The sequence below is a fragment of the Sorex fumeus genome, unplaced genomic scaffold (assembly GCF_029834395.1).
Source record: "Sorex fumeus unplaced genomic scaffold, SorFum_2.1 ptg000265l, whole genome shotgun sequence".
Classification (NCBI taxonomy): domain Eukaryota; kingdom Metazoa; phylum Chordata; class Mammalia; order Eulipotyphla; family Soricidae; genus Sorex; species Sorex fumeus.
This window is the reverse complement of record NW_026606322.1, coordinates 13,592,454-13,664,542: the sequence shown is the minus strand read 5'-3', so window position 1 is coordinate 13,664,542 and position 72,089 is coordinate 13,592,454.

The following is a 72,089-nucleotide window of genomic DNA, read 5'->3' as shown; positions in this document are numbered from 1 at the left end:
GCCTCTCTCTCCAACTCTCCTCTTTCTCCAGTCTGAAACTGCCCCCAGTCAGGTAGCCAAGTAAATCAACATAAGAAAGCACTCCCTGAGGACCCATCAAGTTCAAAGGGAACACCACAAAAAGGGGAAAAGGGATACCAAAGCTCTTCCCAGACTGCCCAAGGGCAAAATACTTCCTAAGGTGTTTTCCTCTTTTCCTCAGTCCAATAACTATCAACATATCAATATCAGCTATTTTTGTATGGAGACAGTAAGAGATTACATTGAGACTTATAGGGCAGCTCTCCTGGGAACATCTTGCCATAGACTCAGACTACAGAGCTCAGGCCAGATTAATCATTCCTAACCCTAGGAGGGTCCAAATCTAGTTATTACGTTTGGATCATGACAGCATTTGTCCATGACCAAGCTCTTAATTTATAGTTAAGCATTATGGCGCTTTGGCCAAGCCCATCTCGATGCCAGGGTAGCACATAGCTTACAGCTTGCCCTGGTTCCATCCAATCCCTCCTTGGGACCCTGCTTTGGGGGCACTAAGAAGTAGAGGCAGCTGAGGCTTAGGTGAGAGAACAGATGCCCAGGAGGGAAATATCACTGAGAGTCATATTACAAAAGCATGTCTTCTTGTGTCCATACAAAAAGGACATTGCTCTGAATAAACTATGCAAAGGACTTAGGGAGAAGAAAAAAACAATATTTACAAGTCAATAGAGCACAAAGAAAGAAGTTACATATAAACACAGAGGAATGGGAACACTGTGATGGGAGCAACCCAATAAACCTAAACTACCTGAGGCTATGCAGGAAGGACAAAACAGTGTTATCCTACAGTAACATATCATTTAAAATACATAAGAAAACTTTTCAGCTCCCGGACTAGACCAGTGCAGTCAGTCTCCTGCCCCTGCGCCTGGCTGTTCCTCGCTGGGGTCCCTTGGAGGGGAGCGGGTTGAGCTTTCCTCCCCGCCCCGACCAGGGCTCCGGCAGTCGAAGACCTCCAGGACCAGCCACCACCATGCTGAGACCACTCTCCGCACACATGAAGGTACTGGCAGAGGGACAAATCCACGCGGGTTCCGGGGTCGGGATCTCCAAGCCTACTCGGATTGGAGTTGAGCATCCTCCACCTAGATCCTCCAAATTCCAGTAGGCGGGGGTCACACCCACCACCTGGCCCCCTGGCGCCGTGTAATCCCATCAACGGCCAAGACTCAGAGACTATAAAATCCAGCTCCCAGAACCGCGCGGCTGCATTCGCGGCCGCGTGACATCTTATCAGGACATCTTTTTATGATATCTTATTATCTCATTCCTACTTTGGACAAACTTGCAGGCTATCGAATATAGCCTGCCCACAGGGTAGAGTCTGGCAAACTCCCCATGGCACACCAAATATGCCAAATACCAGTAACAATGATGGGTCTCATTCTCCTAAAGAGCCTTGAATATAATCTCAGGGCTAGGATGAATGAGACGTTACTGGGGCCTGCTCAAGGCAATCGACGAATAACAGGATGATGAATGAATGAATGAAAGAAAACTTAAATAAGATACTACAACTTAAAGATAAATTTATCTTCTTTCTGCCTATTTTTAACAAAGTTAAAGCACATAACCATTTTATAAACTTTTTCACTTAATATGTCATACTTGTACTATTTCACTAAGTTATTAATGATTTCTACTTCTTCATTGATTTGTCATTATATATATTATTTCATTTTAGATAATTCAGTATCAAATTATAAGATTATGTCCCCTCAAAAGTCATGTAACAACAAGTCTCACAAAGGAGACGTTACTGGGCCTGCTCGCACAAACCGATGAACAAAGGGAGGAAAGTGACTGTGCTACAGTGCAAAAATCCTATATTTGTTTTATATCCCACAAATTAGTGAAATCATTCTATGTCTGTGTTGGGATCGGGAGTTCCCTAGCCCTGGGAGGCGCGGAGAGACCAGATAGACACAATTCCTGCAGGAGTAAAAACGGGGTTTATTTAGACCAGCATGCTGGGGCTCCGCAGCGTACCCCAAAAATGGGCAGTGGCTGAGAGAGCCCCGAACTTCTTCAAAGGGGATCTTATATAGGCCTTCACTGGCCGTTACAGCAAAGCCCGCGCATTTCATAGCCAATAGATTTGTAACAACATATGCTTTCTTAACCAATCCATTTGAAAGTACATCCATTTCTCCTTAGCCTATAGATTCAAAGATCAGCATTTACGTACATCGATTGTCAGCACAAGCAAGGTTATAGCCGGAATCATTAAGCCTTAGGTAATCTCCCTTGACCATCCTCGTTTTGAGTTACCCAAGTCTGCAGGGTGCTTTAGTGAGACAATACACTCCAGGAAAGGGCAATTTCCCCCAACCACCCGCATCCTGAGTTATCCTTTACCCAAGTCTGCAGGGTGCTTTACTGAGACAATACATTTCAGGAACAGTAAATACACCTGAATCCTGCCACACTTGGTTTAGAAAGAAGTTATGTCCTGTTCACTTTCCAAGTCCCCTCTCCCCCAGGTGCAAAGCAGCCAAGCAGTTTTACAGAAAGCAATGTTGGGAGTTAGCTGAAGTACACAAAAATTTGATGCCCTAATATGGATTCTTTCAGTCTGTCCCTCTCCTCCTGACTTATTTTACTCAGAATGATACCTTTCATATCCATCCATTTATAAACAAATTTATTGACTTCATTTTTCCTGGTGGCTGCATAGTATTCTATTGTGTAGGTAAAAGGTAAAGGCCCTCCCGTTGATCGTCGATTTGCTCAAGCGGGCCCAGTAACGTCTCCATTGGAGACTTTGTTGTTACTGTGTCTGGCATATCAAATACTCTCGGTAGCTTGCCGGACTCTCCGAGAGAGGCGGAGGAATCGAACTCGGGTCGGCCATGTTGGCCGCTTGTAAGGCGAACGCCCTACCTGCTGTACTATCGCTCCAGCCCATTGTGTAGATGCATCATAATTTTTTTTATCCAGTTGTCTGTTCTCTAGTACTCAGGTAGTTTCAAAATTCTGGCTACTGTGCTATAACAGTGCTACAACAAACATAGAAATCATAGTAGCACTGTAGCACTGTCCTTCCGTTGTTCATCAATTTGCTCCAGCAGGCACCAGTAACATCTCCATTGTGAGATTTGTTGTTACTGTTTTTGGCATATCAAATACATCATGGGTAGCTTGCCAGGCTTTGCCATGATACTCTTGGTAGCTTGCCGGGCTCTCCAGGAGGAGCGGAGGAATCAAAACTGGGTCAGCCCAGGTCAGCCACAGGCAAGGCAAATGCCCTACCTGCTGTGTTATCACTCCGGTCCAGAAAACATAGTATGAGACTAATATCAAGGATAGTAGAAACAAGGGCCAGGCGGACTGTTTCATGGGTGAAAACTTGCTACAAGTGTTGGGGGAAGGCTGGTCGTTAGAATAGAGAAGAGACCACCATTATGACAACGATAGTGGAAATAATCACTGGAACATGAACTAAGGACTGAAAGTAGGCAAAGGGACAAAATGATAACCTTGCAAACTATATTGCAAACCATAATCTCCACAGAGAGAGAGAGAGAGAGAGAGAGAGGAGAGAGAGAGAAAGAGTGTAAGCTATATATATATATATATATATATATATATATATATATATATATATTCACTGGAGCGATAGCACAGTGGTAGGGCATTTGCCTTATGCACAGCCAGCTCATCTGAGCCTGGTTCGATTCCTCTGCCTCTCTCAGAGAGCCCGGCAAGCTACCGAAAGTATCTCACCCGCATGGCAAAATCTGGCAAGCTACCCATGGTATATTCAATATGCCAAACACAGTAACAAGAAGTCTCAAAATGGAGACGTTACTGGGCTTGCTCTAACAAATCAATGAACAATGGGAGGACAGTATATATATATATATATATATATATATATATATATATATATATATATTTCTCTCTATGATTTGTTGCCTACTGTCTGAACTCCATCAAACATGGTGTGGTAATAATGGAAAATGGGTAGGAAGTATCTATTGATATGTCTGGAAAATGGCCTGGAGCTTGGCAGTGGTTAGGTAGTAGAGGTCAGCTGCTGGGGCTGGGTCCCTTTGGGTGGGGGAGGGCTCTTGCCTGCCCCTCTCTGGGGCTCCCCGAGTGAATACAGCCTGGCATGGAGTCCGGTAGCACGGTTATGTGGGTCTCCTTTTATACTCCCGTCTGGAAGGCATAGCCATGAGTTCTAGAGGGTGACCAATGAGGAGATTATCTGGTGCATGCAGGGTGTGGCTTATGAATGTGACCCCTGGGTCACCGGAGACTGGGGAAGTGGGCAGAGGATCTCTGCTCCCAGGTTTCTCGATCATGGACAACTTTGTCACTGTGTATTTCACAAGAGTTCGATGAAAAAGCTAAATTTAAAAAAAATCTATATTGTATCCCAAATTTGCCTGAGGACATAAACATATCTAAAGATAACAAAATTAAGTGATATCTTTAAAGTAGATTCTGACTCAATGCAGTTTTTATTCTCATAAAAAGAAGAGATTAGATGGATTATGCAACCTAAATATCTAATGACAGATAATTAGATCAAGATGATGGGATATATATATGTTATTATATATATAATGGAATACTATACAGCTGTAAGGAATAATAAAATCATGTACTTTACTGCAATAAGGATTGAACCGAAAAATGTTATATTAAATGAAGTAAACAAAAAGAGACAGATAAACAATGGATGGCATCACTTATACGTCATGGAGTAGCTGGATGAAACTAACTGGGTTAGAGAATATAATGAATTAAAGGTGAGATGACCAACCTTGTCCCGGAGTATAGGGAGTAGAAGAAGTAAGAGTTGAGGAGAGAAGACACTGATGAGTAGCAACAGGGGTCAGGGGTCAAAAGGGTTAAGGTACACTGACGGGGTTAGGAATGTTATACATAAATACAGAAACCACAAAGTCAACAACACTGAAATCATGAGACACAAACTTTAACAAGAAAATTTAAGAAGATGATGGTCAAGATGCCAGGAAGGAGTAGTGGAGAGGGGAGGGAAAAATAATGATTTTAACATTTTGGTCAAGTTACCCAAACTCTCTGTTTTCTAATACACAATATGATGAAAATTACAGTCATTACCTCATAGTTATAACAGCAAAATGAGTTGGCATTTATATTTTTTAAAAAAATAACATACACTTGTAAAGTGGTTTTTAAAAATATTTCCACAAGTATATGGTAATTACAAGTTATTTTCCTGGAGAATTTATAAATCTATTTACTTCTACTAGTAGCATGTATGGGTTTATGCACTCATTTGGTATTGATAGACTTTTTATCCAAAATAAAGTTGAATTGATAGAATTATCACTATGACAACTGTATTGTATTTCCATGCACTCATTCATCTTAATTTCTTTCAACAGACTCACAAATTGATTTAGTTATTGCTAGCAAAGCATCACTACAATGTGACTGTGTGTTTACATTGACAAAAATGTCCTTAGGTTATACCTAGCACCGACATTTCTTGTCCACATGTGGGTGGATCTGTGCACCCTTATTCTGTCCTAACCTGTACTCGCAATCGCCTGTCACCTGGACAGTTCCCTGAGGGCACTCACTCTGCCACAGGTGCCCACCCAGGCCCCCACATTTCCTCTGCACAGGCCCTTGACCCCAGGTCTGTGGACTAGAATCCGGACAGGCTGGGGTGTGGCCTCCACTGTAGGGGTCGTGTCCTTCTCAAAAATGGGTGTGGCCTTCTTTGAGGCCACTCACTCAGCCGCAGTTATATTTCCCTCTCCCAGCAAGCTTGACTCACATCGCAACCTTGACTCACATCGCAACCTTTATCACCTAATTCTGTGGAAAAACTCCTGGTCGCCTCAAACACAATATGACAATAATACACCAGCCTACATCGCTTCCAAAGATCATTGTTCGCAAGAAGCTATACAAGCTCAATATAAAAGAGCACCTCCTCAAACAAAGCCACAGAATAATGTTTGAGAGGAAGAACATATTCTAGAAGTGGAGAAGGGTGATCACCATTGACTGACATTATTCAGAATCCTTTCCCACAATATGAGGGAACAGTGCTAGTGAACTTGAAGGTTTTACTTCTATACAACCACAACAGCATGAGAAAACAGTGCAAATCTCCACTGTGAGGAGAGGATGAAGAAAAGAGTTCCAAATCATCAACAGGGGTTATCCACAAATATGATATCTCCAATAAAGAATTCCGAGATGAAATGCTGAAGATGTTCAAGGAACTACTCAAAGAATCATTGGAGCAGACATCCAGAAAATTAAAGGAAGAAATGAAAGAAACAGTGGAATGAATAGCCGAGAAAATAAACGAAGATGTGAGAGGAGAAATAAGAAAGCTACACAAAGAAGTGTTACAAATAAAGGATTCGGTAGATAAAATTAAAAACTCAGTGGGTGCCCTCAGCAATAGAATGACTACAGCTGAAGACAGAATTCGTGAGCTTAAAGATGAACAAGAGAAATCATGCAGCAGAAATCATAAGGCAACAACAACAAAAAATGTGAAAAGACCTCAAAATAGCTCTAAGGTGAATCAGAGAACTAGGGCATGACTCCAAGAGGAACAACAGTAGAATCATCTGAGTACCAGAAGGTCAGGTAGGCAATTCCAATGAAAAAGCCACAGTTAAAGAAATCATTGCTGAAAAGGTCCCAGAGTTAGAGAATGCAGGCACTCAGATCCAAGGAGCCAGAAAGGTGCCAGCTAAAAGAGACTAATAAAAATACTCCAAGGTATATCATAGTCAGAATGATGGATGCCATAGATAGAGACACAATACTGCAAGCAGCTAGGTCAAAGAAGGAAAACACATACAAAGGAGCACCCCTTAGATTTACAGCAGATCTATCAGAGGAAACCCTGCAAGTGCAAAGTCAATGGTGGGATATAGTGAAAAAACCTCAACGAAATGAACGCCTCAACAAGATTACTTTATCCAACTAAACTCTCACTCAAACTCAATGGAACGATACGCCATTTTATAGATAAACAACAACTCAGGAACTTCATAGACTCAAAACCAAACCTAAAAGAAGGACTAAAAAGACCTCCTTTTAAGGAGAACATTACCAGCAATAAAATAGTAGTCGGAGACTTCCTGTAATTCAAGAAGGAAAACACTCATAAGCACAACAAACCCTTACAGAAAGATGGTACAAAACCCCATGACAATAATTTCTCTCAAGGTCAATGGTCTAAATGCACCAATCAAAGACACAGAGTGTCAAAATGGATCCAGAAACTCAAACCAACATTCTGCTGCCTAGAAGAAACTCATCTGAACAGTCAGAGCAAACACAGACCCAAAATTAAAGGATGGAAAATAATCCTGCAAGCAAACAACTCCCTCAAAAAATCTGTGGTGACCATACTAGTATCCGACAACATAGATTTCCAGTTAAAAAAGATTATAAGACCATTTTCTATTTATCAAGGGATATGTACAACAGGTAGAAATCACACCCCTGAATATGTACCTAATGAGGGACCAGCTAAATATATAAAATAACGGCTAACAGATTTTAAGAGGACCTTACCAGCAATATAATAGTAGTCGGAGACTTCCACATCACTTTATCATCTCTGGATAGATCAACAAGAACAAAACTCAGCAAGGAAACACTAACTTTGAAGGAAGAAATAGAAGAGAGAGGGCTAACAGACCTATACAGTACTTTACAACACACACAAAAAAGAATACACATTCTTTTCCAGTGAACCTGGAACATTTTATAAAATATACCACATGCTGGGTAACAAAACATACCCCAATAGAATCAGGAAGATAGAAATTGTACCAACTATCTTTTCAGACCACCATGTACTGAAGATAGAAACGAATCACACACAGATGCAGAGAACCAAATCAAAAACCTGGAAATTAAACAACTCAATGTTGAACAATGAGTGGGTCAGGAAAAAATTCAAAGAAGAAATCAAAAGATACCTGGAAACAAATGAGAATGAAAACAAATGAGAATGAAACACGAGCCACGAGAAACTATGGGACGCAGCTAAAGCCGTGTTAAGAGGAAAATTTATTGCTTTGTAAGCATTCCTCAGGAAGGCAGAAAGGGCCTACATAGATAACTTGACTTTACATCTCAAGACTTTAGAAAAAGATCAACAAGAGGAACCCAAAACACGCAAAAAGAAAGAAATAAGAAAACTTAGAGCAGAAATTAAAAACATGGAAACCCAAAAACCAATTCAAAAGGTGAACAAAACCAAGAACTGCTTCATTGAGAAAACCACTGTCACTGTCACTGTCCTCCCGTTGTTCATCAATTTGCTTGAGCGGGCCCAGTAACGTCTCCATTGGAGACTTTGTTGTTACTGTGTTTGGCATATCGAATACATCACAGGAAGCTTGCCAGTCTCTGCCATGCGGGCGAGATACTCTCGGTAGCTTGCCGGGCTCTCCGAGAGGGGCAGAGGAATCGAACTTGGGTCAGCCATGTTGGCTGTGTGCAAGGCAAATGCCCTACTGCTGTGCTATCGCTCCAGAGGACGCCCTTCCCCGAATAGAGACAGACCGGTCTTCGGTCGAGGGTATATGAGTAGCTGCGCTCCCCTGCTAGAACCTCCAAACAAGCTCTCAAGTTCCATTTGAGAAAATAAACAAAATTAATAAACCACTAGCAAGACTCACAGAGAAAGAAAGAGAAAATCCTCATAAACCAAATCAGAAATGAAAAAGGAGACATCACAACAGAAATCAATGAAATTTAAAAGATCATCAGAGACTACTTTGAGATTCTATCACTTAATCACTTAACTTCCTGTTAGTCGTCGATTTGCTCGAGCGGGCGCCAGTAACGTCTCCATTTGTCCCTGTCGCGTGCTAGTGTAGCCCAATGGCATCTCTTCGCTCCGGGAACATGGAGGGCCTCAAACCGATCGTTCATGACCTTGACAAAGAAGTCTGACCATCTGGTAGGTGGGCGGCCACGCGGTCTCTTGACATCCCGTGGAATCCAATCAGTAACAGCTCTAGTCCAACGGTCGTCTTTAAGTCTCATTACGTGACCAGCCCATCTGATTTTCGACACCTTGGCATATGAGACAGCGTCCCTGATCCTTGATCGTCGACGGATGTCAGAACTCCGGATTCGTTCTCCCATTTGAGTGAAACGTGTTATTCCAAGCATAGCTCTTTCTATTCTTCTTTGGGAGACCTGAATGGCGTTCTCATCTTGTTTGCGTAGGGCCCAAGTCTCTGAGGCATATGTTAATGCAGGAAGAACAGTGGAATCAAAGAGATGTGCCCGGAGCCGGAGGTTCTTCGTCCTCTTAGCTATTTCTTCGACGTTCTTGAAGGCGTTCCAAGCCGCTCTCTTCCTCCTGCGCAGCTCCGGTGCCAGGTCATTTCTCATGTTGACCTCTCGACCTAGGTACACATAGCTGTTGCATTCGGAGATGGTCGTTCCATTGAGAGCGAATGGGGCGTCAGGAACAAGGCTGTTTCTCATAAACATTGTCTTCGTAAGATTCAGCTGTAGTCCTACCTTTCCACACTCACGGTCAAAGTCGGCCAGCATTTGTGCCGCTTGGCTGATGTTTGGTGTTATTAAAACAATGTCATCAGCAAAGCGGAGGTGGTGTAGTTGCCGACCATCTATCTTCACTCCCATTCCTTCCCATTCCAGTCGTCGCATGATGTTCTCGAGGGTGGCACTGAAGAGTTTCGGTGAAATGGTATCACCCTGCCGCACCCCTCTCTTGACATCAACGATCACTTCTTTGTAGAATGGTGAGATCCTGGTAGTGAATCCGCAATACAGCTCACGGAGGATCCTGATGTATTGGGCTTGAATGCCCTGATTGGCTAGGGCTTCAATGACCGCTTCCGTCTCAACAGAATCAAAGGCCTTCTTTAAATCAATGAACGTTAAGCAGAGTGGCATCTTGAACTCCCGAGAAACCTCAATGAGCTTGGTTACCGTGTGGATATGGTCGATGGTGCTGAATCCTTTGCGGAACCCTGCTTGCTCGCATGGTTGTCCTTCATCTAGTGTTCTGCCAATCCTATTCAGGATGACTCGAGTGAACAGCTTGTAGATGACAGACAATAGGCAGATCGGGCGATAGTTGCCAATGTCATGGATGTCTCCCTTCTTGAACAGTAGTACGGTCCTGCTGGTTTTCCATTGGGACGGAACCTTGCATTCAGACAGGTAGCGAGTGAAGAGCCGAGCCAGTGTATTGATGAGTACTGACGGCAGGTTCTTCAGGTGTTCAGGTCTGACCTTGTCTGGGCCGGGTGCTGTTTGTTTCTTTACCAACGAAATGGCGTGTCGGATTTCGGAAGGGAGAACGTTAGGAACGACATACCCATCCTGTGGAATTTGGTATGTCGGCAAGTGGACATGGCTATCGAAGAGATTTGAGTAGAAGTCATGGATAATCTTCTCCATTGCCATTCTGGAGGATGTGGTGGATCCATCAGGACGTCGGAGGGCAGTCATCTTGGTCTTATAGTTGGCGAAGGACAGGCGGGCGTTACGAATACTTTTCCCGGCTTCTGCCGCATCTACCAGTACTTCTGCTCTTCTCTCTTTGAGGTCTTCCTTGATCGCATCTCTGCACTGCTTTGCAAGCTCGGACGTTAGCTTGCGGTTGCCTGAGGCATGCGCCAAACCACGCTGGCGAATTAGCTCAAGAGTTTTTGAAGATAGGCGACTTTTTGTGGCTATCTCTCTCTTGGCGTTCCTCGCACATTCATGGAGGTGCTGAACCAGTCGATCGTATTCCTCGTCAATGTTGTCAACAATGGCATCTTCCCATGTTGCCGCAATAGTACCAAAGAGTTCCCAGTTGGTGGTCATTCTGGGAGTTCTCTTTTTGAACTTTGCAGCCCTTTCTCCCCGCTCTGTGAAGTAGAATTTTGCACGAAGGAGACGGTGGTCCGATCCCGTTCGAAATTTGGGGACAACAGCGACATCAGTCAGGCAAAACCATCGATTGAATATGATGTGGTCTATTTCGTTGTGGAATCGTCCACCGGGAGACTCCCATGTCCATCGTTTAGATTCTGCCTTCTGGAACTGTGAGTTACCATGAATGGTCTTGGTCGACATGATGAACTCAGACAGTCTCTCACCCTGTTCGTTCCATTCTAGGCCATGGGTCCCGATGTGAAGTTCTTCAGCTGATCTTCTCGGTCCTATCTTGGCATTAAAATCACCCACAATGATCTTGTAGAAGGTGTGGTCTTCTTTATAGAACTTCTCTAGCTCCATGTAGAACTTCTCGATTTCTCTTTCATCATAATGAGATGTTGGTGCGTAGACAACGAAGATAGAAACTGCAGGCAGTGAGCCACATCTATTCAAATGTAAACGTTCTATTCGGGTTGTTAGGCATTCGAATGAATCAATGCTCTTGGCCAAGTTTGTGTTGATAAGGACACCGACGCCTCCAACACCTCTTTTATCGCATGTTCCGAGGATCAATTCTTCTCCGGTGTCGAAAACAGCATGGTGAGATTCGTGCCTTCTTGTCTCGGTCAGACCAATGATGTCGTACTTGATCATTCGCGCTTGTACCATCAGGTCCTCGATGGATGCATCTGATGCTAGCGTACGTGCATTGAAAGTACAGACGATCATTTTTGTCTTCCTTCGTTGTGGCAGCCTAGGTCGGCCTTGAGATTTTGTCGGCCTCTCCTTTCTCATCCTTCTCAGTGCTGCCATGTTGGTGAAGCCTTCAGGGTCAGGTGAATGAGACCAGTTGTAGTTACTGGTTTTGGCATATCGAATACACAGCGGATAGCTTGCCAGGCTCTTCCGTGCGGGCGGAATACTCTCGGTAGCTTGCCAGTCTTTCCGAGAGGTATAGAGGCTTTTGGGGTGGCCTCTAATCACCCTTGTAGGTGTTACCATATTTGAACCCTATCAAATATGGTACGGCAATTCCAGAAGATGGGTATTTAGTGTCTTATGATGTGTCGCGCGGCCGCTTGCGGCCGCGCGGGTCCAGAAAACATCCTGGAGTGTGGCGACGGCTGGGTAGTGGAAGTAGTGTCGAGAGTGGAAATCTGCCAGTGGGGTATTTATCTGGGTAGGGTGGGTCTCCTGTGCACAATTCGATCCCTGGGTGGTTGATGGAAGCAGACAGGGCAGGGTAGGGTGGGGCTCCTGATTAGAATCCCTTTGTCACCTGTGGTGGTGGGAGCAAGCAGAGAAGCTCTGTCCCTGGGTCCGCCGAGCCTGGAGTCCAAGGTCTCAGAGAGTTCCACTTACCTTGTTCTGTGGGTCTTCAGTTGTGCGTGGGTCTCGGCCGGAGCTGCCGCGTGGGTCCGGAAAGCGTCCTGGAGTGTGGCGACGGCTGGGTAGTGGAAGTAGTGTCGAGAGTGGAAATCTGCCTTAATCACTTAATCACTTAACTTCCCGTTAGTCGTCGATTTGCTCGAGCGGGCGCCAGTAACGTCTCCATTTGTCCCTGTCGCGTGCTAGTGTAGCCCAATGGCATCTCTTCGCTCCGGGAACATGGAGGGCCTCAAACCGATCGTTCATGACCTTGACAAAGAAGTCTGACCATCTGGTAGGTGGGCGGCCACGCGGTCTCTTGACATCCCGTGGAATCCAATCAGTAACAACTCTAGTCCAACGGTCGTCTTTAAATCTCATTACGTGACCAGCCCATCTGATTTTCGACACCTTGGCAAATGAGACAGCGTCCCTGATCCTTGATCGTCGACGGATGTCAGAACTCCGGATTCGTTCTCTCATTTGAGTGAAACGTGATATTCCAAGCATAGCTCTTTCTATTCTTCTTTGGGAGACCTGAATGGCGTTCTCATCTTGTTTGCGTAGGGCCCAGGTCTCTGAGGCATATGTTAATGCAGGAAGAACAGTGGAATCAAAGAGATGTGCCCGGAGCCGGAGGTTCTTCGTCCTCTTAGCTATTTCTTCGACGTTCTTGAAGGCGTTCCAAGCCGCTCTCTTCCTCCTGCGCAGCTCGGGTGCCAGGTCATTTGTCATGTTGACCTCTCGACCCAGGTACACATAGCTGTTGCATTCGGAGATGGTCGTTCCATTGAGAGCGAACGGGGCGTCAGGAACAAGGCTATTTCTCATAAACATTGTCTTCGTAAGATTCAGCTGTAGTCCTACCTTTCCACACTCACGGTCAAAGTCGGCCAGCATTTGTGCCGCTTGGCTGATGTTTGGTGTTATTAAAACAATGTCATCAGCAAAGCGGAGGTGGTGTAGTTGCCGACCATCTATCTTCACTCCCATTCCTTCCCATTCCAGTCGTCGCATGATGTTCTCGAGGGTGGCACTGAAGAGTTTCGGTGAAATGGTATCACCCTGCCGCACCCCTCTCTTGACATCAACGATCACTTCTTTGTAGAATGGTGAGATCCTGGTAGTGAATCCGCAATACAGCTCACGGAGGATCCTGATGTATTGGGCTTGTATGCCCTGATTGGCTAGGGCTTCAATGACCGCTTCCGTCTCAACAGAATCAAAGGCCTTCTTTAAATCAATGAACGTTAAGCAGAGCGGCATCTTGAACTCCCGAGAAACCTCAATGAGTTTGGTTATCGTGTGGATATGGTCGATGGTGCTGAATCCTTTGCGGAACCCTGCTTGCTCACATGGTTGTCCTTCATCTAGTGTTCTGCCAATCCTATTCAGGATGACTCGAGTGAACAACTTGTAGATGACAGACAATAGGCAGATCGGGCGATAGTTGCCAATGTCATGGATGTCTCCCTTCTTGAACAGTAGTACGGTCCTGCTGGTTTTCCATTGAGATGGAACCTTGCATTCAGACAGGTAGCGAGTGAAGAGCCGAGCCAGTGTATTGATGAGTACAGACGGCAGGTTCTTCAGGTGTTCAGGTCTGACCTTGTCTGGGCCGGGTGCTGTTTGCTTCTTTACTGACGAAATGGCGTGTCGGATTTCGGAAGGGAGAACGTTGGGAACGACATACCCATCCTGTGGAATTTGGTATGTCGGCAAGTGGACATGGCTATCGAAGAGATTTGAGTAGAAGTCATGGATAATCTTCTCCATTGCCGTTCTGGAGGATGTGATGGATCCATCAGGACGTCGGAGGGCAGTCATCTTGGTCTTATAGTTGGCGAAGGACAGGCGGGCGTTACGAATACTTTTCCCGGCTTCTGCCGCATCTACCAGTACTTCTGCTCTTCTCTCTTTGAGGTCTTCCTTGATCGCATCTCTGCACTGCTTTGCAAGCTCGGACGTTAGCTTGCGGTTGCCTGAGGCATGCGCCAAACCACGCTGGCGAATTAGCTCAAGAGTTTTCGAAGATAGGCGACTTTTTGTGGCTATCTCTCTCTTGGCGTTCCTCGCACATTCATGGAGGTGCTGAACCAGTCGATCGTATTCCTCGTCAATGTTGTCAACAATGGCATCTTCCCATGTTGCCGCAATAGTACCAAAGAGTTCCCAGTTGGTGGTCGTTCTGGGAGTTCTCTTTTTGAACTTTGCAGCCCTTTCTCCCCGCTCTGTGAAGTAGAATTTTGCACGAAGGAGACGATGGTCCGATCCCGTTCGAAATTTTGGGACAACAGCGACATCAGTCAGGCAAAACCGTCGATTGAATATGATGTGGTCTATTTCGTCGTGGAATCGTCCACCGGGAGACTCCCATGTCCATCGTTTAGATTCTGCCTTCTGGAACTGTGAGTTACCATGAATGGTCTTGGTCGACATGATGAACTCAGACAGTCTCTCACCCTGTTCGTTCCATTCTAGGCCATGGGTTCCGATGTGAAGTTCTTCAGCTGATCTTCTCGGTCCTATCTTGGCATTAAAATCACCCACAATGATCTTGTAGAAGGTGTGGTCTTCTTTATAGAATTTCTCTAGCTCCATGTAGAACTTCTCGATTTCTCTTTCATCATAATAAGGGGGATTAGAGGTCACCCCAAGAGCCTCTATACCTCTCGGAAAGACTGGCAAGCTACCGAGAGTATTCCGCCCGCACGGAAGAGCCTGGCAAGCTATCCGCTGTGTATTCGATATGCCAAAACCAGTAACTACAACTGAAAATCTGCCAGTGGGGTATTTATCTGGGTAGGGTGGGTCTCCTGTGCACAATTCGATCCCTGGGTGGTTGATGGAAGCAGACAGGGCAGGGTAGGGTGGGGCTCCTGATTAGAATCCCTTTGTCACCTGTGGTGGTGGGAGCAAGCAGAGAAGCTCTGTCCCTGGGTCCGCCGAGCCTGGAGTCCAAGGTCTCAGAGAGTTCCACTTACCTTGTTCTGTGGGTCTTCAGTTGTGCGTGGGTCTCGGCCGGAGCTGCCGCGTGGGACCGGAAAGCGTCCTGGAGTGTGGCGACGGCTGGGTAGTGGAAGTAGTGTCGAGAGTGGAAATCTGCCAGTGGGGTATTTATCTGGGTAGGGTGGGTCTCCTGTGCACAATTCGATCCCTGGGTGGTTGATGGAAGCAGACAGGGCAGGGTAGGGTGGGGCTCCTGATTAGAATCCCTTTGTCACCTGTGGTGGTGGGAGCAAGCAGAGAAGCTCTGTCCCTGGGTCCGCCGAGCCTGGAGTCCAAGGTCTCAGAGAGTTCCACTTACCTTGTTCTGTGGGTCTTCAGTTGTGCGTGGGTCTCGGCCGGAGCTGCCGCGTGGGTCCGGAAAGCGTCCTGGAGTGTGGTGACGGCTGGGTAGTGGAAGTAGTGTCTATATGCCACTAAATAAGAGAACCTAGAAGAAATGGATAAATTTCTGGATTGCTACAATCTCCCAAGACTGAGCCAAGAATACTTGAGATACCTGAATAGACCCATTCATATCAAGGAAATCGAAACTATAATCAAAAGTCATCCAAAAAACAAAAGCCCAGGCCCAGATGGATTCACTTGCGTGCTCTTCCAAACATTTAAAGACCTCTTGCCAGTTCTCCTCAATCTTTTTCAGTAAATTGAAAAAACATGAACTCTCCCAAACAGTTTCTATGAGACACATATCTCCATAATGCCAAAAGGAAACAGAGACACCACTAATAATGAAAATTAAAGGCCAATATCTCTGATGAACACGGATGCGAAGATTCTCAACAAAATATTAGCAAATAGAGTCCAACAACTCATCAAAAAAATCATACACCACGACCAAGTGGGATTCATACCGAGGATGCAATGATGGTTTAACATTCGGAAATAAATCAACATAATCCATCATATAAAAAAAGTAAAGATAAAAATCATATTGTATCAATAGACTCAGAGAAAACTTTTGACAAGATCCAGCACCCGCTTATGATGAAAACTCTCACCAAAATGGGCTTGGAAGGAACTTTCCTCAAGATAGTCAAAGCCATCTATGACAAACCTATGGCAAGCATTATCCTCAGTGGGTAAAAATTAAGGGCCTTTGCTCTAAGATCACGGACAAGACAAGGATGCCCACTCTCACCACTTCAGTTCAGTATAGTACTGGAAGTACTTGCAATAGCGGTTAGGCAAGAAAATGTAAGGGCATCCAGATAGGAAAGGAAGAAATCAAGCTCTCACTTGTCACAGATGACATGATACTATATCTAGAGAATCCTAAAACCTCTACCAAGAAACTCCTAGAAACAATAGACTTGTAAGTGTAAAGTCGCAGGCTATAAAATAAATACCCAAAAATCCATGACCTTCTATATACAAATAATGAGACAGAGGAAAGAGACGTGAAAAAAGCAATCCAGTTCACCAGCATGCCCCAGAAAATCAAGTACCTTGGAATCAGCCTAACTAAGGAGATAAAGGACCTCTACAATGAAAACTACAAAAGGCTACTTCATGAAATAAAAGAGGACATGAGGAAATGGAACGATATACCGTGCTCATGGATTGGGAGAAATAACATTGTCAAAATGGCAATACTCCCCAAAGCATTGTACAAATTCAATGCAATCCCTATAAGGATATTCATGAAATTATTCAAAGAAAAGGATCAAGCTCTCCTTAGATTCATTTGTAACAACAAACGTTCACAAATAGCTAAAGCAATTCTTGGGAAAAATACGGTGGGAAGCATCACCCTCCTCAACCTCAAAAAAAGTGGAAAAATTAAAACAGCATAGTACTGGAACAAAGGTAGAGCCGTAGACCAATAGAACAGGGTGGAATATCCCTACACACAAACCAAAATATATGGACATTTCGTCTTTGATGAGGGAGCAAAGGAATGTGGAGCAAGGAAAGCCTCTTTAACAAATGGTGCTGGCATAACCGGACAACCACATGCAAAAAAAATGGGCTCAGACCTTGACTTAGCACCATTCAAAAAAGTCAGATCAAAATGGATTAAAGAACTCTACATCAGACCAGAATCCATAAGTTACACCGAAGACAAGGTCAATGAAACCCTTCACGATATTGAGGCTAACGGTATCTTCAAAGATGACATGCCACTGACCAATCAAGTGGAAACAGAGATAAATAAATGGGACTATACTAAACTAAGAAACTTCTGCACCTCAACAGAAATAGTGACCAAAATACATAGACAGTCTACAGAATGGGAAAGGATATTCGCCTAATACCCATCCGACAAGCGGTTGATATGAAGGATATACAAAGCACTGGTTAAACTCCACAACAAGAAAACGTCCAACCCCATCAAAAAATGGTGCGACAAAATGAACAGAAACTTTTTCAAAGAAGAAATCCGAATGGCAAAAAGGCACATGAGAAAATACTCTACATCACTAATAATCAGGGACATGTAGATCAAAACAACGAGATATCCCCTCACACCACAGAGACTGGCCCACATCCAAAAGAACAAAAGCAACTGGTGTTGGTGTGGATGTGGTGAGGAAGGGACTCTCTTTCACTGCTGGTTGGAATGCCAACTGGTTCAGCCCTTTTGGAAAACAGTATGGACGATTCTCCAAAAATTAGAAATTGAGCTCCCATTTGACCCAGCAATACACTCCTGGGACTATATCCCGGAGAGGCAAAAATATACAATCGAAATGACATCTGCACTTCTATGTTCATTGCTACACTGTTCATAATAGCCAAAATTTGGAAAAAACCCGAGTGCCTGAGAACAGATGACTGGTTAAAGAAACTTTGGTACATCTACACAATGGAATACTATGCAGCTGTTTGAAAAGATGAAGTCATGAAATTTACATACAAGCGGTTCTACATGAAAAGTATCATGCTAAGTGAAAGGAGTCAGAAAGAGATGGACGGACATAGAAAGACTGCACTCATCTGGGGAATATAAAGTAACAGAATGGGAGTCATACACCCAAAAATAGTGGAGATATGTACTAGTAGGTCTGCTCCAACACTTGGAAGCTGGCAGCACCTGCTAGGGGGGCGGATTGGGGGGGGGATGGGGTTGGGGGTGGGAAGGTTACTGGGCTCATTGGTGGTGGAGAACGGGCACTGGTGGATGAATGGGTACTTGATCATTGTATAACTGAAATCCTCTACTGAAAACAGTCTACAACTGTACCTCATGGTGTTGCACGAATTTTAAAAAAAAAATTAGGTTACTTATAAATGACAGCTATCCCAAAAGTAAGAATTTCCAAATAAAAACTTAAGAGTAAACCAACTAGAGCATAAATGATATATCCATGTGTAAGGTTTAGACTGTATTTTAAATATCTCAGAAATATGTAGACTAAGTGTTCTCCACATATTTTTACAAAGACCTATCCTGTATAGAATCCCCCAAAATAAAACTGATTAACTGTAACTTGCTGGCAGGAATCAGTTTTGTCTCACTGGTTTAAAGGAATGAAGAGTTTGGATAAAGAAATACATAAATTGAGTAGTAAGTGGGCAATAGTACTGAAGGTCCGGTAGTTGACTTACATCCAGTCAACCTGGATTAGATCCCTGGAACCTCATATGGTCCATGAGTCCTGCCAAGGAGTGATTCCCTGAGCACAGAGTCATGAGTAAGCTCTGAGAACCCTCAGGTATGGCCCCAAACCAAGAAAACCAAAAGAGAAAAAATGGAGTAATAAGAGATAGCACAGCGGTAGGGCATTTGCCTTGCACGCAGCCAACATGGCCGACCCAAGTTCGATTCCTCAGGCCCTCTCAGAGAGCCTGGCAAGCTACCGAGAGTATCTCGCCCGCACGGCAAAGCCTGGCAAGCTTCCTGTGATGTATTCGATATGCCAAACACAGTAACAATAAAGTCTCCAATGGAGACGTTACTGGGCCCGCTCGAGCAAATCAATGAACAACGGGAGGACAGTGACAGTGACAGAAGAGACATGGAAGTCCAAAGACTATATCCCATGTATAAAAGAGTATTTTCAGTAGTCACAAAATTGCGGTAATTGTTTCTGAAAGGCACTATAAAATAATACAAATCTTTTAAGACTTCTTCAGATTATGTGGCTAAAATACATGCAGTATCTGTGACAGAACAATAAATATGATATTGTCTTTTCTCCCTGTGGCATGACAGAAATTGTCCTCAATATTTTTCCCTTTTACTAACTCTCTTCTTTAGAATTAATCTCTAATAATGTGTAACAACGACAAACTGTCATTGCAAACAAAGGAGGAAATAAAACAAAACTATAAATGTAATTTAAAAAATTGTTTGCTTGCTCATCAGGGAACCACAAGCAGTTGCCTTTAACTCATTTTAGTCTATCATCACATTTACCTTCCCGCCTTCCTTGATTCTCATTTACAGACTTAGGACTCCATTGTATTCTATATTGAGTGTCTTCTCCACATAAAACAAGTCTAAAGTTCTAAATCTAGAACTTTAGATCTAGATATTTAGATCTAGAACGTTCAAGTTCTAGATACATGAAAATGTCAAATATTATATTTTAAAATTAAGATTTTTTTTAATTAATTTGTCTTACTTTCAGGCCATTTTTACAATTTTGTTACAAACTTTTTGGGCCAGAGTGATGCATAGCGGGTAGGGCATTTGTCTTGCATTTGGCTGACCTGAGTTTGATTCCTCCACCCCTCTCGTAGAGCCCAGCAAGCTACCGAGCGTATTCCACCCGCACAGCAAAGCCTGGCAAGCTACCCATGAAGTATTTGATATGCCAAAAACATAACAACTAGTCTCACAATGGAGATGTTACTGGTGCCCGCTTGAGCAAAACGATGAGCAATGGGAGGACAGTGACAGTTACAAACTTTTTACAAATCAGAATTTTTAAAACTTTCTCAGAAGAAAAAAACAATTTTTAGAAATATTTAGGGCATGTTGTTGAATGTAAATCTACTCACATAGTACAAGCATTTTAACAACATTAAGTCTTTCTGCCCATTAACAAAAATGTCCTGTTTGTTTGTGTCTTCCTGTATGTCTTTCAAAAAGTCTAGCAATTGTCAAGGTAAATATATTTAATTTTTCCAGTTAATTATATTCCTGGGTATTTTTATTTACTTTTTTGTACTGGTGTGTGGGGCTGGAAGGGTGACAAACCCAAATTGCTCAGAGTTTAGGTTCAAGTATCTTTCAAGCCATGCTAAGGATCAACTAGTGTCAATCATATTCAAGGCAAGCTGATTAATCCTTCTACTTTTCTTCTATCTCTCTAGATCCCAATCCTAGGACTGTCTTATGGTCTTGTAAGTGAGGATAGTTTTTCTTATTCTTAATTTCTTTTTGGGGGTATTTAATAATATAAATGTAACTGATTTTTCTGGTACTTTTATCCTGAAACATCACCAAATTCATCAATTAGTTCTAAGAGCTTTATGGTAGGGTCTTTGGGATCTCCTACATTAAATTACGTTCATATTCATACAACAAATAAGCCCTACTTATTTCTTAACCATCAGAAATATAGACTATACTGCACTGGAATTATCAAACAATAATAGATAAGATCTTAATTATTCTAACCTCTACAACAGCAGTCTTACTATAACATATACAACCATAAATCAACATGCTATACACATTTACACAATCTTATGTAAAAATTTCAATAAGTAATTGTAAAAACCGGCTATTTTATCATGTCAAATATATTATTAAAATGGTATGCAAATTTATTTTTATTTAATAACTCCTTGAACTCAATACTTTTAAATTTTTTATAATGATAACAATTTTTCCTAGGGATGCACATCACTTTGCTTCAAGTGATCATGGTTTAAGTAATAAAGGAAAATAAGACAAAAAACTGGATTGAAATTAGATAGTATGATGTTGCTTTTATGGAATGTGTTTCTATGGTGATCACTAAATTTTCTGATCACCATACAATTAATTTTGTACTAATGAAAAAGAATTCCCCTTATTATTTAAATCACTTAAACCTGAAGACTGGTTTTCTTAACCCATGCAGCAGAGAAAATAGGCAGAAATATGGAATGCTCTTTTCGAAGTAAACAGAACCTATTATCATTGATATTATTTAACAGATCAAATTATTCAATAATCCAATTTATTTTATGGGGATGAGCATGGTTGGTTACCACCTGGCTATGACCAGGATTTGCTTCTGGTTCTGTGCTCAGAGATTTTAAAGATGAGACTTAGGGGATCTTATTTGTGTGAGGAATGAAACTTAGGTCCTATGCACTATCTCCAGTTTTGGTTTAAATTATCCTTAAGGTCCTTTGCATGATATCTAAATTACTTCATAAAATGATAACAACAAAGTCTCCAATGGAGACTTACTGGGCCCGCTCAAGCAAATCGACGATCAACGGGAGGGCCTTTACTTACTTTTACTTACTTACTATCAACTTCAGTTGCCAATTGAATTATTTTATTTTATTTTTTTTGGCGGGGAGACCGATAAATTTCTAAGACTCAGAACATATCCTTAGAGATTGTTACTTAATCTTCAACAGTGGGGTCATGCCAGTGATGTTATTCATATACTCCATGTGATTCTTTGGAATTAGAATCAAGAAACTTTGCTCTTGGGGTTTATGAATAAATGATTGCATTTGTACTTCTGCTTTGTCCTTTTATATTAGTTCACATACCAAGCACCCAAAACCATTCAATTGGCAAGAAATCAGGCAGTAGACTTGAAATAAATTTTTTCTCTTTTTAAATCTCTGTAACTGGACATTTACTAAAATGTATTGTTTGAAGTTGAATCTACAAAACAAAAAGTGGTATATCCCGGGGCCATTTGGATGGTGAACAAAGGATGATGCAAGAATGCTGAGATAAGGATGAATATATTCAGTGAACTTCAATGCACTTCATGGAAACTTGGCTAAGCCCTACAGAAAAACTGTAGATATCCTAAATCAATATCCCAGAGCAAGATTTCAGCAATGATCATGATAATCTTTTCTCCTGCATGTGGTTGAAACATTGCCATCTATCAAGAGTAGTTCCATAGTCATGTAGTTTGAAAGGTAGCCTGACTCTGATACAGTAGCTGTGGTCACTCTGCTGACTCCTATTGACTCACTTCAGCTTCACATGTGACTAGTGCATATGTCTTTTCTACAAATATAGGCAATCTGTAGTGCTCATTAATTCTAATATTCCTCCTCAAATTTGGGATCAAAAAACATTTCATAATTTTTAGATAGACTTTACAAAAATTTTCATCTGAAAAGCTTTGTTAAGTCGATTTCTATTGCCAAAATTTGTTAATGAATTATAAGCAAAATATAAATGATTTGCTTATCAATATATTACTATGAATATATAAGTAAAAATGAAAATCAGGCTTTTGAGTTTAATGAAACTGAATATTTATAAGTGCAATAATAACATATTATTCATGTGCTATAATATAATAATGCATGCAATATGGAGAATGTCTTAATATAAATAGATATTTCTACATAGCTTTGTCTAGAAATCAACCAAAAAGCTAGATGGTTAATATTTTTAATACTTATAGATTGTGGGAAGATAAAAATGACGGATTAAATTACAAAAACCCAGTTCTCTAAGAATGGCAAAGAACAGAATTGTATCAGACAAAAGTGCACATACCCTTATTTTAAATCAGCAGCTAATGTGTTATAGGTTTACTGGGACTCATGTAAGATTGATAAAAAATATTTTAAATGTCAATTTTTAACTTACATTTGAATGCTTTTTTAATGTAAAATATTAAAGGTGGATTGAGAAGACGGTCTCTAAATTATTTGAGAATGTAAGTGGTATAAACATCACTGGCATATAAAAGCCAAATGTAAAATCAGTGACTATTATTTAAAATCATTATTTCTCACGAAATGATTTAAATAATGGATGGCTTATATATGTGATATAATTGAAGCATATTAAATATATATTGATTTCCTTCTGTTGCAAGTACAGAAATTGTCTCTAACATGTTAAATAACAAGTCTAAATCCATATAATTCCTAAATGACAGGGGTGAATTCAAGTTCATATCTGTCTAATTTAGTTCTCTGTAGGTGTCAATGAATATTATTATTATTATCATGCATAGAGATTAAAATCTGGTGCTAAAAATGCACCTACTAGTAAAATAGTTCCATAAAAATTATTAGAAAAAATACTCCATTTGTTGACTGTAACCCAGATATTCCCTATATCCTTTTATCCAAAATAAATAAGAACACCTTCTTGGAAGTTTAAATGAGTGTTCACAGCCCCTACCTCTGTAAATATAACCAATATTTATACAGCTAAAAGCCTTGGGTCATTTGATCTAACATCTTTATGTATATCATGCTATTAAGTCTAATTATTTTCTTTTTTACTAAGTTCTACCAAAGCCTGGCAAGCTACCTGTGATATATTCGACATGCCCAAAACAGTTACAACAAGTCTCACAATTTGTTGTGAGACGTTACTAGTGTCCACTCAAGCAAAATTGATGAACAATGGAAGGACAGTGCTACAGTGCTACAGTAAGTCCTATCAATCTTTAAAATTCTTATTCACATATTCAATATATTTACATTCTCAAGATTATTTTCAGCATTATTTTTATGAAGAAATATATGATTAAAGATATTTATAAAAATATAATTTGACACTTTACTGAGATTCTCCAATTAAATATGAACTATAATCTATCAAGACTATTCTAAATTCTTATGAATATAGCAATATATATGAATATATGAACCCATGTGTTCATCAAATGACACAACTAAATTCATAGTTTAATTTTTTAAAATATAAAAATCTAAATTATTTCCTTCATATAGGATGAAAATATTGTGCTATAGAAAGATAATGAATTATATTGCATAGAGAAAAAACTAAGCTGAAAGCTAATTAATTATATATGTAAACACTTACATTGAAATTTAAACATGTGAAATTAAGCTATATTTTCGGAAGCTGTTACTGTTCCTCATAAAAGTTGGAGATAGAATCAGCAGCACAGTATTAATGCCCTTTCTTCACAAGTTCTAATTATATTTTTTCTAATTACATGTGTTCATATAACACTTTAGATTAAATTATAATATCTTCTTTATATGTGTGATATATATCAATAGGCTTTCCTTAATTCTTCTATATTTCTCTATTTTCTTTCATCTCTTCACCTCTCCTGTGTACCTGCCCTAGAATTCTCCAGAGTAACTGAACCAATATAAGACTATGGCATTACTTATTTTAAAGTACTGACTTACACAATTATGATATTATAAATTTGCAGAATATGCTAAATAGGAGTGGGACCAGGAAAGAGCTTCTATTTGATTTTAAATGTGTTCTGCTGTGAGACTTCTCACTTCATGGGAGATCAGTGTTTTCTTGTTAAGGCCTCCAATTTATATTAAATGAGAATAATGTTTTACTCAAAATCTACAGATTTAAATGTCAATGATATGTAAAACCTACAACCTACACGTACAAGAACATATACAATATTGATTGAAGAAATATGTGAGTGCTATGGACTAGTGAAAATGACAATAACAGTTAAACAATAGTCTTTCTAAGCCATTGTGAATTAAAATATCTTTGAGGTACCTAATTCTGTGATGTCTTCCTTTTACCACATCCTCAACCCTTCAGAATTTCTCCGTTACCTTGCTTCATCACATTGCCACTACTTTTTTCTGCTTCAGTTGATGCCACTTGTTTCTTAAGTAATGGATCAAACATTATTACTTCTGAGAAGTTTTCCTGATGTTCCCACTTTTATTTAGTTTTACCTAGTGATGAAATTTACTACCCATACCCTTTATTATTAATTTATTTTATTAAGAAAATATTTTTTGAAAGAGGGTAAATGTTTATGACTTAGAAACACAATGTGATAACACAATAAAAATGTTTATTGTCCTCTACCACACTTCATAGTTCTCTTCCAGGTCAATTCCCATTCCCTCCACTTGGTACTTAAGTTACATAGTCAGAGCCTATGAGTCTATTTCCATTAAACACTGCAGGATCCTTTTTTTTGTTTTCTTATGTATTATACATGAGTGAAATCTTTCAGAATTTTTCTTTGTTTCTGATTAATTCATAACAGTGCTCAACATCAGAAGAATAGGAAAATTAATTGTGATATCTATACACAATGGAATATTAATCAGCTATAATAAAAACAATACCTTTCATTTTGTTACATTTTCAAAATGTTTATTTCACACAAAAACTGAAATAGTGTGGAAAAATAGAACTAGAATTAAAACCTCACATATGTGATATAAAAAGAAAGCAAGTAAGTAGAAAATGACTAATAGGGCTGATGCCATAGCACAGCGGGTTAGGCGTTGTCTTGCACATGGCCCACCCGTCCAACCGAATTTGATTCCTTCGTCCTCCAGGAGAGCCCAGCAAGCTACCAAGAGTATCTCGCCTGCATGGCAAAGCCTGGCAAGATACCCGTGATGTATTCAATATGCCAAACACAGTAACAACAAGTCTCACGATGGAGATGAACATCTAATCTTTGATATAATAGAAATGTGAAGTGGAGTAAGGAAAGCCTCTTTAACAAATGGTGCTGGCATAACTGGATAAACACATGAAAAAAAATTGGCTCAAACCTCGACCATGCACAAAAGTTAGATCAAAATGGATTAAAGACCTCAACATCAGACCAGAATCCATAAGGTATATTAAAGACATGGTCGGCAAAACACTCCATGATATTGAGGCTAACGGTTTCTTCAAAAATGATATGCCACTGACCAAGCAAATGGAAACAGAGATAAACAAATGGGATTACACAGTGACCAAAATACAAAGACAGTCAACAGAATGGGAAAGGATATTCACCCAATGATCATCGGATAAGGGGTTGATATCAAGGATATACAAAGCACTGGTTGAACTCCACAAGAAGAAAACATCCAACCCCATCAAAAAATGGGGTGACAAAATGAACAGAAACTTTCTCAGAGAAGAAATCCGAATGGCAAAAAAAAGGCTCATGAGAAAATGTTCTACATTACTAATCATCAGGGAGATGAAGATCAAAACAATAATGAGATATCATCTCACATCACAGAGACTGTCCCACATCCAAAAGAACAAAAGAAACCGGTGTTGGTGCGGATGTGGTGAGAAAGAAACCCTCCTTCACTGCTGGTTGGAATGCCAACTGGTTCAGCTCTTTTGGAAAAGAGTATGGACGATTCTCAAAAAATTAGAAATTGTTTGCTCCCCCTTGGTGGCTCGGTGGCCGCCATTCTCCAGAGGCCATTGGACAGTCAGACTTGGGCCCGTAGTGATGAAACTTGTTGGGCCTCATGGGATGGGGGTGGAGCCGGTCCTGTCCTCCCCGTCCCAACGAGACCCCAAGTCATCGCTCACAAACGGCCTCTCTGACTCCTGATCAAGCTGCTAAATGGCCATGATACCAGAGACTCTGAAATAAATCTCGAAACCCAGCGGCTTTTGGCAGAAATGCATCTGACCATGCAGTAGGTTACTGTGGCCGGGCCACCCCACGGGGAAAAGGGTATTGTCCCTCTGCCTGCTTCCCCCTGGCAGCTTGGTGACCGTCATCCTCCAGAGGCCATTGGATAGTCAGGTTTTGGCCTGCAGTGACGAGACATTTTGGGCCTCACGGGATGGGGGTGGGGCCGGTCCTGTCCTCCCCACTCCAACGAGATCCCAAGTCATTGCCCACAAACAGCCTTTCTGGCTCGTGATCAAGCTGCTTAATGGCCATGATCCCAGAGACTCAGGAGCAAATTTTGGAACCCAGCAGGCTTTGGCAGAAATCCCTCCAGATTTGTGTTAAAATTTCGGAATTTCAAAATCGTGTGGCCATTACTGCAGCCATGCGACATCATATGTTATTCATAACCAGCAATAGGAAACAAATTGTCTACTGTTGCCTTTTCAGCAGATCTGAGTGTTTGGGTAAAATCTCAAATAATAATGGTGGGTCTGGTGTCAAAATATTGAATGTTATCAAAGTAGAGAAAGAGTAATGTGGAAATCATCTGCCCCATAGGTAGGGGAGGGTTTGGGATGGGGGTATATTGGGGTTGTTGGGGGTGGAGAATGGGCACTGGTGAAGGTACAGGTGTTTCATTGTATGAACGAGAATTAGACCCAAAAGCTTTGTAACTACTCTCATGGTGAGTCAATAAATAAAATTATAAAAAATAAAATAAAAAAGTAAGGTGAAGTTCGTGCACAATTTAATCAGCTAATCAGTGGCTGAATAAATAGCAGTACTCCTACATAAAAAAAAAAAAATTAGAAATTGAGCTCCCATTTAACCCAGTAATACCACTCCTGGGAATATATCCAAGAGAGGCAAAAAAGTATTGTTGAAATGAAATCTGCACTTTTATGTTCATTGCTGCACTGTTCACAATAGCCAAAATCTGGAAAAACCCAGTGCCCGAGAACAGATGACTGGTTAAAGAAACTTTGGTTTCAAAGTTTCAAATATCTGTTAAATTTTAACTAATAAACTGTATAAAATTCTGTAATATGACACTTGTTTAGAAATAAGTAGAATAAACTGCTTATTTGTACAGTGCAATGTATCTCAAAATTGTTATTCTGAAAGAAGTTATTCTAAAATTGTGAATTAATCTGTACTGATAAGTAATTCCATGAGTTTTTCTGAAGAGAATAAAATGAGAAACAATAAAAAGAAGTATTACAAGCGAGTATAGTATGGGTGATTTTTGTAGTTAAAAATTATGTCCACTATCTTGGTTCTAGTAATGGTAATGTTTTCATTTGTATACCATATTATTATACTTAAAGCTTGTATATTTTACAAAGTGCACAGTTGTTTATAACCTTAATAAAATTATGTGCTTAGATATAAAATATATATAGATATATATGATATATCCACACAATAAAATGTTTAGACTTAAAAAATTATAACACATGCTGCATAAGAATAAGCCTTTTAAATAATCAAGCTACAAAAATATAACATTCCATCATTGCACTGAGGCAAAATATGAACTGAGATGGAAACTTGCATTCAGACAGGTAGCATGTGAACAGCCCAGCCAGAGTATTGATGAGTACTGACAGCAGGTTCTTCAGGTGTTCAGGTCTGATCTTGAATGGGCTGGGTGCTGTTCGTTTCTTTACTGATGAAATGGCATGTCAGATTTCAGAAGGGAGAACATTGGGAACGACATATCCATCCTGTGGAATTTGTTATGTTGGCAAGTGGACATGGCTATAGAAGAGATTTGAGTAGAAGTCATGAGTAATCTTCTCCATTGCCGTTCTGGACAATATGATAGATCTATCAGGATGTCGGAGGGCAATCATCTTGGTCTTGTAGTTGGTGAAGGACAGGCGTGCATTACGAATACTTTTCCCGGCTTCTGCCACATCTACCAGCACTTCTGCTCTTCTGTCTTTGAAATCTTCTTTGATCGCATCTCTGTACTGCTTTGCGAGCTCGGACGTTAGCTTGCGGTTGCCTGAGGCATGCGCCAAACCACATTGGCGAATAAGTTCAAGAGTTTTCGAAGACAGGCGTTTTTTTGTGGCTATCTCTCTCTTGGCATTCCTTGCACAATCATGGAGGTGCTGAACCAGTCGATTGTATTCCTCGTCAATGTTGTCAACAATGGCATCTTCCCATGTTGCCACAATAGTGCCAAAGAGCTCCCAGTTGGTGGTCGTTCTGGGAGTTCTCTTTTTAAACTTTGCAGTCCTTTCTCCACACTCTGTGAAGTAGAATTTTGCACGAAGGAGACGGTGATCTGATCCCGTTTAGAATTTTGGGACAACAGCAACATTGGTCAGGCAAAACTGTCGATTGAATATGATGTGGTCTATTTTGTTGTGGAATCGTCCACCAGGAGACTCCCATGTCCAACGTTTAGATTCGGCCTTCTAGAACTGTGAGTTACCATGGATGGTCTTGGTCGACATGATGAACTCAGACAGTCTCTCACCCTCTTCGTTCCATTCTAGGCCATGGGTCCGGATGTGAAGTCCTTCAGCTGATCTTCTCGGTCCTATCTTGGCATTAAAATCACCCACAATGTTCTTGTAGAAGGTGTGGTCTTCTTTATAGAACTACCCCAGCTCCATGTAGAACTCAATTTCTCCTTCATCGTAATTAGATGTTAGTGCATGGACAACAAAGATAGAAACTGCTGGCAGTGAGCCACATCTATTCAAATGTAAACATCTGATTCTGGTTGTTAGGCATTCGAATGAATCAGTGCTCATGGCCAAGTTTGTGTTGACAAGGACGCCTCCGACACCTCTTTTATGGCATGTTCCGAGGAGCATTTCTTCTCCAGTGTCGAAAATGGCATGATGAGATTGGTGCCTTCTTGTCTCGGTCATACCAATGATGTCGTACTTGATCTTTCGCGCTTGTACCATTAGGTCCTCGATGAATGCATCTGATGCTAGCGTACGTGCATTGAAAATACTGATGATCATTTTTGTATTCCTTCATTGTGGCAGCCTAGTTCGGCCTTGAGATTTTATCAGCCTCTTCTTTCTCATCCTTCTCAATGCTGCCATATTGGTGAAGCCTTCAGGGTCAGGTGAATGAGACCCATTGTAATTACTGGTTTTGGCATATCGAATACACAACAGACACTACTTCCACTATCCAGCCGCCGCCACACTCCAGAACATTTTCCGGACCCATTATAAGACACTAAATACCCATCTTCCGGAATTGCAGTACCATATTTGATAGGGTTCAAATATGGTAACACCTATGAGGGCGATTAGAGGTCGCCCCAAACGCCTCTAAACTTGTTTTTATTTTGTCAAAAATGAAATACCTTAAATAGACAATCCATTTGTCCTTATGAAAATCATTATGAAGGAAAATCTTCACTTGATCCCTTGATCACTTGATATCCTATTACTCATCGATTTGCTCAAGCGGGGACAAGAAACGTCTCCATTCATCCCCGTCGTGTGCTAGTGTAGCCCAATGGCATCTGCTCATTCTAGGAACACAAAGAGCCACAAACCGATCATTCAGGGTCTTGACAAAGAGGTCTGACCATCTCACAGGTGGGCGGCCACGCGGTCTTTTGACATCCTGTGGAATCCAGTCGGTAGTGGCTCTAGTCCAGCAGTCATCTCCAAATCTCATTACGTGTCCAGCCCATCTGATTTTTAATGCTTTGGCAAATGAGAGAGTGTCCCTGATTTTTGATCGTTGATGGAGTTTGGAACTCCAGATTCTTTCTCTCATTTGAATGAAGTGTAATATTCCAAGAATAGGTCTTTCGATTCCTCTTTGGGAGACCCATATAGCGTTCTCATCCTGTTTTCATAGGGTTCAGGTCTCTGAGGTGTATGTTATTGCAGGAAGAACAGTGGAGTCGAAGAGACGTGCTCAGAAACAGAGGTTCTTTATCCTCTTAGCTATTTCTTAGACTCTCTTGAAGGTGTACCAAGCCGCATTCATACTCCTGTGCAACTCAGATGCCAGGTCATTCATCATGTTGACTTTTCGATATAGGTACACATAACTGTAGCATTTGGAGATGTTCATCCTGTGAGAGCAAATGGAATGTCAGGAACGAGGTCATTTCTGATAAACATTGTCTTTGTGAGATTCAACTATAGTCCGATCTTTCCACATTCACGGTTGAAGTCGGCCAGCATTTGTGACACTTGGCTGATGTTTGGTGTTATTAGAACAATGTCACCAGCGAAGTGGTGGTTGTGTTGTTGCCAACCATCTATTGTCACTCCCATTCCTTCCCATTGTAGTCATCGCATGAGGTTCTCTAGGGTGGCACTGAAAACTTTCGGTGAAATGGTATCACCCTGCCGAACTCCTATCTTGACGTCATTGATCACCTCCCTGCAGAAATGGTGAGATGCTGGTAGTGAATCTGCAATACAGCACATGGAGGTTCCTGATTAATTGGTTTGAATGCCCTGTTTAGCTAGGGCTTCGATGACTGCTTAGTCTCAACAGAATCAAAGCCCTTCTTTGAATCAATAAACATTAGACAGAGCGGCATCTTGAACTCCCTAGAAACCTCAATGAGCTTGGTGATCATGCTCAATCCTTTGCAGAATGGTACACTATTTTATGGATAAAAATCAGCTCATGAACTTCATAGACTCAAAGCCAAACCTAAAAGAAGGGCTAAAGGGGCTACTGTAGACAAGAAACAACCCTACAAGAACAATAAACCCCTACAGAAGGATCACAGATCACAGATCATCCTGTTATTCGTCGATTGCCTCAAGCAGGCCCCAGTAACATCTCCTTCATCCTAGTCCTGAGATTATATTCAAGGCTCTTTAGGAGAATGAGACCTATCATTGTTACTGGTATTTGGCATATTGGGTACGACACAGGGAGTTTGCCAGACTCTGCCGTGTGGGCAGGTTACATTCGGTAGCCTGCCAGTTTGTCAAAGTAGGAATGAGATGTCATAATAAGATGTCGGTTCCGGGATCTGGTTTTTATAGTCTCTGAGTCTTGGCCGCTGATGGGATTACACGGCGCCAGGGGGCCAGTTGGTGGGTGTGACCCCCACCTACTGGAATTTGGAGGATCTGGGTGGAGGATCCTCCACCCAGATCCTACAGAAAGATGATACAAAATTCCATAACAATAATCTCTCTCAACGTCAATGGTCTAAATTCACCAATGAAGAGATAGAGTGGCAAAATGGATTCAGAGAGAGAACCCAATATTCTAAAGAAACACATCTGAATAATCAGAACTAACACAGACTCAAAGTCAAAGGATGGAAAACAACCCTAAAAGCAAAAAATCCCCTCAAAAAATTTAGAGTGGCCTTACTAGTATCGGACAACATAGATTTCAGGTTGAAAAAGTTTAGAAAGGACAACGAAGGCCATTTTTATTAATCAAGGGATAACGCAGGAAGAAATTACACTCCTAAATGTATACGCACTCAATGAAGGAGCAGCCAAATACTTACAACAACTGCTAACAGACATTAAGAAGGGTATTGCAGGCAACACAATGGTAGTTGCAGACTTCGACACCGCCTTATCGCCCCTAGATAGATCAAGAAGATTGAAATGCAACAAGGAAATAATGGCTCTGAAGGAAGAAATAGAAAACAGAGGGCTAATCAATCTACACACGACTTTATATCCCCACAAAAAAGAAAACGCATTCTTTTCCAGTGCACATGAAACATTTTCCGGAATAGAACATGCGCTGGATCACAAAGCATAGCTCAACAGAATCAACTATCTTCTCAGACCATGATGCACTGAAGACAGAAGTTAACCATGTACAGATGCAGAAAACCAAACCAAACACCTGGAATTTAAACAACTCAATGTTGAACAACGAGTGGGTCAGATAAAAAAATCAAGGAAGAAATCAAAAGATGTCTGGAAACAAATGAGAATGAACATACGAGCTACCAGAACCTATGAGATGCAGGTAAAGCCATGTTAAGGGGAAAATTTATAGCTCTGAAAGCATTTCTCAGAAAGGAAGAAAGGGCCCACATAAACAACTTGACTTCACAGCTCAAAATCTTAGAAAAGGACCAACAAAAGGAGCCCAGACCAGGCAGAAGAAAAGAGATAATAAAACTTAGAGCAGAAATCAACAACATGGAAACCCAAAACACAGTCCAGAAGATCAATGAAATCAAGAGTTGGCTCTTCAAGAAAATAAACAAGATAGATAAACATTGGCAAGACTCACAAAGAGAGAGAGAGAGAGAGAGAGAGAGAGAGAGAGAGAGAGAACCCTAATAAACCGAATCAGAAATGAGAAGGGGGAAGGGGATGTCACAACAAAACCCCCCAAAATTCAAAAGATCATCAGAGACTACTCTGAAAGTCTGTGTGCCACGAAACTAGAGAACCTAGAAGAAATGGATAAATTCTTAGATTACTATAATTTCCCCAGGCTGAATCAAGAAGATCTATAATACCTGAATAAACCCATTAATATCAAGGAAATTGAACATTATCAAAATTCTTCTCAAAAACAAAAGCCCAGGTCCAGATGGATTCACTAGTGAACTTTTCCAAACATTTAAAGAGGACCTATTGCCAGTTCTTCTCAAGCTTTTCCAGTAAAATTGAATAAACAGAATCTCTCCTAAAGTTTCTATGAAGTTCATATCTCTTTAATACAAAAAGGAAATAAAGACACCACAAGAAAAGAAAACTACAGGCCAATATCGCCGATGAACACAGATGCGAAGATCCTCAACAAAATACTAGCAAATAGAATTCAACAACTCACCAAGAAGATCATTCACCATGACCGAATGGGAATCATCCGGGGGATGCATCCCGGGAATCATCCCGGGGATGGTTTAACATTCAGAAATCAATCAACATAATTTCTCATATCAACAAAAGAAAAATAAAAACCACATGATCATATCAATAGATGCAGAGAAAGCATTTGACAAGATGCAGCACCCCTTTATGATAAAAACCTTCGCCAAAATGGGTATAGAAGGAACTTTTCTCAATATAGTTAAAGCCATCTACCACAAGTCTATGGCATGCATCATACTCAATGGGGAAAAACTAAGAGCCTTCCCTGTAAGATCAGGGATGAGACAAGGATGCCCGACCCTTCTGAACTGTACCATGACTAAGGCCCCCTATCCTAGATATTTTTAATTATATTTATAGCCAATTTTAAGATAAAAAAGACATCCTGGTGTAAAGTCTCCTCATGGCCCTGAGCACCACTGCATGTGATCCCAAAACAAAACAAACACAAGCTATGAAAAAGCATAGGCAATACTGTTAGCTATAATTAATATTGTTAGCTATAATTAATCACTTTTAGCCTTATATAGTTATTACATAACATTATTCAAATACCAAATGGAAAAAGTCTTTCAACTGTCATAACAGAGGACTAAGAGGACTCAATATATGAAGCAAAATCAGCCTCCTCAGGTAGGTCTGAGAGGTTACAGGAGCTGGGAGGACTAAATGCATTAACTAAAGGCTTAACTCCTGGTCTAACAATACAAATGAAAGATTCACATTCTTGAAATTTTCATATATTCTAGAAGGAAACAGAATTAATATAAACCTGTGTCCCCAGATTCCATTTTAGTATATTCATGACTACACTAAAGCACCAGATTTGCAACATTTAAATGCTTTTCTCTTTTTGTAGAGGGTGCATAGCCGTATTTCAACTCAAAGTGTGATATTAGTCACAGATAAAATTAGAGGTGAACTTGGAAAATTAAAAAAGACAATTTTCCAACATAAAAATAGGAGTTCCTCAGTGTTATTTCTTCTATCCACAGTTAAAAGATTTTAAAAAAAGTGAAGAAATAATTGCAGGCTGGAGTGATAATAATTGAGGTCCAATGTAGATAAGGTGCTTGTCAATTGCAGAAATCCAAGCCGTGTTTGTTCCTGGGTACCACATACGGTCCCCCAGCACTGCCAGTCCTGATCCCTGAGTTGAGAGGAAGGAGTAATACCTGAGCACTGCAGACATAAAGAAAAGAAAAAAGAAGAAAGAATTTAAAAATTGTTAAAGAATGTGTGAGTGCAACTAGCAGAGATATTCTACTACCTTATCCTTTTAGTAACATAGTCTTTTATTCCTTTGAATGTAGCCCCTTTACCCATTAACTTACTCTTTTGTTGAAAGCTAAAAACAGACATTGGTGATACAGCAGGAGTGGAAGGATGGAGCACCTGGTGAATTCAGTTACTTTAAATCTCACCTATGGAAGAGATAGCCCACCATAATAGATAATGGCATGACTGGGAATGGGATACGGCCGCAGATAAAAGGAGGCCCAGCTGTCATCCCTCCAACTCACTTTCTCTCCCACCTTCTTTGTACCTCCCTCCCCACTTCTCTCCTTTTACCTCTCACTTCCCTTTCTCCCCACCTCTCTTCCGTTTCTCTCCTCCTACAGCTCACATCCCTCCCTTCCTCCATCTCCTCCTTCCCCTCATCATGACCAAATGATCAGGTAGTGTTCCCCACCCAGACAGGCAGTCCTTGTGGGCCCAGACATGGCCAAAATACAGGCAGAACTCAAACACCCTCAGTGTCTTTCCCTGTCTGAGCATCCAAGCCCACTTGAATCTGAGGTGTTAGTTTATGCTTTTACTAGCGATTGTACCACTGTAGTACTGTCATCCCAGTGTTCATCGATTTGCTCAAGCAGACACCAGCAATGTCTCCATTGTGAGATTTGTTGTTACTGTTTTTGGCATATCGAATACGCCATGGGAAGCTTGCCAGGCTCTGCTGTGGGGGGAGGGGTACTCTCAGTAGCTTGCTGACTCTGAGAGGGACGGAGGAATCGAACCTGAGTCATCCCCATGCAAGGCAAACGCCCTACCCTCTGTGGTATCACTGTAGCATTGTCCTCCCATTATTCATTCATTAGCTCGAGCGGCCCCAGTAACGTCTCCATTGTGAGACTTGTTGTTACTGTGTTTGGCATATCGAATATCGAATATCTTATGGGGAGCTTGCCAGGCTTTGCCATGCGGGCAAGATACTCTTGGTAGTTTTCCAGGCTCTCCAAGAGGGACAGAGGAATTGAACCAGGGTTGGCTGGGTTTAACCGTGTGTAAGGCAAATGCCATACCCGCTGTGCTATAGCTCCAGTCCAGCCATAGTAAAGCAACAAGAAAAAAAAAATAACCAAAGTTAACAGACATATAGCTTAACTTTTACTACTTGATCACTTGATCACTTGACTTCCCATTAATCATCGATTTGCTTGAGTGGGTGCCAGTAACATCTCCATTTGTCCCTGTCTCATGCTAGTGTAGCCCAATGGCATCTGTTCATTCTAGAAAGACAAAGAGCCTCAAACCGATCATTCAGGATCTTGATGAAGAAGTCTGACCATCTGGTAGGTGGGCGGCCACGCAGTCTTTTGACGTCCCGTGGAATCTAGTCGGTAACAGCTCTAGTCCAGTGGTCGTCTCCAAATCTCATTACGTGTCCAGCCCATATGATTTTTGACGTCTTGGTAAACGAGACAGTGTCCCTGGTTCATGATCATTGAGGGAGGTCGGAACTCTGGATTCTTTCTCTCATTTGAGTGAAACATGATACTCCAAGCATAGCTCTTTCCATTCCTCTTTGGGAGACCAAATAGCATTCTCATCCTGTTTGCATAGGGTCCAGGTCTCTGAGGTGTATGTTAATGCAGGAAAAACAGTGGAATCAAAGAGATGTGCCCAGAGCCAGAGGTTCTTCATTCTGTTAGCTATTTCTTCAATACTCTTGAAGGCATTCCAAGCTGCTCTCTTCCTCCTGCGCAACTCAGGTGCCAGGTCATTCATCATGTTGACTCTTGATCTAAGTACACATAACTATTGCATGGTCATTCCGTTGAGAGTGAATGGAGCATCAGGAACAAGGCTGTTTCTCATAAACATTGTCTTCGTAAAATTCCGCTGTAGTCCAACCTTTCCACAGTTTCTCAAAGTTTTCTCAAAGTTTTCCGTTGAGAACTTTTACTACTGAATTTACTTAATTAGAAGCTTCAAATTCCCAGTGGGTACATATGTTAGTGCAAAAGTGGGTTTTCCTGCTCTGGTGGTTTCTTGACAATTATATGAAAGATTTGCATACAAAACTCAAAGATTTAGAGTTAGAGCTTATTGTACAGTGTAAGTATATAGGTCCAGGTGTCTCCTAAGATGTACAAGCCTCTCCTTTACCCTTGAACTATATCACTCCTCTCATCCCTTTTCCCAGTTTGAAAAGGATGATTTAATTAAAAATTTATTGTGACTCCAGGCATCCTATTTCAATAACTGAGGGAAGGTGACATCAGCTAATCTTTTGGAGCTTTTACGTATTATTCTCAGACAAAATTCAGGCCACCTTTTCATGTTCTTCTAGCTTTGTCTCAAGCTTTTCTTGCCTTGGATTCTAGAGTATGCTGTGTTTCATTCAACAAATGCATTTTTACCCACCACATGCACAGGTACACGCACAGTGTGCCTCAACAAAAAATATACAGATTCTTCTTTAAAGAAACCTACAGGATCAAAAGGTGGGGTCTGAGCGATAGTATGACAGATAGGGCCCTTAACTTGCACATGGTCAACCTAGGTGCAATGTTTGGCATCTCATATGGTCCCTCGAGCCCCACCAGAAGTGATCCTTGAGGCTGAGTGAGGAATAAGTCTTAAGCACTGGTGGGTGTGACCTCCCCCAAAATAAATGCAAAAGTTTTGAAACTTTTAAACACATTAACATAAATGTTTTAAAAATAAAGGGAGAAAGTAAGGTGTTGATTATTAAATCACAGTATCACTATATCACTCACTGTCATCCCATTATTCATCGATTTGCTTGAGTGGGCACCAGTCTGCATTTGTCCTAGCCCTGAGATTTTAGCAGCCTCTCCTTACTTGTCCTTCCCAATGGTGCCATATTGGAGTTCTTTCAGGGTCAGGGGAATGAGACACATCATTTTTACTGTTTTTGGCATATTGAATATGCCACAGGAGCTTGCCAGGCTCTGCTGTGTGGGCATAATACTCTTGGTACCTTGCTGGGTTCTGTGAGAGGGAGAACTAGACTATACAAGGTTGTGTGGCCATATATGTGATTGTGTGCTTCTGGGAGCTTTGTTTTATAGTCTCTAGATCTTGGCCATTGATGGGATTTGATGGTTCCAAGGGCAGTTTGTGGTTGCAACTGCCCAGCTACTGGAAAATGGTGTATCTGGGTGGAGGGGGCCCAGTCCCGATCCAGGCAGGCTTGAATAACTCAACCCTGGGACCCACATACCTGGGTTCCTCTGCCAGTTCCTTCATGTGTGAGGCTCATCTGAGCTTGTGGAGAATGGCCTTGTGCATGGTTGTGGCTAGGCACCAGAGGTCTTCAGCTGCCAGGGCTCTGCTCGGGGTGGGGAGGGAAACTCACAGTAAATTAGATCACAGTACAGCAATATAAATGTATAAATAATCACAAATTTATGTGTAAAAGTCGTATGTATATTATAATCACCATGAGCACAGACAAAATGAAATTTATACTATATTTGATATGTCAGTGGGTGTTTAATGCATGTTACTTGTGAATGAATTGCTTTAGTATGCTATTTAATAAATGCCATTGTATATGCTAATAATATAAATTCTGTCACTGTCCTCCCATTGTTTATCGATTTGCTCGATCGGGCCCAGTAACGTCTCCATCATGAGACTTGTTGTTATTGTGTTTGGCATATTGAATACGTCATGGGAAGCTTGCCAGGCTTTGCCATGCGGGCGAGATACTCTCTGTAGCTTGCCGAGCTCTTTGAGGGGGGCAGAGGAATCAAACCCAGCTTGGTTGGCCAGCTGTGCATAAGGCAAACACCCTACCACTGTGCTATTGCTCCAGTCCAATATAAATACATAAAATCAAAAGATTTTTTTTCTTTGCCTGGGTCTCAGGAAATAGCATGTTTTACCTCTCATGTATGCTATTCTTTCCTCATCATACACCTGTTTATTTTATGTTTTTATCTGCTTAATTTGTTGAGCTTTAAAATATTTATTGTGCATGTAGAAGCAGGGTGATTACTTGGTCTGCATTATGACGGAATGCATAAATGTTCTGCATTATAGAAAAAAAATAAAATTAAAAAATAGAAAGACAAAGTAGAAAAATAAATTAACTAAAGAATCATTTTTACCTAAGACCTCACAATATTAAATCAATATTTGAAGGACGATTAACAATGAGGCGAAGTGGTAAGAGAAACAGATAAGGGAGCTATTATGATAACTGATGCAAGAGATAGGAATGTGGATGATCGGTTATAACTAAGAAAAAATAACAGAAGCATGAATAGAAACCTAGCTAAGAATATATCTTTAAAAGGTAATATGTTATTGGGTAACACAGATAATACCAGTTTATACATAAATGTACCACTGTAGCACCATCCTCCCATTGTTCATCGATTTGCTTGAGTGGGCCCAGTAACATCTCCATTGTGAGACTTGTTGTTACTGTGTTTGGCATATCGAATACATCACAGGTAGCTTGCCAGGCTTTGCTGTGCGGGCGAGATACTCTCCGTAGCTTGCCGGGCTCTCCGAGAGGGGCAAAGGAATAGAAACTGGGTCAGCCGGGCCAGCCGGGTTGGCCGCTTGCAAGGAAAACACCCTACCGCTGTGCTATCTCCAAAAATAGATTGTATATAAGTTCCTAATAAGGATGCCTACAAAGAAACAATAACTCAGAGAAATAGTTAAACGGGGAAGAAGAATGGAGCTGAAGGGATGATTACTCTAGTAGATGCATAGAATATGATATTCCCAGTTGAAATGCCTAGAAAGATGGGAAATTTCAAATATGCAGTGCCTTAAAATTGGATTGAGTATTTGCCAAAAGGAACATAGAGTCTAATTATAGTCACATTAAAATCTTGCCCAGCTAATTAGTTTCTGAAATACTTAAAACGGACCTAAAAATCATATGAAATGGTCCGTTAAGAATTGTTTCCAATGCACCTATGAGGATAAAGCTCAACATTTTGATTTACTCAGATGATTGATACTAATGAAAATTTGTATTGCTTACATAATGAGAAAAAATTTAAGATTTACTAAATAATAGCCAGATCTGACTGTTGAATTCATCCTCTCAGGAAAGTCTCTTTTTAGAGATATACTTTTTGTTTCTAGGGCTGTTATAAAAGAATGTTTATAAAAGTTTTCACAACTCCCCCTTCCACAGATTTAATTTTATTTTTTAATTAACAATAACTATTTTGGGAATTGCACTGTGTGGTCTCTTGATTTTGTATTTTCATTGAGTCTTTTTTTTTCATAAATAATTTCAAGCTCCTAGGAGAGACTCATGTAGTTTTGTTGCCATGGATAATTGTTTCTAAATAAACTCGGAGTAGTTAAATAGATATGAACAGATGGAAATAAATTGATGGAACTTGACTATTGTGCCTCTTGGCTTGTGTTTATTTTTCACCAGCAGCATATCTTTCTGTCTTCTTATGCCTGGAATTTTATGCACTTGAACTTTAACAATGTACACTGGATGCCTCCTTAGAGGCTGCATACAACCAACCTCTAGGTTAGAGCACTTTGTGAATCTGGCCAAAGCCACAGTGGACACTTAATTGGCTGTGATAGTTTTCTCAAAGCTCTGTGAGGAAGGAAGAAACATACAATGCAGCTGCCTAACTGCATTCATGTCTATCTAATCAATGTGGAATCACTGGAAAATAGTTAGGTGTCACAAATTATCTACTCTTATTTTACACATGGGTAGAGCCAGGGAGAGAAAATGATTCAGTATATTATTTAGTCATCAGTAAACTAATTCCTCCACTAGTCATTCAGTAAAAATCATAACCTCATCAGTGTTGGGAGCAGGTAGGGAGGGAGAAATGTGATAATGACAAGGTAGGTATAAGCTTGCCTTTATGGAGCACATAACCAAGTAGTGGAGAGAAACAAGTCACTGGGAAATTTTAATACAGCATGATCACATAAGTTGAGAGTGGTCAGGGAGTTGCTAGCACATTTTATGCAGTCTTGGAAGGAAGAAAATGATTTTTTAGACAATGTACATCTTGATTGTAACTTGTAAGTTTGGTCAGGAAAATATTTCATCTCAAAACTTACATCGAATCAAGCTTAGCCCTCAGGTATTTCAGCTTAAACTAATAAATGTTTATGTGAACCTTCAGTTTCTAACTCTGTTAAAATTTTAGAATGATACCAGAGAAATATAATATCAACATGTCCATCCTCAGAAAATTGTGATTTTGTTGAAGAAAACTGAATCAAGACACTAAACACATTTATGGCACAATAAAACATAATATTTGAGGAAAACTAAGGTATATAAATATGAAAATGTCATTGCATAAAATTTTCTCAGAGTGATTTGATAACCTGAAATGATGAAACCAAACTTAGGCTTAGATATATGTGTGAAAGAGCTGAGAATCATTATGGCCTACTACGACTATTTCTACTAACATATATCAAGTTTAGACTAGATTCTACACCAAATATTAATTCAAAATTCATCTTGTATTCCATTATTTATTTTAAAACCCATTGCTTTCATTTGAATAGTGTGGTTCATTAAGAAAGGCTGAAGATTTAAGCCTAGGTATTGGTGAATGTAACTACTTTTGCAATTAGAGGCTAGGCAGATGTAGTGAGATTAAGATATCACTGTATCACTATCATCCCATTATTCATTGATTTGCTAGAGTGGGCACCAGTAACATCTGCATTTGTCCTAGCACTGAGATTTTAGTAGCCTCTCCTTACTCGTCCTTCCCAACGTTACCGCGTTGGAGGTTCTTTCAGGCTCAGGGGAATGAGACACATCATTGTTACTGTTTTTGGCCTATCGAATACACCACAGGAGCTTGCCAGGCTCTGCTCTGAGGGCAGGATACTCTCAATAGCTTGCCAGTTTCTCTGAGAAGGAGAACTAGACTATAAGAGGTCGCGGTTCTGGGAGCTTTGTTTTATAGACTCTGGATGTTGGCCGTTGATGGGATTTCATGGTTCTGGGGGCAGTTTGTGGGTATAACTGCCTAGCTACTAGAAAATGGGGGATCTGGGTGGAGGAAGCCCAGTCCCAAATCAAGCAGGTTTGGGGATCTCAGCCCTGGGACTCATGCACCTAGTTTCCTCTACTGGTTCCTTCAAGCTCGAGTCTCGTCCAAGCATGTGGAGACTGGCCTTTAGTGTGGCTGTGGCTGGTATCGGAGGTCTTCTGCTGCCAGGGCTCTGTTTGGGGCAGGGAGGGAAACACAACTTGCCCCCCTCTGAGGGACTCCGGTAAAGATAGCCTAGCTTGTGGGCAGGAGACTCTGCAAGTCTGCTTAGATTAGAGCTGGGCCTCCTCCACCCAGATCCTCCATTTTCCAGTAGCTAGGCATTTACACCCACAACTGCTCCCAGGCGATGAAATCCCATCAACAGCCAAGATCCAGAGACTTTAAAACAAAGCTCCCAGAAAAGAGCAATGCAGACTGTCTCCACTGGGGCCCCTCGGAGGGGGGTGGGTTGAGTTTCCCTCCCTGCCCCAAGCAGATTCCCGGGAGCCAAAGACGCCCAGTACCCAGCCACAGCCATACTCAGACGAGCCTCATGCATGAAGAAACCGGAAGCGGAACCCAGGTATGTGGGTCCCGTAGCTGAGATCTCCAAGCCTGCTCGTATTGGGACTCAGTTTCCTCCACCCAGATCCCCCATTTTCCAGTAGCTAGGAAGTTACACCCATACACCCACAAACTGCCCCCAGCACCATGAAATCCCATTGATGGTCAAGATCCAGAGATTATAAAACAAAACTCCCAGAAGAGAGCAGCACAGAGATTAAGATAAAGCCATATAATATTAGAGTGGGCCTTAGCCTAGTTTAACTCCTCTATTTATAATAGTAATTTAATTGAGCAGTTAACTAGGCAGTTAAATATTTAAATAGACATGCCTGTTAGGTCTTCCAGAAGTACAGAGATGTAAGGGGAAGTCATCAGCCTAATTCCAAGAAGCCATGAGTTTTCAGTCAGAAAGACCCACACACCTGGAGTTTTCTTCAAATTAGGGTCCCTGTGACACTCAGTACTGAAGCCATGGGGTCCTGCTGGAGGTAAGACTGTGGCTTTAGGGTCTGGAACAGTTGCACGGGCTTTTGGTCCACCTGGTCTGCCTCTCTGAAATCACCCCAGAACTCTCAGCTGGGAACAGGTGTCCAAGAAATTTTTGAAGTTAGTTGATCTCATTCAAAATTAATGTATTAGCAAGGGCACTAGATGAGCTGACATGGAAGTGGCAGTGGTAGTGATGTTTTAGAGGCATGGTTGCTGAGTCTTCTGGACATATATTTTTAGAATACTGCATTTTCTTTTTTAAAAAATGAAAAAAACACATTCTCCTGGGAGGGATAAATCACATTCAGAAGCAAACATTAATTATATATCGAAGTACTTTCTAAACTAAAGAACCAAAATAATTTCTAGGCTTTACTTACTGAAGAATACCCAAAAAAGCTTATGTGTCACCACTCACTGAATATATATTATATGAGGTATGATTTATATATAAACATGAAAATATTAATATGAATGTATGTAATGCATAATTAATAGATTCATTTATTCATTTGCCAAGTTTCAAATTTGCATCAAATATGTGCTATTTGATTAGGCACAATGATTATTTTTTTTTCTGTTTTTTGGTTCACACCCAGCGATGCACCGGGGTTACTCCTGGCTTTGCACTCAGGAATTACTTTTGGCAGTGCTTGGGGGACCATATGGGATGCTGGGAATAGAATGTGGGTTGGCTGAGTGCAAGGTAAACGCCCTACAGGCTGTGCTATCGCTCCAGCCCCCATAATGATTCTTTGTAGGGTAAAATATATTAGCAACAATCTTTTTTTTTTTCTGAGTTGCACTCTTCTTTTTTATGAGTTTCCACCCTCTCTTCTTGACAACCCAATTCCCCATCCGGTTTCTTACTTTGTGTTGTTTTATGGACCTGAGAATTTGCAGCCATAAATATTTTCCATGACTATATAATTGAATTTTTTTCTCTGAATAGTTAATATCAGTATTATTATTCTTCTAATCTGAGAGAAGCCCTAGGAGGTAAAGGAAAGGCTTCTTTATCTCATTTATTTTATCAAGCTTCTGTAGACGTCACATGCAAAGGAAATGCAGTTCATTCAATCTCACGTTTCCTCATTCTTTTTGGGAGAGACTGAAAAGTTACCACGGGGAATATAAATATAACTTTTTATTTTATGGTAAGCAGTGTTGTTTCATTAATTACTTTGATATTTTTAATCAATCACTCTGAAAGGATATATCTCAAATATTATGATATACTTTCCTTAGCAACAAAACATTACTCTATATTCCATGAAATACATAAAGATCTACAACAGCTCTCAAAGCATTTGTCAATTCTTTTATGAAGGGCTTTTTTATCATTACATTTAAAGCCAGTTAATATTTAAAATAGCCCATCTTAAAGGAGCTACTTCTCTGATAGAGCTGAAAAGTCGTGTACTAAAAATGATTCTAAATATTGGTTGCATAATCTCGTGAATGTATTACTGAAGTATACACTTTACAATCTCTAAGAGAGTAAGTTCCATGTTATACATAATTTTTCACAATTTTTTAAAAAATAAAATAATAGATTTATCCTAGATCAGAGAGTAAGTGCATAATGATTCAGGAAACAGCACTTGCTAAGATTATAATAAGTATGATATGAATTGAAATTGTCAAGTCTAAACCCTGATCTTGGAAAAATTTTATTAGATTGCTAAAAATTTTGAAATCTGATAAGATAGAAAATATTGAACATAATAAATCAGTTTCCTGGGAGATCAAATTTTGTAAAATAAAACTGAACTAGATCTAGAAGCTATTAAACTGCAGCATCTTGGTAAATAAATATCAATATGAGTTGTCAAATGTCAAAACCTAGGAGTTCTTCAATTTTTTCCTGTTTATTTCAAAAACACACATTTTAGAAACTATGTGTGCTTCTGTTCTACTCCAATTTTTAAATTATTTATTTATTAATGCTTATTATATGTAAATGATTCTCTTATCAAGGGTCAATTTAAGTACCTATAGCTCTTCACTTCTTTCTTCTTCCACAATAGTTGGATTTTAATTTAATTTCTCTGTTATAAGAAAATGCCACCACTCAAAAGCTAAACATTGGTAAGGAATCTCTGAAATTTACCTGGGATAAATATAAAACAATATGCTGAACTTCAGATAAAGTCAGTATATTAAAGTGTAGTGAGAAAATAGAAAAATTTTCCTTTACAGAAGTACTAGGAAAATTGAAGTCTCAACATTTCCTAGAATTAAGGGCATGAAAAGTTCAGCATTGAGTAAGGTAGAATTCGACCTCATGAATGAGAATATTTGACATTTTTCAGTAGAGAACAGCCAGGTGAATATCCTCCTATCCCATTTCAAGGACCCTTGCCGTAGCTAGTTCAGGTAGTACTAACAGCTGCCTGTAACTAGAGTGAGCAGGCAGAAGCCTGACCACATCCTACCTCCACTATCAGGTTGAATGTCAGGCAGATGCATGTATTTTTTTATTTCTTATGCAATAGAAGGATTTAAATTGTCAGTATTTAAATATCTTCATCTGAAGTCGGTGGACCCCATGGGTGGCTTATGTGAGGCGGAGAGGAGAAAGATGGTCACTTTTTCTACATCCGATTCTGTCACTCCAGGACCAGCTGATAGTCTAAGACTGATAATCTGCGATGAGGCCCTACCAGCTCCAGGGCCCCAGAAGCTGCCGGTCAAGCCATGCCTGACATCTGCATGGTTTTCCGCAGGGTAGTTGATCCCCGCCATCTGATTTTCCGGGGAGTCACAGACTCAGGTTGGAGCGAGGATTTTTGCTCTATGCAGGATTCCGGGGTTCTGATCTCACCTTGCAGAAAATAATTTCAGGAGTTCATGAGCAGTGAAGTAAAAAGTTTATGTTTGGAGATTTTTAGGAAGGAGAAGGAGGAAGAGCAAGTGAGAGAGAAACAGGCTCAAGAGAGAATGCTGGCTTCTTTAAAAGCAGAGAGCGCCCCTAATACAAGTTATGAAAGCATGAAAGTACACATCTTCATGGGGAAAAGTGGGCAACACATGTGCTCAGGCACATGGGCTCAGGCAGCATATGTCTGTCCTTCCTTCATTCCAGCTGCCCCACGTGGGGCTTTCTGGCTAGTTAAGAGTCCGTTGCTAAGGTTGTTTCAGAGGTGTAGAGTTCGGAGTGGTCAATGTTCTTTGAAATTCCTTTCCAGGCCTTTTGTTTCTCCTGGAGCTTCTCTCAGAGGGGGCATTCATCCTTCTAGGTCTATTGCTGGTGCCAGGTGATAGTCTTATCAGGCCTTAGTTCCTGTAACCATGAGCTGGGCCCTGCAGGCCTTAAGGCCAGGCAGTTTTATTATATCCTAGGAATTCCATTGCCATGGACCCTTCCCTGTCTACTTGCCTGCATCACATCCATTCAGACACCCTGGCTTTCAGTCTATCAAGTAATATAGGTCTGTAAGTATGTAGTTTTTATTTAGTTGAGTGATGTGGCTATACATTGGAGGAGCAAAATATAGATTAGTGCTCTTTACTAATGTAAAGGGGAGACTGAAAAAAGAGGAACAAGAAGTTTAGTTGTTTAGAAGTTTATTTTCCAGCTGATTTAACTATGTCATTCCATATGCCACTGAACTGCCCGCAAGGGTCTGAATGCCCATCATGGATTGCAAACAAGAACAATGAGCTGGGGTCCTAAAGGGACAGGGTTAAAAGAGACTGTTTCATGGACTCCTGTTTTAACTGCTTTTTCTGGTTTCTGTGACAACACTTAATTTGCTGAGCTTGTGTGAATTTACTGAGCACCTGGATGTGAGTTTGGGGAACTCAAACAAATTATACAAATGCTTATGAATGTGCTCAGGCACCAGGACATAATTTTCCTAATAAAAGGCCAGAGTTTCTGCTGTGAGGCAACAGCTCTTGGCTAGCAGAAGAACCACCGGCTGGTGTCAATAAAATCTCCAAATTTTAATTTTTTGATCTCTGGTGGTCTTTTGATTGCAACCCCACCTACAATGGTTGCCAATCTGAAACTTAAAAGGACACTAATTAAGGAGTGCTAACTTATCTGAATCAGGGTAAAAAGTGTCATGTCAATAGCAAGTCTGGGGTCACCAGAGTACTGGTTTGCCAAGAGACATAGCTATCTGGATTTTATCCTGATGTTCAAAGTTTCCAACTATTCTTATTTTCTTTTTTTTTCTTTTAGCACTCAGTAGAGGTTGAACTTCATATCTGTGTACTATATGCAGACTGCAGGTCATCAAGGTGTGACCTCAGCTTGACATACCAAAGGCTGAATATTCAGAGTGACTGGGAGGAAGAGATAAGACAGATAAAGTTTTGGTAGATGGACTACAGAATGAGAATTTTGAGAAAAAGAAAAATCCCTAAGGGGGGGAAATTAGGATGGATTTTGGTGTGCTCAATAGCATAATCACATCTGTAAACAAAAACTCTTTTCATTGATTCTAAAATTTGGTTTGCATTTTTTTGTTAATTTTAGATGATGGAGTATGCTAATTAAGGTGAGATGAAGCATTCTACCTATAAATCCTCACTTGATCACTTGACTTCCTGTTAATCATCGATTTGCTCCAGCCCGTGCCAGTAACGTCTCTGTTTGTCCCTGTCACCTGCTAGTGTAGCCCAATGGCATCTGGTCAATCTAGAAACATGAAGAGCCTCAAACCGATTGTTCAGGGTCTTGATGAAGAAGTCTGACCATTTGGTAGGTGGGCGGCCACGCAGTCTTTTGACATCCTATGGAATCCAGTTGGTAACGGCTCTAGTCCAGCGGTTGTCTCAAAATCTCATTACATGTCCAGCCCATCTGATTTTCAACGTCTTGGCAAACAAGACAGCGTCCTTGATTCTTGATCATTGATGGAGGTCGGAACTCCGGATTCTTTCTCTCATTTGAGTGAAACGTGATACTCCAAGCATAGCTCTTTCGATTCCTCTTTGGGAGACCCGAATAACATTCTCATCCTGTTTTCGTAGGGCCCAGGTCTCTGAGGCATATGTTAATGCAGGAAGAACAGTGGAATCAAAAAGACGTGCCCAGAGCCAGAGGCACATCTCATATTTAAAAATCTTCATATTTATAAATGATAAATACTACTTAGCCAAGTGTTAAGAGATTATATTAGCCAAGTGTTAAAAGAGTTTGGGATAGAAACATAAACGTGAGAGATTTAGTAAAGCCTCCAATGTTATTCAAATTTAGCCTATGGTTGGAGTTCTTCACTAGGTTACTGTTATTACTCATTATCATTTACACTCAGGACAAAGAATAAACGCTAAAAGATGGGCTGAAATGCTTTCAATTCACCTTTTTTTTCTAATCTTCATCAGACATACATACACATATATGTTAACCCAGCTGTAGAATAATGCCCTATATTTGCGATATATCATTTGAAAGGTATTTTTAAAGATTCCTCCACTAAATATTCTATCTGTCTTCATGAAAAAGTAGAAATCTCTATCATCCAATCTACTGATGAGAATAAATTCTAAAATCAACCTTTTAAATAAAATCATGTTAAGTTAAATTAATACTTTTTACTTATTTTGCTCATTTAGGTGCAGCTTTTCAATTTATTTTTATCAATCTTTGTAATAAATATCATTGTAAATATTTTCAACCCACATTGTAGTTGATGATAATGCAGTGATTTAAAGAAAACAGGCCTTGAGGTCTGGAAAGACAGTATAGCAGGTAGGACATTTGCCTTGCAGCAGACCAACATGGATCCAATCCCAGGCATCCCATGTGGTCCCCCAGAATAGCCAGAATTAGTTTCTGAGTGCAGAGCCAGAAGTTACTCCTAAGTATCCCTGAGTGTGGTTCCCAAACCAAAAAAAATTAAAATAAGAATAATAGGCTTTGAAACTGGAAAAATTAGAATTAGATTGCAATTTTTTATTTACAAATGGTTGATATTAGATGGAATGAGAATGAGATTCCAGGTATAAAATATGACAAGACCATTATTTCACCAATAAGATTGTTACATAAATTAAAATGAAATAAAATAAAATTTTTCCATTATCTAACACAGTGGAAACTATAAAATGTATTCTTGTGATTTTCCATTAAATATTTTTTAAAAAGTTGTTTAAATACAATTAAAGTTAAATTTAGACCTTTGCGTATCTCTTGACAGGCTAGTTTTAGCAAAGGATTCTTCTAGATGAGGAGGAAGTGATAGTTGAATGGTGAAGAATAAAATCAGAATAGAATCAGATTTTTAAAAAAATACTAAAATACTGCATTTGGACTTGCCAGTTGAGAAGATTTTTAAAAACCTAAAAGTTTGGACCAGAAAAATAGTACAGGGTACCAGTTTGGACCAGAGAAACAGTACCATGGTTCAATCACCAGTACCATGTGGTCATTCTGAGCATCACCAGATGCATGCCTCCAGGCATCCATGCACTGTGTGTAGGAATATCACCCACTTTCAGAGTGTTGAGTATATTTTATCTAACATTCTAAAGTGGTTATCATGACTTAGAACATTTTCTTACTTTTATCAAACACCTTGTAGGTCCCTGAGCCTAGGTGATTTTCAGTACCACAAAACCTGAGTAGCACAAGGTCTTTAGACCCTCACATTGAACGACCTGCCAAGTTGGCTGAGAAATGCTGAAATTTGGCCTTGGAACCCTGAGCAATGCTTAGAAGGTTCCCCTCAAATTGCCAAAGAATTTCTGGCAAATTTCAGCTTAAACTCAAAGTAGATGAGCTCCTGATATAATTATAAGGAGCAACACTGAATTAAACCAATTCATGAAATAATTTTATTTTCCTAATTGACCTCAAGAATATATGTAATATATATATGTGCACATATGTGTATATAGTCATTTAATAGTGTATAAGTAAAGTCATAGTATGTTAGTTACTACATTGTACACCTAAAAATTATACAGAGATGCACATCAATAATTCTTCCAATTGTATGATCTTATGTGTTAAAGTGTGCCATGAACAACATATTTGTCAAGTAAATTTCAAGTAAATAATTAGATTTTCCTGTCAGACTAGAGGAATATGTTACAATTACCCACTCTGTGAAAGTGTTAAGAATATTTTCCTTAACATACTAAAGTGATACCTCTGACTCAAGAGTCTCTTTACTTTTATGTATTGATCAGTAGTCTCCTAAGTACTCATGGAGAACCTCATTTCCAGCACTTCCTTTCTGTGCAACTCACTGTTCCTCATTGCTCAGTCTTGCAAGCTCAGGTAATATAACTTGAATTCCACTTCTGCACTGAACCTGTAAAGTCTCTCAAGGCAGTAATCTGGGGTAACTGTAGAATTACCACTTATATTTTCCAATCTCACAGAGATCACTATCTTTCATTTTCTAATGTGCAATTTTCTCGAAAATGGTTGTGTTTTGCCCAAGGTTATTTCAGATAAAATGGCTTATTCTAGCTGTTATTTCACTTTCTTTGGAGGAATAATCTAAAACATTATTTATGAAATCCCTTATTTCCAAATACCCTGTTTGTTCATTGGCAGCAAGTTGTAAATAAATTTTAATTTCATAAAAAATGTCTTTCACAGAAAAAAATTAATGTGATGTAATCACATTCAGCAAGTAAGATAGCCTCAGTATTGAAGCAAATAAACCAGACACCAAATAAGGCATAGTGCAGGGATGAAGGTGCTTCCAATGCACAAACAGCCTTAGGTTGAATCTCCAGCACCACATATGGTCTCCCTGAGCATCACAGGGATATACCCAGAGAACAGAGCCAGGAGCAGTTCCCAGGCACTCTGGGTATAGCACAAAATAAAATAATAATACATGACTCCAAAAGCTAGTAAGATATATCTTGTACTAAAATTTTAAAGAATAATGCTTACCTTTAAAAGATAGAGAGAAAGGAAGGAAATTTATCTAGAAGCGACTTAACGGAGGTTTTGTGTCCCTACAAAGTTGATTAGGTTGATGATTATAAAAACAATTTCTTTGCAATAACTACTTCATTTATGTTTGTAGACTTTTGTGTTCATGAAGCAGATATTATAAAAATGAAGGGCCAGAGAGATAGTACAGTAGATTGTGTTTTGCTTTGCACAAAGCCAACTCAGGTTTGATCCCTAGAACCCCAAATAGTCCCCCAAGCCTGTCAGAAGTGATCCCTGAGTGAAGAGCTAGGAGTAATCCTTTTGCATCAACAGATATGGCTCAAAAACACAATAAATAGACAAAAATAAATAAATTTTAAAAAATACAAACAATACTAAGAGTAAGCATAATAAAAAAAAGTAGGCATGATTTTCACAAAACTCAGAATTTCAATGAACACATTTGGGGAACATTTTATTTATAGTGTACAACATCTTTGTTGGGAATATTCTAAAACTCCTGAGATGCCAAGACTGCTTACTAAAGCAGTTTGGGTTTGCACTTGCTATAAAGTATATGATGAAATATATCTATCTGCTAAAATAAGTCATGTTTTACTGAAATAATTTTCTTATTATTTCATATTTTAAATGGTATTTTCATTAATTACCGTTAAAATATATAGTATAAAACTTACACCTTAAATGCTGGTTTATTAAAAGCTGACTTGAAGTTCACATGTACTGCTAAAAATAAAATTTTGTAGTCCATTCAATTCAAATCCCCAGCTTCATCTACATCTGCTGCTTATGGGTCAAGGCTGGAAACTAATAAAAAAAGGACTCTAGCTTTATTTTGTTATCAACTCATGTGTGGTAATGTCATGACCAGTACATTTTGTTTTCAGATATGTGTTTGTACTGACTTGACAGTCAACATAAAAAGTGAAATCAACCTGAAGAACATGAGAAATTCCAAATTCTCACCCATCAGGAGTTTTGATATTAGTAATTTGTCTGGGTCACCTACAAAAAATAAGTGTCTATTTTTCATTACCATTATAATAACTGTATAGAAATTGAGACAAGCCCTCCACTAGAAAATTAGTAACAGTACGAACAAAAGCTATTTTTAACTCGATAAGATATTAGTGTATTTATCTATTTATTTTTGGTTTAGGGACCACTTCTGGCAGTGCTCAGCAGTTACTCCTGGCTCTGTGCTCAATAATTATTTTCTTACAGGTTTGGGAGGACCATCTAGGTTTTGTGGTTTGAACACAGGTTGGCCACCTACAAGGCAAGTGCCCTACCTGCTGTATTATTGTTCCAGCGCTGATGAGATATTTGAATTTTTATTGCTTTTGGATACTTTCAAAAAGATAATGTGTAATTCACATAGTCCTCCCACTAATAGATCCTATACATGCTACAACAGCAAAACTATTTAGCTGTAGAAGTTCAAAACAGGACTCTTTACTATATCACTTATTAGTTATCCTACCTAAAGTTACAAAAAATGTTTAAGTATCATTCCTTGCATCCATGAAATGAGAGAGGTATAGAAAATTGCCTCACTGTGCAGCAATGGATTGAAAATTAGATAAGAAAAAGATGTTCCAAGCCTACAAACGTATGAATACCATCTGTACTACAGGCCCTTCATTTTATAGAGATGTAAAATTGAGAGCCAGAGCAGTAAGACAAACTGATTAAGGTAGTAATTTATTGACTTCTTTACACTTCATATTTCCTTTTGTTGAGCAAAGTGATACCATCCTTCACACCCTGATATTGTATTGAACTAGTTGGTTCTATTCAGACGTCTACTATGTTGGTCAGTAAAAGTTCAGATTGGGATGAATGGAGCAGACTTTCTGACTAGAATGTGAGAGTTGTTCCAGTATGGTCAGAATTTTCTTTAAGTTACTGATTTGTGTCAATGCCAGTAAATGTGATTTTTCATTTTCAGTCTTCATGGCATTTAAATTTAATTGATATAAGATCTTCTCAATTAGATTCTGTCACATGATTTGTTCATAGATTATATTATTTTTAGCAATAATAGGAAAATATTATGTTTTTAATTTATATGTTAAATAATATTATCTAATAGTCATATATCATTAAATAAAAAAGTAAAGTAAATATTTATATATTAAATATTATTAAATTATTATTGAATTATTTAATAAGTGTTAAATAATTAATAAGTAATTTAAGTAAAATAAGTAATTTTTAATAAGTAATTTAAATTATTAAATAATATTATTTAATATTTACATATTAAATATTAAATAAATAGTAAGAATGTTAGCTGCTGAATAGCCATCGAGGTTTAGATCTACCTGCATTTCTACTGCCACTTTCAATACTGTGATTTTATACAAAATTCTTTATTCAGAATTATCCTCACACAGTCTTCTCTCAGCAAGTGTCTTCTCATTTTGTTTATGGGAAAATATTTTAAGATAATGAAATATGTTCACTGTGTTTAATAGAAATGAGACTTGTGTTGATTTAAAATTCATAGGAATACCCTTAACAAGTTATAAAGTGCTGTGTACATTTAAGAATCTATTGAAATAGGAAATAAATCTATTGGTTTGGATTGAAAAACACTTGTTGAATACCTACTTTTGTACTCTAGGTAATGGAAGGTTGAAATATTAAAGTAATATAAGACAGCCTATAATTTCACAGAATTCATAATTGCTTTATAAGGGCAACATGCCCATATATGTGAATATATGTAACATAACAATTTAATCAATACTAATATAAAGCATACTAATAAAAATAGCAATGATATATAAAACACTAATGCAATTCCGGGCATTTTTAAATTGAAAATAGTTGTTCTTACAATATCTAGTTAAGGATTTCAGCTAGAAGAAATAGCTCTTGAACTGGATTTTCTATAGTAAGAAGCGATCACACAGTGGAATGGATAGAAGAAACACTATGAGCAAAAGTGAAGTCAACCCACTTATAAAAAATAACCCCCATAAACCTTCAGTGTCAGAAGCAACATAACTGTGGAGGACAAATGTCTTACCTTTTTCTGGAAGGCAATCAAACAATCTCTATATAATGGTGCTTGACTTAAGTATGTACTATTCCCTAAGAGTCTTACTCCAATGACATGAGTTTCATGAACAATATGCCCAGAACTGTACTTTCAAACCAGAGAATAAGAAAATTGACATCCTATTATGCATGAACCTAAAATAGACTAGATATGCTGATAAACATATTCTTTGAACACATATCAGAAATTATACACAAGGGACAACCAACTGATATTTTTGCCCCCATATTCATTAAGTGGTTTTGTCCCTCTGCCGGTACCTTCATGTGTGTGGAGAGTGGTCTCAGCATGGTGGTGGCTGGTTCTGGAGGTCTTCGGCTGCTGAAGCCCTGGTTGGGGCGGAGAGGAAAACTCAACCCGCTCCCTTCCAAGGGGCCCCGGCAAGGACAGCCAGGCGCGGGGGCAGGAGACTCTGCGCTGTTCTCTTCTGGGAGCTGGGTTTTATAGTCTCTGAATCTCTGCCGTTGATGGGATTACACGGGGCCAGGGGGCCAGTTGGTGGGTGTGACCCCCGCCTACTGGGATTTGGAGGATCTGGGTGGAGGATGCCCAGCCACGCGGGTTCTGGGGCCAAGATCTCCAGGCCTACTCTGATTGGGGCTGGGCATCCATATAATCCAGCTGGGCATCCATAAAACCCATCCATAAAAAACTGGGCATCTATAAAACCCAGCTCCCGGAAGCGCACGGCCGCATTTGCGGCCACACGAAATCTTATCATCTCATTTCTACTTTAGACAAACTGGCAGGCTACCGAATGTAACCTGCCCACACAGCAGAGTTTGGCAAACTCCCCGTGGCGTACCCAATATGCCAAATAACAGTAACAATGAAGGGTCTCATTCTCCTAACTCTGAAAGAACCTTGAATATGGCACTTTAAAAAAAAAATCTTAGGGCTAGGACAAATAGACGTTACTGGGGCCTGCCTAAGGCAATCGACAAATAACAGGATGGTGGTGATTGACTGACTCATTAAGTATCACACATGTTCTCTTCATGCATGGAAGACACATATTGATAAATCCTGGTGTACTGTGTAGGTATCTGTCCCCAAATAGAAGTGTATATGTCCTTTGAATAGTTTAAAATATGCCTCACACTGGTAAAGAAGAGGCATTCCTGGAATTATTAGGCATTCACTAATCAAATGAGTGCAATATTTCAATATTCTGCATAGTAAGTGATGGAGAAAGGTAGTTATCTAAATTCTTGAGTGCACTCAGAGGATATTAAGGTTGTAGTTTAAGAAGAAAATGTGCATGAATGCAAATAATATTTTACTTAAAATATCAAAACTATCTTGGGGCAGTCAAATATATTTTGAACTATGTTGTTTTTATTTTACTCAATCTAAAACTTACTATAAATATTATACATTTAAGAAAATAATATAATTTGGGGGGGCCAAAGTGACAGTATAGCAGGTAGGGTGAGTACCTTGTATGAAGCTGAACCAGGTTGGACCCCCTCAAGTTCCATTTGATCTTCCAAGCCTCTCCAGGAGTTGATACTTAAGCAGACAGCCAGAAGTCATACTTGCATACTGCTGTAAGTGGCCCCCAAACAAAAATATATAAATGAATTCATTTTTCTTTCTATCTTTCAACATGGAAATTGAATGGGAGATAATTCCCATGACCGAATAAAAGAAAATATATCGTAATTTAAAACTTAAATATGTGAAACTGTTGAAAGCATAGAATTATTTGAAAAGGCCCTCCTGTTGATCATCGATTTGCTTGAGTGGGCCCAGTAACGTCTCCATTGGAGACTTTGTTGTTACTGTGTCTGGCATATCGAATACGTCACGGGGAGCTTGCCAGGCTCTGCCGTGCGGGCGAGATACTCTCGGTAGCTTGCGGGGCTCTCCGAGAGGGGCGGAGGAATCGAACTTGGGTCGGCCATGTTGGCTGTGTGCAAGGCAAATGCCCTACCGCTGTGCTATCACTCCGGAAAAAATTATTATCATTAACATCATCATCATTATCTTCATTTTTGTCTTTAATGGGTGATTTGTAGTGTAATATAAAGTCCTCGGTGAAGCTTTGACTTTAGTCATTTTGAGGAGGGAAAAGGCAAAGCCTGGCAAGCTCACCCATGGCGTATTTGATATACCAAAAACAGTAACAATAATGGGTCTCATTTCCCTGACCCTGAAAGAGCCTCCAATACGGCATCAGCATCGTTAGGAAGGACAAGTAAGAAGAGGCTGCTAAAATCTCAGGGCTGAGACAAATGGAGACATTACTGCTGCCCGCTTGAGCAGATTGATGAAAAACGGGATGACAGTGCTACAGTGATAAGGTGGAAGGTGGAAGCCAGCAGTGTTTGGGAGTTACTCCTGACTCCATTCAGGAGTCTCTCCCTGGGGTTGCCCAGAAAACATATGCTGTAGTGCTGGAGTTGTACCTGCATCTGCCTCATGAAAGACATTTCTGGACTATCTCTGTAGCCAATTTTATGCATTAAAAAAATTAATACTATCTTTGCAGCCCTTCTTTAAGAGCTGCAGAGATAGTAAAGTGATTGCCTTGTATGTCACTGACATGAATTCCATCACTGGCACCCTATATTGTTCCCCCAGCACAGAGCCGTATCCGATATGGTTCCCTGGGTAAAGAACCCACATTTATTCCTGAGCATCACCATATGTGGTCCCCCAAAATATGCTTTCCAAAATAACTCAAGAGAAGAACTATAATATCATTCAGCTAATAATTTTATAAAGATACAAGAGAAAAAAAAGAGCATAAAATCTATTTGGAAAAATATATACATTGACTTAAGATTAAATGATTATATACCCACTGTGCTGTCGCTCCAGCCCCATGTCATTTTCACTAGGACATCTCAATCATAGCATTAGCCATCTCAAGAAACATGTACAAACACAAATATATATGAATGAATTCATCATTGCAATAAATAGTTACATTATGGTGTTATACATGTTTTAAATAGCATGCACTGAAACACCATGATTTCCCAAAGTCTGTACCTCCTAATTCAGCCCCAAACCCAAACAAGGCATTTATAATTCCCAAAAGTTTCTTTTCTTGCACTAACCCTAATGCAAGAGTTGAAGAAGTGGAGATGACTCCACAATTAATTAGGAGCCAAGACCCTATTTCTCATATGGCAATTGGTTTTAATTTTTTAAGTCATTTTCTTTCTTTTTGTTTGTTTGTTTGTTTTTCATTTGGGGTCACACAGGGCCATGTATAGAGGTTACTCCTGGCTCATTCACTCAGGAATTACTCCTGGCAGTGCTCAGGGGACCATATAGGATGTTGGGAATCCAACCTGGGTCAGCCGCGTGCAAGGCAAATGCCCTACCCACTGTGCGATTGCTCCAGCCCCATGTAATTTTCACTAGGACACCTCAAAACCATGAATCCAGACATATTGATAGCTGAAAAACAAATTTTTTAATTTCAAAGCACATATCGCTCCTTGACTACCGAGAGTGTCTCGCCCCCACGGCAAAGCCTGGAAAGCTACCCATGACATATTCGATGTGCCAAACATAGTAACAAGTCTCACAATGGAGACGTTACTCCAGCAAATCAATGAACAATGGGAAGACAGTGCTGCAAAATAATATTTTATTACTCTAAAATTCACATGCTTTATCTTGTCAACTAGGAGACAAAATAAGTATACATTTAAGATCAAATGCAAAAGTTTTACTCTCTGCTAATTAAAGTTTCAAGATATCTTCAAAAAATAAATTTCAAAGCACAATTAAGAGAAAATTAAGGACACATGTCTATATAAAGAAAATCTTAAAATTAATCTTTATGCAGCATCTCTAAATGCAAATTTAAGAAGTAGATTTTCCTGGCATAATATTAATTAGCACTTGCAAACAAAAGTAAGATTTTTCAAATATATGCTCATGTATTCCTGTTTTTGTTACTCTGTATTGTATTATCTTCAACTAAACATGAATGTGATACATAGAATTTGAAGATAAGTCTTCAAATTCCTATCTCCTGTATTGCACATCTAATATATTTATCTTCCATCTTCCACCATGGTGAAGAGTTCAAGTATAAGCATATATCTAAACCAGGAACAAATGTTTACAGATTGGTTCTAGCTCTAATATGCCCATGTCTTTACCCTCTGAGTCTCTATTCTTTGACACACAAAAATTTAGTATCTGACTTGTAATAGGAGAATTAAACACCAATAAGTCGAGAGCAGAAAAAAGATGGCAAGAAAAATGGAGTCCGAACAATAATAGTCGTCATTTCTAAACCTTGAAATTTCCATCACCCTACTTATGTTCCCATAAATGGTATTTTTTTGAATTTTGATCAAAAGCAAAAATTTAAATCCTTAAATGTTAAAAAAAAATTTCAGGAAAAGTTAGACTTAGGTAATCAAGAGTTCTATTCATTATATCTCACTTTCTCAATCTAAACTTTCTAACATGACATTAACAATCTTTTCTATTGCTATGGAAACAATCTAGGTATTGCTCTCCTCTTTTATTCTGTGCCAAATGCTATAACATACTTTTAAATCTTATTGACTAGACAGAGAGTAGAAATGACAGTCAATTCTTAAACAAAAGAGAAGACAGATTTTAGATAGTGATATGTATTCATTAAGGTTTCCTTTCCTTTTTATTTTTCATGAAGTCAATCTTGGCAAGAAATTCATTGCTCTTTTTGACTACAAATTTAAAATTTAAAATTAATAATGTCATGGCACCCCCTAAACTGATTTTTCCAGGCCCTAAAGCCTTCCACCTGGGTATAAAAGTTGCTAGAAACAAAGGATTTTCAAGTTTCTGACTCAGTTAAGAAAAATACTTGGAAAACCACTTCAGGACTATGTGCTGAGTCCTTATTACAATCCAAGCTTAAATGTTCTATGACACTCTGAAGTCTGGTACTTTTATTTTTAGCTAGCTCATCTGCAGAGCATATATATCTGTAATGCTCTCCCTAAATGCTTACTAGTAATAATAGAGTTGTGATTTTCAGTTTGTATTGTCTCAGTAATTGTCTAGTAAAACATGATTTTTCATAAATATAGCAGTAAATAGAGTTAACATACCCTCCCTTTGATGATATATTTCTCTCTTTCTTCATCCACCACAATAGCACTGTAGCACTGTCCTCCAGTTGTTCATTGATTTGCTCGAGCCGGCCCAGTAATGTCTCCATTGTGAGACTTGTTACTGTGTTTGGCATATCTAATACCTCACGGATAACTCACCAGGCTTTGCCGTGCAGGCGAGATGCTCTCGGTAGTTTGCTGGGCTCTCCAAGAGGAGTGGAGGAATAAAACCCAGGTTGTCCAGGTCGGCTGCATGCAAGGCAAATGCCCTACCCACTATTCATAACGGGTTATCTAATTAAATGGAAAATTTCTGTACCAATGATAAGCATGATTTTCCCATTAATATATGCCTGTATTGAATTTTAGATGCTAAAATTCAGAAACAATTTTACATTACTAATAGAAATAGGTTTTCTTTTATTATATTGGCCTTTTTCTAGATTGCTGAATATAGTTTGGTAAAATTTTATTTAAGAACTTTACATCTGTGTTTCTGAGATTAGTTTTTATTTTCTATTTTTGCAAAAATTCTTGTTACAAAGATTATGCTAACCCCAGAAAATAAATCAGGGTGTGTCTTCTATATATATTCTCTAGGATATTTTCTATAAGAATAATGCTATTCCTTGCTTTCTCATTTCTTCTCCCTCCCACTCTCCTCTATTTTTAAGCCACTCCAAGTGGTGCATGGGATTTGATGTCCAGAAACTCCACCAGGAACACAGAACTAAATTGTATATTTACTGTTGGGAAACCACGAGCTGAGTTTTGAAAAAAAAAAAAGATTTTATACTGTGTGCTTGAAAATGTATGTCCATTAGTAGTAAGAGTGCTTACAATTCACAAGATTAGGAAATGGTTGTCTACAGTTTCGGGATAAGATCTTTTATCATATTTGTTTTAAGATTGCAGCTATTTCTCCATTGTTAGAAGAGAAAAGCCACAATCTGACAAGAAATCCATAATTACTTAAAATTTTTAATTTTAAGTTTAGCTGACCAACCAGCAAATTCCACTGAATATTCAAATCAGGCATAAAAGTCAAGGCTGTAGCTAAGCAGTTTAACATTTGCCTTGCATGTGTGAGGCCTTAGGTTCAGGGTGTGGGACGTAAGAGGCAGGTAGAAGTGCACTTTGAGGTGGGTTGATGGCTCGAAAGGTTGAATTCACACAGGCCTTAATATGACATCCACCACAGTAAAATTTTTAAAGAAAATTTTTTGGTTTTTTTCTCATGTGGAACTGGAAAAATCAGTTATAAAAAGTATAAATTGCTTCCCATATTAAGAGTAAAGGAATAAACTATGATTATTTCTCCTAAACCTTTTTGCACAGGTTCATTCTGAGTGAGTATGACCTGGACTCAGTTGCTGATCCCTAGAGAATATATCTGAACTCCTATCCACTGGAGATTTGCTCTATTTAAATGGCCAACAATATTTAAAGTACAGAGAAACATTTTATGACTAATAGACAATTTAATGTAATAATTATTTGTTGAAAAATTGTTAGTTGGGTTATGAGGAAATAAAAAGTTTTGATACATGACTTTACCAGAAAGTAAAAAATATTGTTTGAGAAATATATAAATCGACACATAAAAAGACTGAAGAATTAGAAGATTGTGTGTAATTAGCTTCATGGAAGAAATTAATATGTGGTGGCTAATAAAAATTACAAAATTATATTTTATCATTTTAATCACTACATATTTCAGGATCTTCATCAATCAAATGTGAACAATAAATGCCCAACTTGAGGCTTAAATGTGACAAGTTATACAGTATTGATAGCATATTAATGTACAGCATACATCTGATATACAATATATTCTCAATATGCGTTATAATTATTGTTCTTAAAATATTTTGTACTTTCAACTGTTGGTCCTTTATCTGCAATCAAGTAATTTAATGTATCAGGGTATCACTGTCATCCTGTTGTTCATCGATTTCCTCGTAGCAGGCACCTGTAATGTCTCCTTCATCCTAGCCCTGAGATTTTAGAAAGTGTCACATTTGAGGCTCTTTCAGAGTCAAGGGAATGAGACCCATGATTGTTACTGGGTTTTGGCATATCAAATATGCCACAAGAAGTTTTACAGACTCTTCCGTGTGGGCAGGATACTTTCGGTAGCCTGCCGCATTCTCCATGAGTAAGAAATAGATAATAAGATGTTGTGCAGCCACAAATGCGGCTGCATACTTCTGGGACCTGGGTTTTATAGTCTCTGGGCCTTGGCCATTGGTGAGAAAACACAACTCCTGGGGCAGTTGGTGGGTGTAACGCCGACCTACTGGAAGATGGGGGTTCTGGATGGAGGAGGCCCAGTCTTGATCCAAGCAGGCTTGGAGATCTCAACCCCGGGTCCTACATGCCTGGGTCCCTCTGCCGGTTCCTTCAAGCATGTGGAAAGTGGTCTCAGCATGGCTGTGTATGGGTCCTGAGGTCTTCAGCTGTCGGGGCTCTGGAAACTCCACCTGCCCCACTCCAAGGGACCCCGGTGAGGACAGCCAGACACAGGGCAGGAGATTCTGCATTGTTCTCTTCCAGGATCTGGGTTTTAGAGTCTCTGGATCTTGGCCTTTGATAGGGTTACATGGCAGTTGGTGGGTGTAACTGTCTAGCTACTGGAAGATGGAGGATCTAGGTGGAGGAGGTCCAGTCCCGATCTGAGTAGGCTTGGAGATCTAAGCCCCAGGTTCCACATACCTGGGTTCCTCTGCCGGTTCCTTCATGCATGAGGCTCATCCGAATGTGTGGAGAGTGGTCTTAAGCGTGGCTGTGGCTGGTTCCAAAGGTCTTTGGCTGCCAGGGCTCTGCTCGGGGAGGGGAGGGAAACTCAACCCACCTCCCTCCAAGGAGCCCCCGTGAGGACAGCCAGGCATGGGATAGGAGACTCTGTGCTGTTCTCTTGCGGGAGCTGGGTTTTATAGTCTCTGAGTCTTGGCCATTGACGGGATAACACAGCGCCAGGGGCAGTTGGTGGGTGTAACACCTACCTACTGGAAGATGGGGGATCTGGGTAGAGAAGGACCAGACCCGATCTGAGCAGGCTTTAAGATCTCAATCCCGGGTCCCACATGCCTGGGTTCCTCTGCTGGTTCCTTCATATTTAATGTAAAATATCTAAATCCATTTAAGTGATACTACTTTCAATAGAATAAAATGTTATCAATTGGGTCATGTATGATAATAGAAATGAGATATAAATTCAGAAACTTAAATGCAGTCAAGGGAAATTTATGAAATAAACTCAAAAGATAGCTGAATAAAATTAGATTCATATCTTCAGGCTTAAATAACCTGAAAGATGTCATTTAACAAAGCAGTAGCAGACTAAATAGAAGAAATTTAAACAAGTCTGCTACTTAATGAATTTTTTTGTATGAACAAAAATGAAAAGAATAAGAGTGTATAAAAAGATTTTCATTTATATGTTAGCTAGAATTTGAGGAGGGACACTTGAATTTCAGTCCAGGCCAATTTCAAAGTATTCGTTTTAGCCTCTCATCATTGAATTCCCTAGGATCCTTTCAGAGAAACACAAGAACAAAAATGAGAGAATGTGTATTGCTCATCAGAAATAATATGGCACTTAAACTTATAAACAAGTTGGCAAACCTAAAGCTCTATCTTCTAATAAGTCAGGCACCATCAGTATTATGAGTCTGGGTTCTTGAGACCCTCGGCATAAGGAAGTGACTATTATTTCAGCTATTAGTAAGAGAAGACATTTGGAATGGATTCACAGGTGACAGTTCAAGTATGATAATTACTTTATCACACGGTATTTTATCAAGTTTTGTGAAGCAGAATTGAGTAACAACATATGTCATTTCAGAGGTTTGCCTTTATGATTTTTTTATCAGACTTTCAAGATTATTTACATCAGGAGTGATTACTTGTTGAGCAATGATCTAAATGACAGACCAAAGGTAGACATACCAAATAGATTTTCCTCTCATTTTTCTTGTTAAATGAAATTAGAACCTTTCACTGAAACTGCTAGAAAAACATCTGAACCATTATGATTAAATGAAAAAAAATTTTAAAACAGAATCCAGTATTCTTAGATTATATAATACCTTTTTTTTCAATTTGCTGTAAGAATCAAGTGGTTAAAAATAAAATAAGATGAAAAAGCAAGAAAAATATCAGGCTGTAGTTTTGAACTTATATTTCAGCTCAGCTATCAAGCATAGGCTTTGCACATGCGATACTGGGGCCTGGTATCTGCTTGTTGACAACAATCCCCAGAAAACAAACAAAAAGAGTGTGGGGAAAATTTTTAGGTGTAAACAATTTTATCTCTAAATACAGCAAGCAAACACCTTAGCTTAAAGTAACTGTGAAACGAGAAAGGCATACATCATGCTGTTTTAATCCTTTTCATTTTTCTCTTAACAACTCATACTTAGCAGTATTGAAGGTGATTCAGACTTCACAAGATTAATGGATATGTACATACAATCACATATATACATACATGTGAATGTATAGGTGACTATATATTTTAAAGCTCACCATAGTTTTTAATTGGAGTCGAGCATCTTCCACCCAGATCCTCCAAATTCCAGTAGGCAGGGGTCACACCCACCACCTGGCACCCTGGTGCCGTGTAATCCCATCAGCGGCCAAGACTCAGAGACTATAAAATCCAGATCCCGGACGAGAACAGTGCAGTCTTCTGCCCCCGCGCCTGGGTGTTCCTTCCCGGAGCCCCTTGGAGGGGAGCGGGTTGAGCTTTCCTCCCTGCCCCGACCAGGGCTCCGGCAGCCGAAGACCTCCAGGACCAGCCACCACCATGCTGAGACCACTCTCCGCACACATGAAGGTACTGGCAGAGGGACAAAGCCACGCGGGTTCCGGGGCCGAGATCTCCAAGCCTACTCGAATTGGAGTCGAGCATCTTCCACCCAGATCCTCCAAATTCCAGTAGGCAGGGGTCACACCCACCACCTGGCTCCCTGGCGCTGTGTAATCCCATCAGCGGCCAAGACTCAGAGACTATAAAATCCAGATCCCGGAACTGCGCGGCCGCACTTGAGGCTGCGCGACATCTTATCAGAACTTTTTTTATGACATCTTATTGTCTCATTACTACTTTGGACAAACTTGCAGGCTATCGAATGTAGCCTGCCCACAGGGCAGAGTCTGGCAAACTCCCCGTGGGGTACCAAATATGCCAAATACCAGTAACAATGATGGGTCTCATTCTCCTAAAGAGCTTGGAATATAATCTCAGGGCTAGGATGAAAGAGATGTTACTGGGGCCTGCTCGAGGCAATTGACGAATAACAGGATGATGAAATGAAAATGAAATGAAATAGTTTTTAAACAAAGTAAGCCACTTCTTCCATTACAAAAACATTGCTGCGTACATCACATATTTATAGGTACATAATATCATGAGGCTTACATATTTTAAAAAGCACCTGTTCTGCACTCTACTGACATTTCAGAGTGTTTTTTTCTCCAAGTATAATTTAAACTATGCAATTTTAACATACAGAGCAGACCTAACCTCTGTCAAGGATGTCTCTAAGTTTGTTAGTTTATGCAAGCAGTTTATCAGCTTTCGAGGACACCAGAAAATGAAGGGTGGGAATATAGTTCAAAATTGACTTTCTTTGTGTACACTGACATGAAGTGCCTCAAGATTTATCATCTTGATTCTGGAGGTTTCTAGCAACAGAAGTATTCACAACTCAAGAATCTTAGAAAATGTTTTAAAGAAATCAAAAAGTTGTTTGATCAGAATTTCTTGAGAATGTTTACATGGATATTGAAATCAAACAAAAAGTAAGAAGGAAGTTATTTGAAAGACACAGAAAGAGGTAACTATAAAATGCAGTATGACAGAACTGAACAGGCTATGGTGGGAAAATCACTTAAGTGTTTTGGTTTACAGAGGGACCCTGAGACAATGATGGAGGGAAGGGGTCACTCTAGTAGAAGGTGTGGGGGGTGGAATTTTGTATGCGTGAAACCTTTTCATGAACAGTATTGGAAATTATGGAGACTAATGTTTTTTAGGAAATACAATATAAAGATAAAATAAAATGAGAGAAACTTAAAATATAAACAAGAAAATTCAGTCAAGGACTGAAGAGTGTATAGCAGGTAACACTCCCTTCCAGACGGCTGATCCTGGTTAAAGCCCTGGCACCACATATGGTTTTCTTAGCTCTGCCAGACGTGATTCCCTTAGCACATAGTATACCCTGATCAGAGTTAAGAAGTTATACCCTGATCACAGACAAAGGGAGGAAGAGGAGGAAAAAGTCGAGAAGGCTTGGTAATGAAGTTGTGTGAGAACATAGATAGGGAAACAAATCATTGGATGTTTTCAAAGTCAAGATAACCTTAAATGAGAAAATAATAATGGAGATGTCTATGTATGAACAGTTTGAACACAGTTGTTCGGTGGCCTGAAAGGCTACTTTTATTTAGAGAACCTCATGTATTAATTATCAGGGAGTGGAGGGAGCAAGAATCCAGATTTTTTCCTCCACATTGTTTGGATGCCAAGAAGTATATTAGAAAGTGATGATCTGAGTCTAAGGTAAACTGATATGAATAATAGGTGGTGTGGTCATTTTAGCTACAATGAAAACTTTATCACCAGCTACCTAAGATTGAGATTGCGGCCAAAGAAAAAGAGGGCTTATGTCTTTATGAGGCTAAATATGGCAATGTGTAAATACCTGATGTAAGCATAAAATATAAGCTACTATGCATATCTCTATGCATTTGCTATTTGATCAAATGAAATACTATGGCATATCTCACTTGATCAAGTGAGATTAATATTCTCCTAGTTGTAGAATGATTTTCATGAAGAAACAGAAGAGCAGGAAAATGAGTCAAGCGAAAATGAGATCAAGATAAGGTAGTTTTGCAGGGCATATTTATGTGACTCAGTGTTGGCGAGCTTGCTGTGCATGAGTATAATTCCTCAATATTGCTGATGTTATTCACTGACCCATGTGCAACCCAGAAAAACAATACAGTTAAAAGGAAGGAAAGAGTTCTACAGGTTGCTCTTTAAACTGGACATCAACCTTTAATGAACAAACAATCCATCTCAAAATATTTTCTCTTGAGGGATTAGAAATACCCCAGATGTTGTATTTTTAATTCTTTCTGAAATAAACTTTTATATATATTCAGAAGACTTCAAATTGGTGATCAGTGAAAAATTATCGAAACTGAAATATGGCAATAGCATATAGCATGTAGAATTACTATATTTTCTTAACATTTTAATCAAATAAAATAAAGTCCAGAAAAGAAGCTAAATTCTTTTTATCTGGCTAAAATGTTTAGAGCATCAATTAAAAGTGGATAAGGGTCTCAAGGTTTAGAATAAAACATACAAATTTTTACACCAGTTTTTTCATTTTCATCTTTTAATGATGCCAACCAGATGGAGTATCAACTGTACACAGCATATGCAACTAAAATCATTGTTGATATATCTTATAAAATTATATATAGTATATGTGTATAAATGTATATTTTTAAAGTTTGCTTCTAAGTTTCATCTGAGGTTAGTATGGGTCACAGCAGAGATGCAAACATATTTTAATATCCAGTGTTAGTAACTAAGAAACTTATTAGGTATTCACACATCTTCTATTGCTTAGTCCCTTTGCTCCCTAGAGCCTTATATAATTTTTAGATATGAATTTAGCTTAAACAAAACAACGTTGGTGCATACAACCTTATTGAAATCACGTACTCAAACCATATGTGAAAATATGCTAATAGAAAAATGAAAGTGATAAAATAAATTTTTAGGAACTCGCTTTTTATTTTACTATTTTAATAAGATATTAAATTATTTATAACAGTAAATAATATTGATGATTATCAAAATTATAATTTTATTATTTCTATTTCTTTTTATTTTCCTATGGTTTTTTGAGGTCATCTACCTGTGCTCAAGGACACTCATGGATCTGTGTTCAGGGATCATGCAAGGGTAAAGGTATGGAGCAAACTGAATCAGTCACATAAAGGCAAACATCATATGCCCTGTATTTCCTCTGGCCCCTGAGCTTGTTTATTTACAAATAAAAATAATCAGATCACAATATTTTAATAGCTAAAAAACCCAATTAACTTAATTATCACCTTGAATGCTGCTAGAGAAACATCCAAGGACATATTGTCAAGTCATAAATATTAATAATACAAGCTTTGCTTCAAATTTTAAAAATATCAAGTCAGCTAGATTTTCTTACTTTTGTATTATTTTGATTTCTGCACAGGTATCCATTCTACCATAAAAATGCCTTCAAACATTGTGAAAAAATCACTCAAAATTGGCAAATTGAAATAAATGGAATGCAGTATGATTCCAAACACATAGTTACTCATACCAACAATGGCTGTATTAATAATACTATCAAGATGTCAAAATTAAATTTTGAGATGGTATGTGAGACAGCAGGTCAGATAAAGTACCAACAGATGGATCAAATAATATTCTGGCTCAATTTCCCTAGTGTCCTTGTGTCTCTTCAACAACCATAAAAAAATCAGCAACCCTTGGCTAAATATTATAACACACATAGTTTAACAGGAAACTAGGTTATAATATTTGTGAAAATGAAACATGGCTTTTCAAAGCTTGGCATTAAAATATACAGTTATTACCAAAGAAGCATATTCCCTGTGTCTGTTCTCCCTTTTTTATTTACATGCAGGGTCTCTACCCCTCTGTGCAGAGCTTTGCATATGTTTAGCTCTTTATTTTCTCTGGCTATGACTCTGTACTCAGAGTACAGTGACAGTTCCTGATGTGTTATTCAGTATTCCTTCTATACTACATTAATGAGAAAATATATATTCTCAGTCTTCTAGTCTACTAAGAACACTGATTATTGTAGCATTTGCATGTTCTCCAAATTTCTTTTTTTTTAAGTAAAACATTTTATTTGGAGGGTTTTGAAAGAAAAAAGGAAGAGAAAATGAGAGAAGGTGGAGACTAACGTGCTCAAGAGATAACCTGGGCATCTCCAAGGGCAGAGAGAGCCCCTTTTGACAAAGTCAAAATACCTCATAATGTTTGAATGTGTATACTTAAGCCACCTACAACATAAAAAGTAAATGACTATATCAACTAGAAACAGAAAATATACTTTAAGTTAATTATATATTAACAGAAGTATTTATTTTATGAGATATTCCTGCATTTATGGGGTTCATGAAAAGACAGAAAAATGGAATAAACAGGAAAATGCAGGAAATCCCATGACAGGCAACACATAAAAGAGTAGATAAAAAGATAAAAAGAGAAACAGATAAAAAGAGTAGATGCAGATAGGAAGAAGAGGGAAGGAGGATGATTCCTGACAACACTAGCGGGTAGGGTGTTTGCCTTGCATGCGGCTGACCTGGGTTCAATTCCTCTGTCCCTCTCGGAGAGTCAGGCAAGCTACCAAGAGTACTCCACCCGCACGGCAGAGCTTGGCAAGCTCCCCATGGCATATTTGATATGCCAAAAACAGTAACAACAAGTCTCACAATGGAGATGTTACTGGTGTCCACTCGAGCAAATGGATGAACAATGGGAGGACAGTGCTACAGTGCTACAGTTCATAATCTAGATCAACTTGTTTTCCTAACAGTTGTGGGGAAGGAAAAAGACACAGAAACATCATAAATTTCTATCCATCCCAGGATCCATTTATTGACAGAGCATTCTCTGTTTCTTATACCTCAATAACCAAGTGCTGAACCCCAAAGCTTGACTTAAGACATATTCTTCTATCTTTACTTCTCGTAGATGAGGCATATGAAAATGGATTAGGCAAACCTTGAGGAATTTTAGCTCTCTTTTATGTAAATATTCTCCTAAAAATATCTCCTACTTTGTAAATATTCTCATCATTTCTTCCTTTATCAGTTTAGCACTTCTCTTAGTTTTCTTTGATGAGACAGTCCCACTCGCCCAAATACAACACTCATGAAACCCTGCTGTGCGTTGCTATTTCTTGTCACATTAAACAATGCTCTAGTCACTGGGGAAAAGAAATAATAAAATGAAAAAGAAGTAAAGGAAGATGGGTGTGCATTTTCAGGTTACTGAAGAAGACAGAATTATAATCATATTTTCCATGTCAGATGGAAAGTTATTGAGTGCCACAGATATACTAATAGGGTACTGGTTCCAGTATGGTAATTTAGAAAGAGAACACTGAAGAGTTCAGATTGTGTTAGCAAGCAAAGTTAAGAAGGAGAAATTTGATTTTCTAGCAATGCCCCAGCACTAGAAAAAACATGCGTTGCATGCAAGGATCTATAAATAATTAGAAGTTAGTGAAACATAGCATATTAAATGATATGCTATGTAAATAGAGCATTTAAAAACACAGGAGAAATACTTGAGAAACAGGTTAGGGAAAGTTCCTCAAGGGATATTTCTAACTGTAAGAACCTGGAATTGAGAAGTCATGATCTGTAATCAACTTTTATTTACCTTAAATTTGTTATGTCACTGTCACTGTCACTGTTCTCCCGTTGTTCATCGATTTGCTCAAGCGGATCCAGTAATGTCACCATTATGTGACTTATTGTTACTGTGCTTGGCATATCGAATACATCACGTGGAGTTTTCCAGGCTTTGCCGTGCAGGTGAGATACTCTCGGTAGCTTGCTGGGCTCTCCGAGAGGGGTGGAGGAATCACACCTGGGTTGACCGGTCAGCCTGGTGCAAGTCAAACGCCCTACCGCTGTGCTATTGATCCAGCCCTACATTTGTTATAAAGTAGAATTATTTATATTTTCACCAGGCTGTCCTAACCACTGCCACTTTTAATAAAAAGCAAACTGAACACTTATGGGACATACACTAATTTCAGTATTTCTACAAAGAGCTTTTATTTATATCAAATGCATTTCTTCTCACACTTGCTGCTGTTTCTACTGCATTAGGAGTCACACAAACTTGTTTGCAGTGTGTTTGAACATTTTGTTTGGGTCTTGCAGGAGTAGTACACTTAGTTGTGGCCTGCCAGCGATCAGCCACTTGATTGTGACACCAGGAATCCCAAACAGCTGAACCACGACATTGTGCTAAGGCATGTGGTTGGTGCTGGCGATCCGTCTCGTACATCACCAGCGAAGCAGGCAAAACTTTTAAAAAGCAATAGTCTAAAAATATTATGAAGGAGCCATGCAACACTGTTCTCAGTTCCCTTTCAGGCCAAAAAAAAAAAAAAGTACTTTTCGTCTTTGTAAAACACAGATAAATCAACAAAGTCCAAATCATGCTGCTCCACAGCAAGGGCCTGACCTTGAGTTATCTCCAATTTCTTTTCACTCAAATGGAATGTCTCTTTTCAAATTCTCTACTCCATTTAACACATGCAATCTCAAGTCACATAATGTGTTCACTGCTCTGACTCTCCTGAGAAATGTGTCTTGTAGTTGGCAGGCAGGGAAAACTAAGTAAATTTCCCTTCAAAATATTATTTTGTTTAAGTTCATGGATTTATCTCATTCAGCATCCATTAATGTTTAAATATGTACATACATTTATAGCCGAAGACGCTGATAAAAGAATGAACACCAGCACTTGCTCTCACTAGAGTTTATGATTAAGTTTGTGGAGAGACGCTAATATAACGTGACTACGGGAAAACAATTTAAGAGTATACAATTAAGTGCTAAATGCAATACTGACTGTAAGTGTAAAAGTCTTCACTAATTACCAATTGCTTTAAGGAATTAATACTTAACTTCAGGGATTTCTTGCCAAGCATTAATTCCATAACCAGTAATTTGATTTATTTCAATGAGTTGCGAATATACCCTGCTTTTAGCAAATTATCAGCATTGTCTAAAAAGACAATGTTTTTTCCATTAAACAATTAATTTAAATCCTGACTACTCTAACCTCGGGACCTTTGGGGGTTGCTTGTCCTCAGACATAATTTAATTTTTCAAATGATTTTTTTCACTGGAACAACACTTAGAACCCCAGGGGGAAGGAATCTTAGTTTTCCCCCATAGGAGAGGAACAGAAACCTAACTGTTCTATAGCAGACCGACCCAGCCTTCCCTATAGATAGGTATACAGACTCCAGCACTAAAAACCTTTCTTTTTCCATGTCTTCCTTACTCTTTTATTTTCCATTTTTTCTGTCTTCTTGTCTCCCCAACCTTGTTGGTTACAATTCATAATGGGGTTTCCTCCATAGCACATTCTAGAATTTTCCCTTCCCCTGTGCTCACTTCCACACCTTAGTCCTCAACCCTTACCCCTCGCCCACAATGATAAGCTTTCTACTAAAGACAAATTCTCAGTTTCCATTGCCTTTAGAGGTTTGTTATATCCTACTTTGTTTCTTTATACCCCACATATAAGAGAGATAATTCTAAATTTTTCATCAATTCTGACTAATGATTCACTCAGTCTACTACTCTCCATATATGTTCACATAGAAGCAAATTGCATGATTTTACCTTTCTTAAAACCTGGTAGTATTTCATTGTTTATATGTACCATAGTTTCTCTCTCCAGTTATTTGCTCTTGGACACTTGAGTTTTTTTCATGTTTTTCCAATTATGTATAGTAATACAAGGAACAGAGGAGAACAAATGCCTATTCCAAATGGATTTTTTTTAGCCCTTGAGGTAGAAACCCAGAAGTGAAATTGCTTGGGTATATGGATGTTCAATTCCTAGATTTTGTGAGGAGTATACATATCATTTTCCAAAAAGAATGGCCAGAAATTTCCCAAAGAAGACATGCAGATGGGCAAAATGTATTTAAAAAATACTTTACATCACTTACCATCAAGGAAATATTTTGGTTTAAGTTTAAACAAGAGCATCTCCAGAGAAGGTTCCCTTAGCAAACAACCCTCAGGACAGAGCTGGGTGCCAGCCCAAGGTTGAAGACTATAGGTACCAAGATCCAAGTGGCTGGAAGGACCCCAGTGAAAACAGACCCAATTAGGAAAACTACAAGCCACATTATACATAAAATGACAAAATTTGGAGATAGAATATTGAAAGTACAAGATCAAAGGAACTTATATACAAAGAAAATCCTATAAGATGAAAGCACATCTAGCAAATGAGACTCTACAGGCAAAAGAA